Source organism: Nicotiana attenuata, chromosome 2, assembly GCF_001879085.1.
Source record: "Nicotiana attenuata strain UT chromosome 2, NIATTr2, whole genome shotgun sequence".
Lineage (NCBI taxonomy): Eukaryota > Viridiplantae > Streptophyta > Magnoliopsida > Solanales > Solanaceae > Nicotiana > Nicotiana attenuata.
The window spans coordinates 46046545-46103657 of NC_031990.1; the positions used below are offsets into that span (position 1 = coordinate 46046545).

The 57113-nt window shown below is 38.3% G+C and overlaps 4 protein-coding genes across 5 annotated transcripts; 2 read left to right on the forward strand and 2 right to left on the reverse strand.

The window, feature by feature from the left end:
* LOC109219121 lies at positions 15832-16311 on the forward strand. The gene has a single exon (XM_019383541.1). The coding sequence runs from the start codon at positions 15832-15834 to the stop codon at positions 16309-16311; it is 480 nt and encodes a 159-aa protein (XP_019239086.1).
* On the forward strand, positions 26720-28529 carry LOC109208850 (40S ribosomal protein S25). The gene is made up of 4 exons (XM_019372008.1): positions 26720-26830; positions 26912-26983; positions 27081-27215; positions 28230-28529. Exons 1-4 carry the CDS (start codon positions 26828-26830, stop codon positions 28341-28343), a joined length of 324 nt encoding a protein of 107 aa, XP_019227553.1. The 5' UTR covers positions 26720-26827; the 3' UTR covers positions 28344-28529.
* LOC109208857 (nuclear transcription factor Y subunit A-7-like) lies at positions 29207-36480 on the reverse strand. 2 transcript variants are annotated; one of them, XM_019372022.1, is made up of 6 exons: positions 36342-36480; positions 35577-35640; positions 34671-34816; positions 32698-32799; positions 32441-32605; positions 29207-29849 (listed from the first exon to the last, which is right to left on the reverse strand). In XM_019372022.1, exons 2-6 carry the CDS (start codon positions 35602-35604, stop codon positions 29667-29669), a joined length of 624 nt encoding a protein of 207 aa, XP_019227567.1. In that variant the 5' UTR covers positions 35605-35640; positions 36342-36480; the 3' UTR covers positions 29207-29666. The 2 variants fall into 2 exon arrangements, with proteins under 2 accessions (XP_019227567.1, XP_019227560.1); XM_019372015.1 differs by having other exon boundaries at positions 32698-32805.
* On the reverse strand, positions 37731-41917 carry LOC109208873 (E3 ubiquitin-protein ligase SINAT5-like). The gene is made up of 4 exons (XM_019372030.1): positions 41384-41917; positions 40213-40444; positions 39329-39715; positions 37731-38301 (listed from the first exon to the last, which is right to left on the reverse strand). Exons 2-4 carry the CDS (start codon positions 40420-40422, stop codon positions 37981-37983), a joined length of 918 nt encoding a protein of 305 aa, XP_019227575.1. The 5' UTR covers positions 40423-40444; positions 41384-41917; the 3' UTR covers positions 37731-37980.

Genomic DNA, 57113 nt, shown 5'->3' on the forward strand with positions numbered 1-57113 from the left:
TTTTATATATATATATATATATATATAAATATATATATATATATATATATATATATATATATATATATTTCTTTGCAAATAAATTGGGTGTTTGAGGCTAAGCTATAGTTATTTAGTATACGGTTTCAATTGTTAACCCCTTGGCCATGAAAACTAAAAAAATTCAAATGTTACTATTTGCATGTTATAGTTATTTCAATTTCAGTTTCCATGTATTTTGTTTTTCTTTCATGTATATTTTTAATGTTTTCTTCATTCATGTGTTTCTTCACTTAAATGTGTGCTTCAGTTTGCAGTGTGTCGACACTTGCATTGTTTTGCTTTTGCCTTTGACATTAACATGTAGTAAAATTGCGTGACTACTTTTATATTGAGGTGCCTATATGAACATTTCATGGGAATAATCTCAAATTAGTCTTGAGAATAACTATGAGCGTTCGTAGCTTACTTTAGACGCAACTTAATCTATCATCGTAATTCTGCACACGTTTGCGTGACATGATTACTATCCTAATAACAAAATCGAGATATGCGTTCGCGCAACTTCGACCAAATTTTTTTTTTAATATTTAATAAAGCGTGATGAATTGTTAAAATAAACACGCAACTCTGTTTTGTTAAAATAAGTGAGGTGTGTCATGCCAAACAAAATTTATAATTCATGGCCCTCGTAAGATTAGATTAAGAACTAACACTTATAGAAAAGGTTTGAGGTGTGCCATAAATAAATTAAATCACCCATGGCTCTCACAAATGTTGCTTTTAAAAATTGAATAATCTTAGTTTGCTTTAGAATCGATTTAGACTAGTATTGTGATTATGTATACGTTCGCGTAACATAATTGCGAATTTAATTCTAAAAGTAACTCGAGGGATGCGTTCGCGCAACTTCAACCAAACTTTTCTTAAAAAATAAACAAAGCGTTATTAATTGTGGACACATTCGCGTGACATGATTTTGACGCGCCAAAGGAAAAGAGTATACGTACGTGTAACTCAATTCTTTAATTACGAATAATTCAAGTGATTTAAAAGCAGTAAAAAGATAAATTCACATAGGTCCTAAAGATGAGTAGTTAAACAATTTAAGCCAAGTAATAATGACTAAGCGACCGTGCTAGAGCCACGGAACCCGGGAATGCCTAACACCTTCTCCCGGGTTAACAGAATTCCTTATCTAGAATTTCTGGTTCGTAAACTCTTTAAAATAAAACTTCCTCGATTTGGGATTTGAAATAAACCGGTGACTTGGGACACCAATAAAAATATTCCAAGTGGCGACTCTGAAATAAATAAATAATCTCATTTCGATTAATGTCACTTTAATTAAAAAAACTCTTTTAACTCAACCGCGTAGTAGGGTTGTGTGGAAAAAAGAGGTGTGACACCCTGCATCCTCAATGCACCATCATCCCCAATAGTGACCTCCTTAGCATCACCATGTTGAATCGTATTCATAAGGACAATTAGATGGGTGTCATCATACTGACGCTCCCTGATACGATCATAAAGAGAAAACTAGGAGACCACACAAGCCAAAACTCGACTCGACTCAGAAATATCCAATCTAACAAACTGGTTGGCTAAGGCCTAAACATCCAGTGCCAATGGCCTCTCTGCTGCTGGCAAATATGCTAAGCTCCCCAAACTCCCCGCCCTGCGGCTCAAGGCATAGGCCACCACATTGGCCTTCTTAGGATGGTACAAAATAGTGATATCATAATCCTTAAGCAGCTCTAACCACCTCCGCTGATGCAAGTTGAGATCCTTCTGCTTGAACAGATGCTGCAAACTCTGGTGATCCGTGTATATCTCACAAGGGACACCGTCCAAATCTTCAAGGCATGAACAATAGCTGCTAGCTCAAAGTCGTGGACAAGATAGTTCCTTTCATGCACCTTTAGCTGTCTGGACGCGTAGGCAATCGCCCTACAGTCCTGCATCAACATCGCACCAAGACCAATCTGCGACGCATCACAATAAACGATATAAGACCCCGAACCTGTAGGCAATACCAATACTGGGGCTGTAGTCAAAGCTGTCATGAGCTTTTGAAAGCTCTCCTCACACTCCTCTGTCCACCTAAACGGATCACCCTTCTAGGTCAGCCTGGTCATATGTGTTGCAATAGATGAGAATCTCACAACAAATCGACAGTAATAACCCGCCAAACCAAGAAAGCTCCGGATCTCTATAGCTGAGGATGGTCTGGGCCAACTCTGCACCGCTTCCACCTTTTCGGATCCACTTTGATCCCTTCACTCGACACTACGTGACCCAAAAATGCCACTGAATCCAACCAGAACTCACTTTTTGAGAACTTTGCATATAATTTCTGCTCTCTCAAGGTCTGAAGCACAATCCTCAAGTGCTGCTCAAGATCCTCCCGACATCGGGAGTACACCAGAATATCGTCAATAAACACAATGACGAATGAATCAAGATAAGGCCGCAATACATTGTGCATCAAATGCATAAATGCTGCTGGAGCGTTGGTCAGCCTAAATGACATCACAAGGAACTCGTAATGACCATACCGAGTCCTGAAAGCAGTCTTCGAGATATCTGACTCCCGAATCTTCAACTGATGATAACCTGAACGCAAATCAATCTTGGAAAACACTTGGGCACCCTGTAACTGATCAAATAGGTCATCAATACGAGGAAAAGGATACCAGTTCTTCACTGTAACTTTGTTCTACTGGCGATAATCAATGCACATACGCATAGAACCATCTTTTTTCTTCACAAACAAGACAGGAGCACCCCAAGGTGACACACTGGGCCAAATGAAGCCCTTATCTAGCAATTCCTGTAAGTGTTCCTTCAACTCCTTCAACTTAGGAGGAGCCATACGATAAGGAGGAATAGAGATGGTCTGAGTGCCCAGCAACAAATTAATACCAAAGTCGATATCTCTGTCGGGCAGCATGCCCGGAAGATCGGCTGGAAACATATCTGGGAAGTCCCTCACTACTGGAACTGACTCAACTGTAGGGTATCAATACTGACATCTCTCACATAAGCTAGATACACGTCACACCCTTTCTCAACCATTCGTTGAGCTTTAAGAAATGAAATAACTCTGCTGGGAGTGTAATCTAAGGTACCCCTCCACTCTAATCGCGGTAAACCTGGCAAAGCCAGCGTCACAGTCTTGGCGTGACAATCAAGAATAGCATGATGGGGCGACAACCAGTCCATGCCCAAAATAACATCAAAGTCTACCATGCTGAACAATAATAAATCGGCTCTGGTCTCAAAACCACTAAGAGTAATCAAACACGACCGATACACGCGGTCCACAACCAGAGAATCTCCCACAAGAGTAGACACATAAATAGGAGAACTCAAATAATCCCGAGATATGCCCAAATACGGGGCAAAATAAGATGACACATAGGAATAAGTGGAGCCTGGATCAAATAGAACCGATGCATCTCTATGACAGATCGGAACAATACCTATAATGACAGAATTAGAAGCAACTGCCTCTATACAAGTAGGAAGAGCCTAGTATCAGGCATGGCCTCCCCCTCTAGGGCCACCTCTACCTCCCCAACCTCCACCTCGAGCTGGCTAAGCAGGTGGAGTAGTAGCTGGTGCTGGAATCATGGCCTAAGGACCAGGTAGAGCACGCTGTGGCTGAGAAGTCTATGGAGGTGCACCCCTCCTATGTATGGGGCAATCCCTCACCATATGGAGAGTGTCGCACGCTCAAAACAAGCTCTAGGAGGGCGTGGATGTTATGGCTGACTCGGGCCCGATCTGCTAGACTGGCTGCTAAAAGCACCCTGTGCATGAGGAACACTAGATACTGGAGGTGCATATTAAGGCTCTTGAGACCTAGAAGGGGCTGGAACACCACTGGCGGCTAGAAGAGCTAAATGAATGGGGCAACTCACATAGCCCCTACCATGTCAAACTGCAGCTGGGGCACGAGCACCAGAATAATGGCTAGACTATCGTGACCTCTTGGCCTCTCTCTCCCGAGCAAGCATGCCCTCCACTCTCCTAGAAATACTCATAACCTGCTGATACGAGATATACATCTCTAACTCCCGGTCCATGCTAGTCCTGATGTTGGAATGCAGTCCCTCAATAAACCGACGGACCCTCTCTCGAACTATGGAAACCAAGACCGGTGCATGTCTAGCCAAGTCATTGAAACAGACTGCATACTCTGAAACAGTCATAGCACCCTGGCGGAACTGCTCAAACTCCGCGCACCATGCGTCCTTAAGGCTCTGAGGGACATACTCTCTCAAAAACATGTCCGGGAATTGAGTCCATGTAAGTGAAGTTGCCTCAGCCGGACCGTCCAACTCATAAGCACGCCACCACTGATAGGTTGCTCCTCTAAGTTGAGACGCAGTGAAAGAAACCCCACTCGACTCTGCTATGCTCATAGTACGGAGGATACAATGGCACTCCTCTAGAAATCCCTGAGCATCCTATGATTCTAGGCCACTGAATGTAGGAGGGTCGTACTTCTTGTACCTCTCAAGCCTACGCTGCTCCTCCTTTGAAACTGTTGCCCTACCCTCAAGATGAACTGGGGCTACAAGTGGCACCGATATAACCTCTGGAATCTGATCAACCTAAACCCGCTGCTCTGGGGTGCGAGCGGCGGGAGTCTATGCTCCTCCCCCAGCCTAACATGTGGCTGGAGCAAGGGGAATCAACCCTGCTTAAGCTAGAGAACCGAACATGCTCAGGAACTGTGCAATGGTCTTCTAAAGAGCTGGTGTAGTAGTAGTAGGCGTCTCAGGTGCCTGCGCTCCAACCGGAGCTACTGGTGGCTCCTTTGTAGCAGCTCGCTCGGGTGCTTTGGCTGTACCATGTGGGCGTCCTCAGCCTCTACCCTGGCCTCGGCCTCTGGCGGCTCTAACAGGGGGCGCGAGTGCCTAGTCATCTCTGGCTGCACGTGTCCTCACCATCTGTGAGAGAATAGAAGACAGAAGTTTAGAGTTTCGAAGTCAACAATTTCGCATGACAAGGAATCAACAGAAGTGAAATTTTTTTCCTAACAGTTCCATAGCCTCACAAAGATAAGTACAGACGTCTACGTACCGATCCGCGAGATTCTAATAAACCGGTTTATGACTCACGACACCTATGAACCTAGATCTCTAATATTAACTTATCACGGCCCAAACATCCCTCCGAGACATATCGTGACTACACCTAGTCCTTACGACTAGGTAAGCCTAACAGATTGCGGAAATATCAATAATGGAAACAAAATAAACAGCTAACTCCATTAGATACTGAATAACCAATAATAATGTCGCTTGGCATGTACAATAACCAAACACTGGACGTACACAGTTTTCTCCAAACCCGGAACATCATGAGTCACAAACTACAGAAAGATAAATAGTGTCTCTATACTCTAGAGTCTAACAAAAGAAAAATACAAGAAGTGTTTGACATGGGGAAGAACAGAAAGGGACTCCGAGGTCCGCGGATGCGGCAGATATACCTTGAAGTCTTCAAATCTATCTCGGCAAGTCATAATAGCAGAAATAGATATGGGGAAGCAATTAATAGGGGATCGGGGCTATAACTCTCAAAAAGACTGGCCGGGTCGTTAAAATATCGAGGCTTAGGTCTGGAGCATTTGAACTAAACACTTTCTTTATAGTGTTTGTAATTACATGCCTTGACAATATGTATGGCTTTCTTTTGGCACCGAGGCTCATCTTTTGACTCTTGTGATTAATTCCAGTGTGCTTAACTTTTATAATGATTGGCTTATTACTTTAACTTGAAAGTCGGGTCCGAGCCGACCTGAGTGAGTCGTGTGCATTGTGTGAGGAGAGGTTTTGGTGTACTCTGTGTCATCCTTGCTAGTCTAGAACTTGCCCCGTGTGTGAATCAAAGGGAAATGATTATGTATTGTAAGTTTGGGAGGTGATATAGGCTTTCTTTGATTGACCAGTTAGCCCATTTGCCTACAAGTGCTAATATTATCCGTAGCCACCCCTTTTGAGCCTGTATACCTTTTCTTTGGCAACCACTTTACAAGTTGAACCCCCTTTATTCTTAATCAAATCTTGTTAAACCTTTACCTCCAAAAGCACTTAAGTAGCCGGAAGAGTAAAGAAAGAGATTGGGTAGCTTTTGAGTGGAACCATAGAAAGGCCGACGAGGTGCACTTGTGTACAAACCAAAAAAAAAAAGGTACTAGCCGAAAATACCAAATTAAGGAGAGTGAAAAAGAAAAAGAAAAAGAATAAATGAAGAAAAAAAAAAAGAATAACACCTCCATATCTTTGTCTGGGCTAGTAAATATCTATATGTTGATGTGCTTAATGAAAAGGGCCTAAATGTGTATGGTTTCATGTTAAGACATAGAATTGGTCGTGACAAGAAGATGCTTAAAAGTTAAGTGTAGTGTATTAAAGTGCTTAGGAGGGTTAGTCACTATTTTCTCAAATATATCCTACCCGTCCCTTAGCCTATATATATATATATATATATATATATATATATATATAAAGTCGGAAAAATAAAAAATGATTTGGCAGCTCTCTTTGGCCAAAGATCCTATTTATCTATTTTCTCCTTTTCTGAATTTTTCTTATTCTTTCCCAGTTTCATGCCTTTTTTATGCTTTCAAGGTGCAATTAGAGGAAGACTAAGTCGTTTCTATACTCTAATTAAATCTTCGTAATTACACCTCCCACTATTTCTCTTAAGAATAAGCCGTTTTAATATTCTAATTAAATGTTCTTAATTACACCTCCCACTATTTCTCTTCTTACTCTAGGGGTACATTTTGCATGGAAAGGGTATTGGAATATTTAAAGATCCTACTTTGGCATCGTTACATTTCAAGGTGTATACTAGTTATTTTTACTGTTGTTTTTGTTTTTGTTTATCTTCTTCCTTTTCATTCTTTGTTTTGATTTAATACTTTGGCATCATTCTTGTCTATACCCATTTGACTTGGTTCATCATTATAAGAGATATTAGCAAAGTACGAGAGGAATTTTTTAGGTGGTAGTTCTATCGAATTTAGAGCTATATTGTTGGACAAGATATTGTATTCATATAATATTCTCATGTTGAGTTTGAATTATTATATTTTCTATTGCAGTGAATAGAAATTGCGATAGAAGAGAATCGATGTAATTATCGTTTCTAGTATTTTTACTAACTATTTTAGTATTTCTTTAATTGCAGATATACCATAAAAAGTAAAGTATGTTAAAAGCGAAGGACAAGAAGGAAGCCCCGATCAGGATACTAATCAAATTTCATAACTCTTTATACGGTATTGTAAAAGTTTTATTAAATGATTATTAGGCCAGGTAAAATAATATTCGATATCTTTTATTTGTCTCATATTTTTTTTTCCAAAATTTATATCCTACTATTTTATATATAGATGAGAAGTAAAGGTTTATATATATTGTTGTATGAAAGTTCTCACCACAAAGCAGACTTAAAATAAGAAATTGATGCAAGTGTTGCTGCATGCTTCAATAATATTTATACCTTTTTGCTCGCTTTTTTAAAGGTTTTTTTAATGAGTTCGGGTATTGGTTTCTCATTTTTGAACAAATTTTTTCAATGAAGATGTACAACCAACAAAACGTTTTTTCTCTTTTTTTTTTTCCTCAGCAACTCTACAGGTTTTGATTTTTCTCACATTTCCTATAATTGATGTTTATTATTGTGTAATAGTGTCTGCTTGGAGTTACTGATGAGCAATAAAGATCGAGAAGGGTCTAAATAGCAAGAAGTCGTCATTTTTATTGCTTGCTCAGTACCGATGGAATTTGTGAACACTGGGAGAGAGTGAGAGGAACAATGGCACAGACCACATAGTATTTAGCCAGTTTAAGAATAATTGTATGTTTCTAACAATAGCAAGTTTAAGAGTCACTTAATTTATTAATCCTCTTAATTAGTCTTCTTTGCCACTCGGCCACTCCATTTCTTATGAATTTAATGTATACTGAATGTGGTATTTCTTTGGAATGTGAAATGTATTATTTTTTAATTTTTGTTTGTTTATACATATTTAAGCTAAACAAGACACCATGATTTAGGGAATCGTACTATTTTTGCAATTTTTGTGTTGCGCCTTTAATACCTTCCCTCGCTTCCTATTCTTTCTCAACTAGCTTTTTTTTCTTTTTTTTCTTCATTTCAAATGTTTTTTCGTGCTTACTAGCTTTTCTCATTAACTTTGTTAAGTATTTTATTTCTTCTTTATTGATTCTAATGTGATAATTTGTTTAGGTTAGTAAATGAAAGAAAATAAGGAACTAAATTAGTAAAGTGATAAGATAGCGAAGAGAGAAAGAAGCAGGAAGGGGGGAAATTGATGTGAAGAACTTAGCCACTCAATCATAGAGTAAAAATACATTTTATATGGACATAGGATACAAACTATTCACAAACATTTCATATGGACCTAGAATACAAATTATTCAAAAATATAACTCATGCATAGGATACAAGTTATTCACAAATGTAACTCCTACAGAACCTATATCTCCTCACTTTCTCCTTTTATAACCTTTTCATTTAGAATTTCTCAAAGAGACCAATGATTGGACATTCAGTTTAAACTCTAGAGGATTCCCTCTTCCTGGCCATCTTTTTTCCTTTTTTTTATGAGGTTCTATGTTGGATTTGTAGGAGAACTTTCAATAGAAAATAACATAGTTTTTTGAATTTGCGCAAGTTTAGTATAATTTGATTTTGTCAATAGAAAAGATTATGTTATAACGAAGGCGTGATTTGTTATGGGATGACAAAGTGAGAAGAAGAAAGAAGCGGAATATAGACTTTTTCTTACTGAAAATAAATGGGTAGAGAAGTATGAAAGTCGAAAAGGGAAGAAAACACAAAGAAAAACGATAAAAAATAAAGAAAAGGAAGGAAATAATTTTAATTGATTTTCGTATATTTAAGGCAAAGGGTTCCGGTTTTTTGCTATTTTCCCCTCCCTTAATTCTTCTTTTTTCTTTTTAATTCTTCTAGATTTTAAACATGGAGAAAAGTTTGAAAGTAATAAAATTTAACTCTATAATGAAAGGGAAAAAGTTACATACTTATATACATGTAAAGTTTATGCCTTACCCACATAGAGATCAATTTTTCTTGAAATCCATTTCTTCCTGTATATGCTTTTTAAAGAAAAAAATCAACTTCACCTATACTATATATTGTACGAAAATCAAAATTTGAGGAAAGCACACGAGTAAGTGTTAATCTAATTCATTTGAATTAAAAATAGTATTTATAATATTCTTTTCTTACATTATAAAATACATGTATTACTCCAAAACTATTAGAAAATTATTTGTAAATTCACTAAGGTCTTTTATTATCGCGTGAAACACGGTCAAGTTCACTAGTTACAACCTATAAAGTCATACTTGATCATAGACTTTACGAGCTTAAATTAGTAAAGACTTGCACTACGGGCAAGTCTATGGTACTAACTTGGGTGACATAAGAGTTTCTTTGTGAGAGTGAGCAAATTCTTCCGATTTGAGAGTCCTTAAAATATACTTGAACTTATATTGAGTATGTGGACTACTTTTTCTATAGTTTGTTGGTGAGGGCACATGATTTGCAAAGGATTGGTAGAGACCTTGATGTTTGAGTTGGCACAAGGAGCGTGTCATAGTGTGCAATGCATTTGAGTCAAGTTTTGAGGTGAGGATGTTAGAAAGAGTCTCATGAATATTTTAGATAATCTTGGCATGAGTTTAAAACTTGAGAAAATGTATGAAAAGAGCATATGCTAGGTTCTAAGAGTTGATATAAACCATTGTCATTGGTGTAATGCTTGAGTACGATTTGAAAGGTATTTCTTGCCTACGCGCTTACTTTTAAGTTGCTCGAGGACGAGCAAGAGTTTAAGTGTGGGGTGGTGATAAATAATGAAAAGTGTATGTTTTGAGTGTGTTTGTGTGTTAATTCTTGTGTGAGTTGCGGGAGTTCACACCGCTTTTGAAGTGAAAATATGTTCATTACGTATTTCTTATGTGTAAGAACTAACTTATGTGGAAAAGGATCCAATAGAAGAAAAATTGGTGAAAGAAAAGCTGAGGAGAAAAGTCCCGAACATCGAACCGAGGCTCACTTCGCCAGATCGGGACCGATGCAGAAGAAACCACAAAATATCTCGGACAGCGAAACGAGGTTCACTTCGCCAGAGCGGGACCAGAGCAGAATAAAACCAGCTTCTCCAATCCGAAATAGGAGAAGGAAAATCCGCCCCATACAAACCCTAGTCACTATAAATACATCCTAAAACGTGATTTTGAAGGGAGGACACTACTTTGAAGAGGGATACACTACTTTGGAAGGAGAGAAGGCTTTAGGGAGGCAAGAACACGCTAGGAGCAAGAAGGAGAAGGATTCAACTTCATGTTTTTCCCTCTTTCTTCCTCTATTTCCATTATTGGTTATGAATTCTAGTATTGTAGTTTTGCATACTATTATGAATAGCTAATTTGTTATCAAGGGTTTTGATGGAACCTTTTGGAGGATGAATTCTTGTTATGTTTTTTTATATAATTGAGCAGTTGGATTTCTCTACTTGTTCAACTATGTGTTTGTTATTGTTGATTGATTGGCCATCAATTGACTTTGCCTATTTAGTGTGTATTGCTTGGAAAAGGATACATATTTAGGTAGTTGTTGAAAAACATCACTCCTAACGTATGTGAGGGATCAATACGGAGGGTTTAAAGGTGGAATTAGATATAACGAAGCCTTGGTGAGATCTTAGTGAGTGGTGCACTAGTGCCAGCTAGCATAATTCAGAAAAATACGTCTAGTAAATTGTGGTAGTTGCTCGGAAGAGAATTACGACACCTGAAGTACTCACGATAGGTAGAGAATACTTAGGCAAAATTATAGAAGACGCAGCAAAAGTATTCCGGCAATTGGGGAAATCATAACTTTAATCCTTCTTAATCTTGTCTCCAATCATTATCCTTGTTAATTGATAGTTTTACTGCTTTTTTGATTTGTTAGTTAATTAGATAGAAATAAATATCATAATCTTTATAATTAGGTAATTGTTTGGACTTGTGTTTCTTAGCGATAGTGAACAACTGTAGTTAAGCCTTAGTTCTCTGTGGGATTCGAGTCCAAACTTGTAAACCGGATCATGTTTGCAACGACCGCTTAGTACTTTTTATAAGCCATAGTTCGGCATGATCAACCGCATTCCCGAAGAGGAAGTGAGGCAGTTAGGTTCTGCGTATGTGTTATTCGCGATCGCGTAGCTGCGTCTGCAATCGCATAGGTCTGAGGAGGCAGTGCTTCACGTTCACTTTGAGACTGTCGTGCTCGAGTAAGGTTAATTCTTGGGCAGCTGAGTTTGTGCTTTGCGATCACGAAGCATTGTCCGCGATCGCGATTAAGGGATATCTGGCCAGAATATTAAATCTCAAAAATAAAGGTTTGAGTTTATTTCATAATTTGATTTTGGGAGCTCGGTTTGAGGCGATTCTTGGAGAGATTTTCAAAGGAGTGATTGGGTGATCACGCCCAACTATGCCTTATAAAAATACACGCGGACGTTGCAAATATAACCTGAGTATTTAAGCCCAGAGTCAAATCCACAGAGAATTAACCTATCAATTACTTTTGTTGGATTTACTAAATTCTTTATAATCAACTTCCCCAAATGTTGTAAACAATAGTTGATGGTATTTTTATTAACTAAGACTGACAGTAAATAAACAGCTGTAAACTAAATATGCTTGGGTTGTAAACAATAATGAGAAGGTTCTAAGGTAGTGATTTCCCCTATTGATGGAATCCCTTTCGGTTATGTTTCATATAGATTCACCAAACCATCTCTATCAATCATGAGCACTCTTTTTATCGTAAATCTCTCCCGAGTAATCGCGATAATTTACTAGACGCACTCTCCCGAGATACGCTAGCTGACTTTGTTTATTACAGCTCACTTTAGATTGCACCCAAGGCTTCGTTATCCCTAATCCCGCCTTTAAACCCGCAGTTATAGATCCCTCTTATACTTTGGGAGTGGTATTGTTCAACAATTACCTAAATATGCACTCTCTTCCGAGTTATGCACACTAAATAGGCACAACCAATTGAGGATCCTGTCAATTAACTACAACAAACACGTAGTTGAACAAATAGAGATTAACTGGCAAACTATATTAACATAATCAAGAAGTTCATCCTTCAATAGGTTCCATCAAAACCTTAGACTAAAGTATTTAGCTACTCATAAAAATAACAAAAACCACAAAAGAATTCATATTCAAAGGTAAAAGAACAAAGAAGAAGATTAAAGATTGATGCCCAATGATCCTCCTTGCCTCTTGCCCTTCCTTATGATGTTTTTCACTTCCAAAAATCATTCTCCTCGTTTCTTGGCCAGCTTCCTTCATTTAATATAGGGTTTAGGGCTTAAAATCCCGTATTTTGCACTTTGGTACCTGAATTTTACGCGTCCTGCCGCGGTCCTACCGCGGTTACGCCGGGACTGCGGCCAGAGTGGCCTTCAGAATCTGCAGCAGTATTCTGCCGCGGTCCTAGCGCGGTTATGCCCTATTCCGTTCGGAATTTGGAAAAACGTAAAACATGAAAGTTGTAGCCCTTTGAGTTAGCTTTCCAACCATATATTGTGGATTCCAAATGGAGTTCTGAGAAAAAAGTTATGTCTATTTTACTAGACAGTACGCAACATGCCTCCTCGAGTCTTCGTTCGTACTTAATTATCAAATTTGACCCCCGAATACGATCCCGGCTTAATTCCTTGGGCTTTTACTCAGACTTCAAAGCTCCAAATCACTTGAATTCATTCCATAACATCTATATATCTCGAAATCACTCCTACAAGGCATAAAACACACCGTTAGTGCAAAACACTAGCGATTAAAGCGCAAACTCAACTAAAGTGCAGTAAATTAGAGTGTAATAAGCGACTAAAATATGCAATTATAGCCTATCATCATTGGGGTAGGTGATTCTTACTTAGTTTTGTTAAATTCTATGCTTATATCTTTGATTCGTCATTTAATTAGTGATTTGGATTGAAAAATTGGGGGGAAATGGAGAAAACTTCTTAGGCCGAATTTTGGGGATTTGAGCGAGATTCTGGTATCGGATTTGAGTAATTTTGGTATGGTTGGACTCGTGGTTGAATGGGTATTTGGATTTTGTAACTTTCATCGAATTCTGAGATGTGGTCCCGGGGGTTAACTTTTGATTAAGAACTTAACATTTTTATATGGAATTGATTCCTATAGCTTAATTTGATTGTATCAAATTGTTTGTGGCTAGAGTCGAGGCATTTGGAGGCCGATTCGCGAGGCAAGAGATTGTTAGAGTAGAGTTTTGCACGATTTGAGGTAAGTAACACTTCTAAACTTGGTTCTGAGGGTATGAAGCACCGAATTACGTGTTATGTAATTGGTGTCGAGGTGATGCACATGCTAGGTGACGGACATGTGAGCGTGCACCGTAGGAATTGTGACTTGGTCGATTTTGTAGAATAGCATAGTTGAATAATCTTGTTGTTATCTGTATATTCTTCATGTGTTAAATAAATTGAGTTGCGAGTCATGTTAGAAATCATGCTTAGGCTACATGCTGATATTGTTGGGACCCACAGAGGTCATGTCGCATATTGGATTATTTGCTTAATTCACAATTATGTACTCAGTCATAGTTATTATTTGCATATCATATCTCAGTCTCAGTTGCCATTTATTGATACATCATATCATTATTGTTTGGGCTGATTGTTCTTGTGAGCCCGAGATACAAGAGAGATTGATGACTGAGTGAGACCGGGGGCCTAATTGTGAGAATATTTATGGGATTGGGCGGCACGTCGCAGCATGCTTTATTGATTCATGCCATGATTGGCTTATGATAGCGCTTGGCCTAGATCTACCCCTTCGGAGTCTGCACACCCACGGTGAGCGCAGGTACCTACTAAGTGTGAGTGCGAGTGCTGAGTGCCGAGTGCGAGTGCGAGTGCCGAGAGCGAGTGCCGAACGGTTGTGAGGATTGAGTGGTTGTGAGGAATGAGTGAATGTGAGGATGGAGTGAATGGGAGGACTGAGTGATTAATACTCTGAGTATGCATATGATTTCATCACTGTTTTGTATTATAGTTGGTATACATAACTTACATGTAGATATCGAGATGTATTATTTTTCATTTCAGTTACACTTGACATATTTACCTGTTTGAACTTTATCTGTTAAACTTGAAACCATGCCGATATTTCTGTACTATATTTCTGTGATTGGATTGTACATGTAAAGCTCGTCACTACTTTCAGCCCAAAAGTTAGACTTGTTACTTACTGAGTTGGTTGTACTCACGCTACACGCTGCACTTCGCGTGCAGATCCAAGTATTTCCGAACATGGTGGTTGCTGATTCTCAGAGTTTTCAGTCGTTCGAAGATTATCGAGGTAGTTGCCTTGGCGTCCGCATACCTTGAATCTCCTCCCCTATCCGCCAGTTTTTACTTATTTAGTTCTACTTTCTTAGACGGTATAGACTGAGACTGTGTATTTGTATAGATGCCCATGTACTTAGTGACGCCCGGGTTTCGGAAATTTCTGTATTGGGTTGTGATATTTTCATCTAGTTTTTATGAGATTTTCACTTATTTAAACTTGTTTTAGTATAATATGAATTTGAAAGTGTCCGTAAGTATGAGTTGTCGGCTTGCCTAGTATCATGATATACGCCATCACGACGGGTTGAGATTTGGTTCGTGATAATATATTTATCTGCAATGACTTTAATTTTGAGGATGTGGGGCATGTTGGCCAATATGTGAATGGTGAAAAAGGAGGTGGTAGTCAATTAACTAATCTAAATGGGGCACAAGGAACATGAGCCTTTATTTAGTCCACATCCACCAATAATTACACTAGTTCCAACTATAAATCTAGATCTAGAGTTTCCTTATTCTTTAAACACTTCTGAAAGGGTTGAAAAAAATATAAGAGAGGAAGTAGATGCTGCCAGTGGTGATGTTCAGAGAGAAGGTTCTGCTAGTGGAGATGTAAACAATTCCATTAATTCCTCTGAAGAAGATGCAGGCACTGAGATGCTGTAAAGAAAGGGGTTCAATTAGACAAATACAAGAATGAGCCACGTAGAGTTAGGATGAAGTGCAAAGATGGTTGTCCTTGGATGATATATGCTAGCAATGAAGTTAGGAGTTCAAATTTTTCACAGTCAAGACATATAATCCTAGACATAAATGCCATAAGACCAACATCAACTTTCTTTGTAATTCTAAATATCTAGCCAATCATTATAAGGAGAGGATTATTTCACAACCTACCATTAAAGGGTGGGAAATACAAGATCTTGTCAGGGAAGACTTTGGTGTGTATGTGGGTAAGGCTATTTGTTTAAAGACAAGAAAAAATATTTTGAAAGAAGTCATGTGAGATCATATTGCTGAGTTTGGTAGACTTTTGACTATAGAGATGTGCTTCTGCAAAAAAATTCTGGTAGCACTTGTAACTGGTCAAAAAAATAGAAGGAAATTGAGAGAAGGAAGAAGTTTTGAAGTTGTGCTAGAGCAATATTTGAGGCCGAATTTAAAAAAGGCTAGATGAATTAAATACATTGGGACACAATATTGTTGAAGATATTATTTTATACAACAAAGAAAGATGGTGCAAATTCTAGTTCAAAGAATTCTCCAAATTTGACAGTGTGGACAATAATATGTCGGAAAGGTTTAATGCCTAGATATTGGGAGCTAGACACAAGACAATTGTGTCAATACTAGAAGAAATTAGAGTCAAGATCATAATAAGGATAGTTAAGATGAGGGCCTTTGCTGAAACTTGGGTGGATGAGATATTTCCAATGGCACTGAAGTACTTCAACATTAATGTGGAGAAGTCAATGAAGTATAAGATTTATTGGAATGGAGAACATGGATTTGAAATTATGGAAAGTATAGTTAAGTTTATTGTTCATCCGAAAAGAAGATATTGTAGTTGCAGGTCATGGCAACTGAAAGGTATTCCTTTTGCACATGCCATAATAGCAATGCAATTTAGGAGGATTGATGCATCTGAGTCAATTTCATCATGGTACAGAAAGGAGACATATTTGCGAGCTTATTCCAATTTCATACAACCTATCCCCAATATGATAATGTGGCCAACTACATCAAATCCAAAGATTGAGCCACCTACAGTTAGAAAAATGCCTGGCAGGACCAAGAAGAATAGAAGAAAGGAGGAAGGAGAAATTAAAAGAGCTCGAAAGTTATCAAAAATGGGAATATCTATGACATGATCGATTTGCAAGTCCAGTAAACATAATAAAAAAAGTTGTCCTTCAAGGCCTTATGCAACATCAGCCACAAGAACAACAACAACTACAGGAAATACAGTAGTCACAACAGAGGTAAATTTTATATACCCCGCTTACCTTTAAATTATTGACAAATTTATATTTTAACTTGTTATATGTCAGTATAATGCTTCCCAACAGTCATTAACTGAAAGTACAAGAAAGAGAAGTGTTGTTGATAGTCAACAAGAATCTATAAGCAAGGGAGGTGAAGCTAGAGTGAGCAGAAGTAAGTACAAGAGTCCAAGAGTTGTGGAAAATGGTGTATTTGTATCTAAGACTGGTTATAGTTTTGTAATGTAAGTGTTTTCCCAATTTGCTATCACTTTATTACTTCTATTATCTTTTGGAGTTATATTCAAATATTTTTCTCATAATTTCACTAAGGTTTGCATAGCAGCAGATTATTTACCACACCTATAATGATGAATTCCGCATAAGTTACCGGCGATATAGGGTATAAGCCTAACAAGTCTTTAAAGTGGAAAGGAAGCCAGCTGTTAGTAAAAGAGAATTCCAAATGAAAGGTACTATGCATAGAGTCCAAAAAAAGCAAATGCTACTAAGATTCAAACAAGATCTCAAACTGAAAAATCTCCATCCAAAGAAACAACATAGATTTGTTCTCTAATTAAGTTAGTTTTTTTGGTGTATGCTTGGTATGTAATTAGATAATTACAACTTTCTTTTTGGCAGTATTTTATGTAGCTGCTCGATTTTTAGGTAAACAGCTCTTTTGTGATACTGTCCAGATTTTTGTTGCTATCCAATTTTGTTACGCAAATTTGCAATTTTCAGTTCTTATTGTGGCAGTGTCTATATTTCAAGTGGTGAATTAATGTAAACCAAGGAGTACTGCCAATTTTAATTAGCCACGTTAGTTTAATTTATCCCTTATTTACTAATACCATAATCCTAAGCAATCAAAAGAAAATAATAAATTTCTAATTATTACTGGAAGAATTCTTGAAGAAAGGTCGATCGAGATAGTCTATGTAACAACCATAAACGAAGGAAGAAAGCATTTGACCACACAGTAATGTTGCGATTATCATGAAAATTAGGAATAATCATCTCATATCATCCTATGTTCTAAATATTACAATTCATTCTACTTTTTATCAAATACATAGACACCAATCAAAATTAGATTAAATTGGACACCATCCAAAATACAACCTCACACTGCATACTACACTAATACATAAACTAATCTTCAATGTTCTTCTCCATTTCAGCTTTGCTCTTGTTTATTTCTCTTCTTCAACAAACCCAAAATAATAACATTAGCTTATTTTGGAAATTCCGTGTCACGCCCCAAGCCTAGGGGCGAGACCGGCACTCAGTGCCTCACCTATCCTTGCGTATCACTTGCAACTAAGAGTCTCCGAACATGTAATGTCATACTTTGGCCATGGGCCATATTACAAGATAATGTACGATGCAAAATATAAAAACTGAATAGAGACTAACGCTAACTAAATGTCAACATAAGGCCGTCATAATTACTACAACTGACAAGCCACAAAATATACATACAGGGCCTACAGGCCCAACATACTGCACTAACTGACAGGATATGTCTACAAGCCTCTACTAATAGATGTACTATGATCAGAACAGGGCCCCGACCTGCCCATATCCTATATATACACAAGATGCATACCAAAACTTCTAGACCCGGTAACTCCGAAGGACGGGGAGCTTACCGATAAAGCTGAACTCGGGCAACACCTACTGAGGAGGTCTACCCGTCTGTCTGTTTGAACCTGCACGCATGAAATGCAGCACCCCCAGAAAGGGACGTCAGTACAAAATAATGTACCGAGTATGTAAGGCAATATACTGAAGCTGAAACTGAACTGATAATATAATAACTGAAAGCAACTAGGGATCAAAGATAATCTGAGGATATGCTCATCAGCTGATACTGACTCAACTCTCTCAATATAGTGAGTAAAATAGTTGTCCGGCCCTATAAGGCTCGGTATGTATATATATCTGCTCTGTCGTAGTAGGCTCGCTCATACGCGCTCGGACGTACTAGGCTTTGTATCTCGACCAACTGGGCTCGCTCAAAGGCGCTCGACCACATTAGGCTCGGTATATAACGTTCTCGCTTTACTAGGGACACGAGCCACACTAAGGTAATGTTTATCCCTTCAAGGCTTATAGTGCATGTCTTTGTAGTACTCATATCTGGCTGCACTATTTTAGAGTGCACCATCTAGGTGTCTCATAAAGAGATCTATTAGCACATTTGTAATATCCTTCGGAAATGTCAACTGACGCAATCAATTCATTCATCATATCTTCTTATACTACTTTTGTTAACCCCCATAAGGCATATCTGGAATGGGTGCGACCAATTGTATATACCTCTGTTACTATTGAATATAAGGCTTCTTATCAGGAAGCTTACACCTTTCAGTACACCCATGATCTGCTAAAGACCTCATATTTACTTATCATAGGCATCATAAAAAAAATCAATTCCTCAGCTCTTCCACAACTATCTCTCTTTCCAACCTTCTGTCCGGATGTAGGCATCATCTTATTACGAATAAAAATAGAATTCCGGAATTTGAATTCTTATATATGAGCTCTACCACACAATCTAGAGTAAGAAGAAAGAGTGATAATCCTAAATGCCCTGTAGCCTCCTGCTTATAAGTGTGGTACACGACACAACCATAAACAGGACTCTACTAGACACGGCTTGTAGACTCTCTAGGACAGAACTGCTCTGATACCACTTTTGTCATGCCCCAAGCCTAGGGGCGAGACCGGCACTCGGTGCCTCACCTATCCTTGCGTATCACTTGCGACTAAGAGTCTCTGAACATGTAATGTCATACTTTGGCCATAGGCCACATTACAAGATAATGTACGATGCAAAATATAAAAAATGAATAGAGACAAACGCTGACTAAATGTCAACATAAGGCTGGGCCGGCAAGGCCGTCATAATTACTACAACTGACAAGCCACAAAATATACATACAAGGCCTACAGGCCCAACATACTGCACTAACTAACAGGATATGTCTACAAGCCTCTACTGATAGATGTACTGTGATCGAAACGGCGCCCCGACCTACCCATATCCTATATATACACAAGATGCATACCAAAACTTCTAAACCCGGCAACTCCGAATGACGGGGAGCTTACCGATAAAGCTGAACTCGGGCAACACCTACTAAGGAGGTCTACCCGTTTGTCTGTCTGAACCTGCACGCATGAAATGCAGCGCCCCTAAAAAGGGACGTCAGTACCAAATAATGTACCGAGTATGTAAGGCAATATACTGAAGCTGAAACTGAACTGATAATATAATAACTGAAAGCTACTGGGGATCAAAGATAATATGAGGATATGCTCATCAGCTGATACTGACTCAACTCTCTCAATATAGTGAGTAAAATAGCTGTCCGGCCCTATAAGGCTCGGTATGTATATATATCTGCTCTACCGTAGTAGGCTCGCTCATACACGTCCGACCGTACTAGGCTCTGTATCTCGACCAACAGGGCTTGCTCGTAGGCGCTCGGCCACAGCAGGCTCGGTATATAACTTACCATCTGATTAGAGGTTGCCCAGTTGGGGCCTGCCCATCGATTATAGCTCGATGGTAATGAAAATACTTTTAGTACTGTATATATGTAAATTCTCTGCTCTCTTGACTGGAAGAAGAAAATACTCAATTGAATATGAAGTCCCAATAAGGAGAATATTGTAACTTACAAAACTAAGAAAATATATGTAATTTACGAGATTAGCCAAATATACGTAAATTCCGGGATATAAATTTTTCTTTATGGCTCATTAACAAAATCGTGTAATGACAAGATCATGCAAAATGAAAAGGGCATAGCCTTAACATACATGTTTCTTAAATTATTTGAACGAAGTGAAGCTTTCTGCTTCTACGAAATGTGAACGAAACCTATGCTTGAAGCTTGGATTGAAACGAAAATTGGACTGAAGTTTTGGATGAATTTTTGACTCTGTTCTTGCGTTCTTGGCTTCAGCCCCACAAGCAGATTGTTGGTTTAGATCTTTTTTACCAAGAAATGATTCCAAGCAGATGGTTCCTTTAGATCCTTGGATTTTGGACGAATGGATCCTTTTTACAAGCAGATGGTTGTTTTAGAACCATTGTTTTTTTGTGGTAATTATCATATTTTATTACCAACGCAAGAAATTACAGCTCAAAACAAAGCAACAAAGTCTGGACATTCTCCCGGACTTAATATTCATCAATGTAACTCCTATTCTTCTTACTGATTATCTATTCACTATTCTATTTACATTTTCAGTATTCATCATCCCTTATGGATAAAAGTTCAGCTCTTCAAGTCTTCTATGTAGTCTTGGTATCGTGTTTCCCCTTCCACTTATCATTTGTATAGCTTGCTTGGTCAGTAGTCCCTCTCGCTTTTGTTTAGCTTGGAAAATTCTGTAGTTCCTCTCCTGCCACACCTGATATACACAGCTTGCTAGTGCTATTCTATAGATTTCAGAAATTGCTGATCTGCTCTTAGCATTGCTGCATGCCTAATCTACTTCTTGACTCCATTCCATCGGTTGCCTGTTAATTCCCATCTACTGTAGTATTTTGCTCCATATTCCTGCTGTAAATGAACATCTGAAGAATAGGTGCTCCATGCTTTCCTCTTCCACTTTGCACATAGGACATAGTGTTTCATTTATTACTCCCCATCTTGCTAGCCTGTCCCTGGTACTCAGTTTGCCCAGTAAAGCCATGTACAGTATAAAGTTCCACTTTGGCATTCCTCCATTATTGCATACCAGCTTTCTCCACTGAACCTTCTGGTGATCCTTCCTTAACATCTTGTATATGCTATTGATTGTTGGGTACTTTTTCTCAAGTATTTCTTCCAAATTGATCCCTGCTTCTATCATGTAGTGCTTAGCATTCAGTATCTTCTTTACTAGCCATGAAGCTTGATTAACTTCTATACAGTTTACAACTTTGCCTTTCCCATAGTAAGTATGAATCCACTGCACCCAAAGTTTGTCCTTCTTTTGAGCAAGGTTCCATAGTAGTTTGCATATGGCTGCTTTGTTCCATAGTTCAATATCCAGCAAGTTCCAGCCTCCATTTGCCTTTGGTTGACACAATTTTTCCCATGCCACTAGAGCTTTTTTTGTTAAATCAATCCCCCCCAGTCCACAAGAACTTCCTGCATATAGCTTCTATAGCATGAACCACGTTCTTTGGAAAAACAAATAATTGAGACCAGTATATTTGAATTGATAGCAGTACACTCTTTATCAACTGAATCCTGCCAGCATATGAGAGAAATTTTGTAGTCCATGATGTAATCCTACCAAGCATCTTGTCTAACAGTGGTTGAAATTTTATGATTGACATTCTTTTTGTGCTTAATGGGACTCCCAGATATATTATAGGCAATTCTCCTTTTGGAAACCCCAACTTCTCCATGATGTTTTGTTGTACAGCTGTGTTCACACCTCCAAAGTATATAGAGCTCTTGCTTGTGTTTGCCTTCAGTCCTGACACCTTTGAAAACTCCTAGAAGCAGTTGTATAGCATCTGAATGGATACTTCATCTCCTCTGCAGAATAGCAACAAATCATCAGCAAATCCTAGCTGAATAATTTGTAACTTCTCACATCTTGGGTGATAGTTAAAGTCTGGCTGGTTCTTCAAGGATCTAAGTAGTCTGCATAGGTAATCCATGGCTAAAATAAACAAGAATAGGGATAGGGGATCCCCTTGTCTTAATCCTTTTCTTGCTGGGAATGGACAAGTAGGCCTGCGATTTATTTGTATAGAGTATGAAACAGTACTTAGGCACTTCATGATCCATTGAGTAAATCTTTCAGGGAAATTCACTGCTATTAAGACCTGTTTTAAAAAGCCCCACTCTAGAGAGTCATAGGCCTTTTGCATATCAAGTTTGATCATACATCTTGGAGTAATGCCCTTCCTTCCATATCCCTTTACCAATTCATGACTGAGAATGATATTATCAAATATAACCCTTCCTGGTACAAATGCAGCCTGACTTGTATCAATGAGGCTGTCCATAACAATCTGCAGTCTTGTAGTTATTATCTTGGATATCACCTTGTATAGTACAGTACAACAGGAGATGGGCCTATATTCTTTGATTGAAGTTGGACTCTTCACTTTTGGGATCAAAGTCACAGCTGTGTAGTTTATTGGTTTGTATATCTCTCCTGTATCAAAAAACTGCTTTGTTGCTTGGATTATTTCTTCCCCCACTATTGACCATGCTTTCTTGAAAAACATACATTGAATCCATCACATCCTGGGGCTTTGTTGTCATCTATGTTCTTTATTGCTTTATGGATCTCTTCTGTAGATATTGGCTCTATTAGCTTCATCTGTTGGCTTCTTGTTAGTATTTTTCCATTCTTCATGACTGTTGGGTTGATCAATTGGATTTGTGCATCAGCATTTCCAAGCAATTTTTTGTAGAATCCCACCACTTCCTCCTCCACCTCTTTGTCATTCTGCAGCAGCTTCCCATCCTGAGTCATTAGGCTTTTAATATGATTTGTAGAAGTCCTACTCTTCATACAAGCATAGAAATAAGCACTGTTAGAATCCCCAGGTTTCAACCATTTTGTTCTTGACTTTTGTCTCAAAATGCTCTCCTCAATCAGTACCCATTTCTCTAGCTTTCCTCTTAATTCTTTCTCAGTATCAAACAGGCCAGTTGGATGATTTGGGTCTTGCATCTTCTCTTGTGTTTCCTGCAGTTGTTTCCTAGTTGTTTGGACTGTTTCTCTGACTTTTTTGAATTCCTCTGTATGCATCTTCTTTAGCTCTATCTTCACTGCTTTAAGTTTCTGCCATATTCTTTCCATTCCTTCCCCTCTAGTAACTGTACTCCATGCTTTGTCAACCACTTGTAGAAAGTCTGGATGCTCAGCAACATAGTTGTAAAATCTGTATGGTTTTGGACCTTCTGCATTTATTTCCTCAAATTGTAAACAAAGAGGAGTGTGATCAGATATGAATGGTTCCATCACCACCACTTCCATTTGGTTCAATGTTGTCATCCATTCAGCATTAACTATGGCTCTATCTATTTTACTCCACACATGGTTATTTGTCCATGTGAAGTTCGTGCCTATATATTTTAGTTCATTCATGCCATTGTTTAACATGAAGTCCCTAAAATCCCTTATTTCTACTTCCTGTACTGGATGTTCACTCTTCCTGTCCTCCACTCCCATCACTGCATTGTAATCCCCCATTGCTATACATGCTTCATCAATTCCATTTTTGATCCCTTCCAATTCCTGCCATAGTACTTTCTTATCTTCAACTGTATGAAGACCATACACAGCTGTAAAGTAGAATTGAATCCTGCCATTACCAATGTTCACCTTCCCATGAATCAGTTGATTGCTTTTCCATATTTCAATGAATTGGATATTGTTTGGGTCCCACATCACCCATATTCTCCCCTTCCCTTTGCTATCATAGTTTGCACTATATCTCCAATTTGCTGCTATCTTTTTCATGATCTTGTTGCCTTTTTCTTCATTTGTCCTGTGTTCATATATAGCCATAAGGCTAACTTTATTTTTATTGATAAATCTACTTAACTCCTTTTGCTTGAAGCACTTATTAATTCCCCTGATATTCCAAGTTACTAATTTCATTATTGGTTGTGTAAATTTTGCATTACCCCTATTCCTTCACTCCTGCTGCACTAGCCTTGCTCCATTGTTCTGCCTTGTTCAGTCTGCTTTTCCTGTTCATTTTGATTAAGTACATTAAAGCCATTTGTTATGCTCATCCTTCCTTCAGCGGTTACATGTGTTGGTTTTGCTGTAGATTTTCCTTTTACTTCCTTCCATCCTCCATTGTCTACTGCTATCATTTGGTTTTCAGTGTTGTTTGTTTTCTCTTCTGCTTTTCCTTTCTGCTGCATTTGTCCTCCTGTCCCTTTTATTTGCCATATCTTCTTCTGCACATTGTTCCTTGTTGGTTTTGCATTTTCCTGTTCCCTTTGTTCATTACAACTGTGGCCAATCATCAAACACTTTCCACAATAATCTGGTTTCCATATGTACTCTCTTTGCCTAAATTTCCTTCCATTTGGGTCCTGCACCATTGTAGCATCGGGCAGTGGCACTGTTACATCCATTTCAATTAATATTTTGGCATATGATGTTCTCTCCATTCTTGTTGTACATTCATCAGCATAAAGAGGCACCCCTATCCCACTCCCTATCCTGCTCAGTGAGTCTGCACTCCAGCAATTCAATGGCAAATTTGGCAATGTTACCCACAGGGGAATGGTCTTCAATATCTCATCCTTGAAATTGAAATCAGGCGTCCAGACTTTAGTAATTATAGGCTTGTTACCAATCGTGTGAGGTCCTGAAAACATAATTGCATCTCTATCCTCCTTATTAGTGAATTTTATTACAATGTATCCTTTGTTATGAAAGTAGATCATCGGTTTAGCTACGAAGTTCCATTGACTAGCCACAAATCTCTCCAAAGCTCCTATAGTAGGTGTGTTGCCTACTACATATAATATCATAGCATTCCACCATTTTTCTGTTTCCTTCTCCACTTCATTTTTTGCTAATTCAACAATAGTTTCCCCATTTTTCACAATTGGAGCCACAAAACTGAGATTCATACCTCGCAATCCAAATCGATTGTTTCCAACTAGATTAGCCCATGTCCTGTTCTCAGGTATTTTTGTTTGAGTTTCATCCGCTTTTTCCTGCAGCTCCGTCACCTTTGCGCTCCCCTGCTCAATTTGCTCCTTCTGAAGTAGATCCCCCATGCATGTACCGGCGCCATGGTTTGAGGAGTTCCTCTGATCTGATTGTTGTTCAGCTGCATAGTTCCACTTACAATTGCACCGGAGATTGGCGTGTTAGGTCCACTCCGATTTGGCAAGTTTGGCCAGTCTGATTCCTCTTCCGTTCCTTCTCCTTCCTTGCATGCAGTTGTTATACCTATCCTTTTGGCAATCGCCTCAATAGCCACAGTTGTTTTGTTGTTTTGCTTCCTCGCCGGCCTTCCTCTGGCCATTTTCGATGGCTGAAACACGGTAACTTCACTACTGTGTTCTAGAGAGAGAAAGTAGAGAGTTAGAACCATTGTTGTTCTGGATAATGGTTAATGTCTACAAGATACAAGTCTTATTAAGACTTTTAGCCTAAGTCATGATTATGCTATATTCCTAGGTGGCCATTTGGCAAAAGTGACCAAGAGTCACCTTTTGCTATTGTCGTTTCTTGCCACGTTGGGGGGTCAATCTATTAATTTTTTAAAATACTTCATATATACTTTATGTATTATATTGCCGTGGTCATATGGTACCTTGCATGATACTAGTTCATAATTATCGGGTATTATCGCTCGATCCGTATTTTATTTTAAATTGGTCACTTTCAACGAAACTCGTTTTCTTTAATCCGTGTACCCCTTATCCTTCGTAACACTTATTTATCACTTTTTAGCGTAAGTACGTTAACGTCAAGATGATCTCACCCTCGAGTTTACGTTAATTAATTGAAGACGAAATTTTAACGTACGAGAAACGCGAGATGTAACATTCCGGTTTGTACCACTCAAAAGCCTTACGATCATCAACCTGTACAAAAAGCACAACTATCAATTTTTTTTTATGAAAAAACCTAGAACAAACCCAACATAAATTATAATCCATTTAAACCTTCTAAACATTACTTTATCATACCTAATAGTTTTTACGACCAAAAAATCTTCTTCCCGAATTGACATTTGACCATGAAATTTTTAAATGTGACGGATACCTACATTTACAAAGTGGGTTCATCTTCAATGTCTTGGAAAAAACTGGGAAGGAAACCAAGAATATCACTAAGAACTTCAACAAACAAAGAAGAAAATATAGAATTATACAAAAAGAAAGAGCAATAGTATGCTTCAATGGAAGAACTTATAAAGAGGAAGAAATGATAGCGGTTAGGAATATAAAAAATAAAAGGAAAATGTTAATTAGGGGACTTTTTTACCGTTATAGCTGATTAGGTGGTTATTTTTATCCATCCTCACACACCAAAGACCATTTGAGATCACTTCTTGTGCCATGTGGAAGTCCGGGGAGTTTCTAAATTCACTTATCCTAGTGTTGTAATTCGAACCCGAGGTAGTTTAGGTTGGAAACTAATAATTCGCGACAAGTTTAGGGGGGTTAAGGCATTATGCCAATTTTTGTAATGTATTTAAGGCTGAGCACTCATCGGCCCAAATAAGTTAAGCCCATCTGAGTTGATCCAATAAAAAAACCCTAGAAACCCCCAGGTATACATACAGGTCTAGAAATAGCGCCTTTGCTCTTCGCACTGCACTTCTCCTCCTCTCTTACCCTAGCCTCCGCTACTCCCCCTCCCCCTACCCCCTTACGCAGTTCCGCCATCAATGGTAAGGTTCTCTACCGCTCTATTGATATTACATATATATATGTTTGAGAACTGAATGCTGATATGTTGGCCATTTTTGCAGGCTCCGAAGAAGGCAGCTCCTCCTCCGTCGTCCAAGCCCGCCAAGTCTGGTGGTGGAAAGCAGAAGAAGAAGGTCATAGCTTTTTCCTTTTTGATATGACTTTATTTATTCTTTTTTATTGGAATATTTGAGGGTTTTAATGTTGTTGGGGTTTTTTGTGAATTGGCAGAAGTGGAGCAAGGGAAAGCAAAAGGAGAAGGTGAACAACATGGTTTTGTTCGATAAGGCCACTTACGACAAGCTCCTCTCTGAAGCTCCCAAGTATAAGCTCATCACCCCTTCCGTCCTCTCCGATCGTTTAAGGGTATGGATCTAATTTTATAGTATGTTGATTTTAAAGTTTTGTGAAGTGTTTCGTATAGTGTTGGGTTTATCGAAATAAGCGGTAATTGCGCTATTGTTCCCTTAGGTTTACTGATATATTCTGATTTTGGTCTGTGTGATATTTCACTCGACATTTTTAAATTAATTGAAATGTATATTATTGGTCCCTTTACATAGGAAATGTGTAATGTTTAAGTTGTTCCTAGAACTGGATTTTACCTCTAATATAGAGTAACAACACAAATTTAACATGATATGTAAATTTTGTGTCTTGGCATATGCCCTTTTCTCTTTATGCTTTGCTAAGTGAAATATTGATTACCAAGAGTTATAACATGAAGACTTGATCTTCAAGTTGTGTTTGGAATAGAAATTTCTTTTGCTAGTTTATCTGTACTTTTGGATTGTTGTGATTAGAAGAATGGGCTTTGGCTTAATTTTGGGAGAAATTGAGTGTGCTTTTAAGGACTTTGTTTAAAAACCCAATTCATCTTTCAGGCAAGGTGAGATTAAAAGATAAGACATCATTGGATAATATTAAGACTTTCTCATGTGTGTTAAGATTTTTGAAGTACTTGGTGGCAATTGTATTAGTGGAAGGGGTTTAGTTTTTGGTTGAATTGTCGGAGGAATAAGTTCATTTTTGTTTTCCTCAAAAGAGAAGGTAGGAGTTTTGGATTTGGATGTGGCAGCCGTGGCAAATGAAGGAATTTTGCTAGGGTGCTCAAGATTTAAATATATGTTCAAAAAGTAATATCTGAGCTATATACTGTAGAAATTTCAGGTGAAGGTGTTTAACTATGTGGATCTGCTTGGGAGAATTGGTTTTGATTTGTTGCACATGCATCCTTGATGAAAGAAATTTTCTAGTCTTAATGAAGTTTCAGCTTTTTTAATTTATAATTTTGGGTTTGACAGTTAGTTGTTGGTAATGCACCTTATTTTATATGCTGATAATTTTGTGCTAATATTGTTCATTTGTTTGAATTTGCAGATTAGTGGATCCCTCGCTAGGAAGGCAATTAGGGATTTGATGGCTAGAGGGTCCATCAGGATGGTGTCTGCCCATGCTAGCCAGCAGATTTACACCAGGGCTACCAACACCTAAGGCTTTAAGAGCGTTAGACTTGTTTGTTTAATTAGCTTTCATTTTGTTTGAAACATCATGTCAGGACATAAATTTTGTGCGATGAGTTGAAGATTTTTGACTCTTTCTTCTTGTTCGGTTACTCACTGAATTCTTTGGCTTCTGAATTATGATTTTTGTTTTTGTTCCAGAAAGGGTTATGCGTGACTTAGATTTCCGACCTTTTACATAGTCTTTTTTTTAATATCCTACCTTTTACTTGGTCTTTTTACCCATTCCAGGCCTCTTGCTGTAGTATAAGGTATATGAATTCTGCATTGGTCTATGGGTGGAGTTAATTTCGGTCTGCAGTAATTGTGTACCTAAATTGAGAGAGAACTTGGTCATTGAATAACGGGTGTATTAGATGTGTTCTGTTGCGATGCTCGATCTGTAGGTTAAGCATAAAACATAAGTTGAACCGGTAATGTATGGTAAGTGATGAGCGAACAAGGGGGAAGGATGATATACGCTGCCCAAAATTTGTTATTTGGTCTTTATAGACTAGCATTGATTACACAGCCAAGTGTAAGCACATAATTACTCTTACAACTTATCCTTTTGTTGTCAATTACGCACTTGAAGTTCGCGAGAGGGGTTTCAGGCACTTTTGTCAAACGTTGGTGTGAAGAACGGCCGTCTTAAAACAGGGATTTCGTCTTCAACTAAAGGCGGCATTTACGCATTAAACCTTTTTCCCCCTAGCGATTCACTTTTCAAATGGGATATGTAATCGTGGCTGCAACTGGAAATAGCAAGTTGCCTCTATTACCCTAAACTAACAGAACCTGAACGTAAACACAAGAGGATATGAATATAAGACCTGTTGCTTTACAAGACAAAAGTCAAGCACCAGTAATCACAGTGGAAACTTTTCTTATTACCGAGATATTGACACAAAAATGCATGACCTTCGAAATGCTGAGTCCATCAACCAGCAGCACTAAAAGCTTATCTTCCTAAACTAAAAGAACATATTGTCAAATGTTGTAACTCTACTTTCTGACTCGATATTTTGTAAAGCTACCAGAGCTACAGTTTGAACAAATCTCGAAGTAATTACATATCACCAGGATAAGAAAAATGTCTGCGAACAAGCTCAGAAAGATAGTATTTTGAGAATATACGCCCGGTGACCACTTTGTGACTCTCCACAAGTAGCCTATTCTGATCTTTCTACACTGAGATAAACATACAGAACACCATAATCACACTGATTTTGTCCAGCTACCACAGTTTCACTTTGACGAAAGCATGCTGTTTTCATGGTCCACAAAGACCCTTGATATTGCATCGCTGCATAAATCAAGAGGCATTCTCTGCAGAAGCAACCTCGTTTTTTCCAGACTCAAGATTAATGTTGACCTGTGAGTTATCACCTGATTCGTCCTGTTTCGGCTGGTTATCAGTTTTCTTCGCTGTAAAACGACCCCCACATCCTCTAGCTCTTTTCAGTGCATGCAAATGGCGTGATTCATGCAAGTAGGGCTGCAAGATTATTTTGCAATGTGAGCTTCCCAAGGTATTGGTGCTGGAATAACATAGCCTCAGAAACAGATATTATAACTTTTATCATGGGGTAAGGCACCTCATTACCAACTGTATGATATTGGGTCTGGTAGAGATGGTCCAGCACAGTTGACATTCATCTTTGAGCTATTTATTAGGGAGTAAAACACATTATTGATCAGAACCCATAACTTTCTGGATACACAAATTAATCATAGATAAGATTTTCTTTTATAGGAGATAGATCCTCAAATTACGAACCCGAAATGGAATCACTTTGTTTCAGTTATATCAGACTGAATAAGATTTGAAAAGCCATCAAAATCATCACATAAATTTCAGTAGCAGGAAGGTTGTCCAGGGGAATGGTCCGAGATTGAAAGAGCCTTGGAGAGCCCAGGGCAAAGAACATGAGCATTGGAGGTTTCTGTTTGTTCAGTTTTATTTGATGTTAATGGGAATGTCATCATCATCATCATCGTCATCGTCATACCCTGTATAATCCCACATGTGGAGTCTGGGGAGGGTAATGTGTACGCAGACCTTACCCCTACCCGGAGAGGTAGAGAGGCTGTTTCCGATAGACCCTCGGCTCAAGAATGTGTGGAGAGGAAGAAAAGGGAGAAGAAGAAGAAATAGTGGGAGGAAAGAAACAACAAGGAGACAAAGGACGATAAGACAAAGGGAGAAAATAGTAGCAACAAATAGTATCAATCAGGGAGCAACGTTAATGGGAATGTCTACAATCAAAAACGAAGTTTCAGTAGAAGAAAAAAAGCAAGAATACTTCCGAAAGCATTTTCCTGGCAGAAAAGAGACGTACAAAGCAAAAAGGAAAGGATATTGAAAGTATAAAAAGGTTAGCTAAAATTTCATGTAGTCCCCTCCCCACCACCCCCCCCCCCAAACTTACCGTGAGCAACACATAGAAACCTTTAGAAAACTAAATCCAGATTTCCTAGGAGCAAAGGGATCCTGTTTTATCCCAGTTTGAGGTGTTAGTTCTTCATGATGACTTCTAACACATCAAACCCAGATTCTGCTGGATCCAAAGCAGACTTGGAGCAGAACCAATCCAGATAAATTAGCCACAAAATATGCATTAGATATTGCAGTATTATGTTTATTTTACAAATGAAATATTTAATTGACATTTTTGTTGCTTTCTCATTGCTGCATGTGCAAATATACTTCCGCTATTTCCATTTAAATTAGAATAATTTTAAGTCGTGGTAAACAGATTAAGCACTAAGAGTAAACGGAACCGTGAGTAGCTCTCAAAATTTGACAAACGAGGATTATCCATTTAGATCACTAAGCCCGAGAATTCCAAAGACAGGCTTTAAAACTTTTTTAATAGGCTACATCAGGCTCAGCATGTAATGCATAAGAAGGTTTAAAAAGCAATTAGCCAAAACTGCTTTCTTTCATATACTTGAACTTTCAAAACAGGGAGTGAATTTGAAACTACAGCACATGTAACCTGCAACTGTATGATGCTCCCTCTAAAGGTATTTAATGAAAATATGTCACAGCAAGAGGATTTTTCCCCAGCTCCAAATTTAGGGTCTTTTCTTATTACATCCAAATGTTTGCCCAAAGATTAGAGCAACTTTGATGGACAACTGATCAACAATATAGATGTTCTAAAATTAAGAGCTTTTGTTGCATCAAAACCTTTGTACAATGTAATGTGAAAATAATATGGCATACTAGCAAACTAAGATCTTTATGTGTAACAACAGAAAAAAGAGGGGTCTAAAGTTACAGTCCGGCAAAAACATCCATTTGAGAACTTGCTCTGCTATGCATACCGGAGTATATACATTAGTAAAAGAAATAGAAATTTAAGATTGTGGCGTTGTATGGTTGTCCTCATAAGGAAAAACAATCATGGAATAAATTCTGCATAACTAATACAATGTTAGGTTCGCAACATAGAACTCTACATTAACAATTTAGGGGTCGTTTAGTTACCGGGATTTTAATCCTAGAATAGCCTTGTTCCAAACGAAACGACCCCTTAGTATATTATTTCTGGTATTAGAATCTGCACTATTAATATCGACCTAACTTATGCTGAAATCTATGTATTATTTTAAGTGGGACAAAATGCAGATATTAGTATACCAAGTAAGTATCTACCAAAGATGCCCTCAAAGTAGCAATCCCTGCATAACAATCCCTACATATTACTTGATGTATAACAACCCATACATAATTATTCATCTCATAATAATCCCTATGTATTATCCACAGTATAACAAACAATTCATGTATTATAATCCTAACATAACAAATCCATGTATGTGTTATTTTAATAGAAGGACTAGAAACGCATAGAACCTTAAAAGTATGTGCATAACTTGCAATTTAACATCTAGAAGGCTGTTAAACTAGGAAATGATAAATCAGCAGATGAAACGAGATCAAGCTGCCAGGTCGCCTGTAAATAACCTGTAAATAGAATACTGGACTACTGAAGCAACATTTTTGGTGACAATCTAATTTCTTGGGGCTCTAAAAAGTTTAACAAATAACAAGACAAAAATGCATTTCCGAGAAAATACCTTCCTAGCTTTCAGAAGTTTCTTTTCTGACTCAGCTTTCGCGCGAGATTGTCGACGCCTCAAGATGCCATGATACTGTTTTGCATTAACAAAAACAGGTTCGTCTATTGCGTCTGATGGCAAAGGAACACCAGCTTGTTGAATTCCCATAAGCTGAACGTGAACCTGAGAGAAAATGGCATAAATACAGCTCTTAACTTTTTAGGGACATTTCTGAGATGAATTCCAAATGAAAAATGTTAAGAAAAATCTAATACCATCGGTTGTGCTGGATAAGGTTGTGTAGGATAAGGCTGTGCATCGTATGGTGCAAAGATGCTCCTATAGTATGGGTCTGGATAAGGATAAGCTGTTTGAGCCTGCAACTAAAAATTGATGCAGATTTATTATCATAAAAATAGACGCAAGACAACCAATCACCAAAGTGTATATACAGAATTAGTAGACACAGAAATGGGCTTCAAATAATTCCTAAACTGGTACCTTAAAGATCTATAGTCTCATTAGATTCTTTAAAAGCTGTCCAATAAAAATGGATGTCCTACTAAGAATACTTAGCATAGCTGGTATTATGTATGTCAAATGCAAGAGAGGGAGGGAGATAAAACATCCAGTTCCAGGTTAATCTTTAGGCAGCAGTCGATCTGAATAAGGACCACGGATTTTCAACAACAGTTGGAAACAGTTATAGCACTAAATTTCATTCAGAAGCTGAAAGCTGGCAAAACTTAAAAGGCATTTGCATTTAGACAAGCATTTACAGTATAACTAACTGTATGCTTCAAGCTGCTGCATCAAGAGTCTACTTGATTCAGATCATCCCTACCATGGTGATCAAAGAATTCTGCTAGTGTATCCCTCCTATAGGACAAAGACTTACCTTAAACGAAACTCTAGGCCAACAGACCTACACGAAAGTTTTAGCCAAATTGTGGCAAGTGCAGTTCCTAGAGCAAGAGTGACAAACAGATCACGCAATCTGAAAACGAAGCAATGCCTAGAGAATTAGTTCCAAATAATACCAAGCTTGTAAAACAGGATTTTACTTAAAACCAAATAGAGAGATTAAAAAAAAAGTGTGTGTATCTAACCTAGTCATACCAATTTTCAAGACCAATGAAAATACCAGAAGACAAGCCCAGAATGGAAATTTTAAACTATCCCAAGGTCTTCAGTTATTGAAAAATCCACCATGACAGGTCGTAAATATCGAAAAGTCATGAAATACGTATTGTCAATGTTACAACGTCACCATTCAAAAAGTTTATGCAACTTACATAAGCACACACTAGACAGGGTATTTTTTTCTCACAACTGAACGTTTTTATCAGTAGTGATCAAAAGCAATATCTAACTCCTTCGAGAACTATGCAAATTTTCTAATTCTCAGTCAGAGGCTATCAGCCCTTATTATATCAGCCAGGGAGACAACATGACAATCTATAAGCAGATATATCTCCCATCCTACTCCAAGTACATCTGGAATACTACTATGACTTGATGCATTAATCTGCATCTTCTTAGGTTCATATTCACCTATTACTTTCTCAAATTGTCCGAACGACACCAGCTATTCTGCTATGCTATCTAATAAGCAACTTTTGTCAATTTATAGGTTGACATAAAACATCAGACCATTCATTCATATATCTGAAATTACTGTCACAAAATAATAGCCTAGGCATCCTTTGCATCATATGGATTCATCCCTAGATACAAGAATCCTAAGCGCAATCATAGCTCCATTATGCCCCACCTTAACCTATTTATTATCAACTTGGGCTTTCATGATTTTACACATTCAATTATTTGGTCAAGTTTTATACACGGTTCCCTATTTCAAGTATCAAAGCGGTCAAGGAAGATCAGAACCACATAACTTTTTCTTGTTATGACCAAATATGAACAAGTGCACTTCATCTCACAAAACAAAGAAGCCTATTAACAAGTGCAACAATGATAATACTCACAGAACCATCATCAGTATAATTTCATGCTTTAACTCTTTTGTTTTCAATCAGTTAATTCTTGAGATATCTATAGCCTATTTGACGAGACCCCTAGTTCATTCAAAGTTAACACTTCTAGGATCAGATCTGGTCGAACGAACAGGAGGGTGGTTGCATCTGTTAGCAAGAATAATGAACACATAGAAAAAGATATCAAATTCGGACTTAATAGCGACATTCACAAATCTGGCAGTAGAAGTTAATATGAGCTTCAAATATACCATAGCATTTTCATTGCCAAGTTGAGCGGGCATCACATAGTGCATATTTGATGTTACAGTTCCAGGGAGAGACATTCCAGTAGCAGGGGATGAAGACTCGCTGTGAGCCTCTGATTGCTTCTCTGGCTGTTCATTCTCACTACCATCTGACATTTATTACAGTAACACAGGAATTAAAAGCTTTTCATTATGTAACCTAAAGCACATACCCAACTTACTTTAGCCTCCTGCTTTTGTCAGAGGTGACTCTGTTTCTTTACAAATTGAATGTGAAACAAAAGCATACATTGGCAGTAATTCTTTTCTTTTTTTTCTGATAAGTCCAAAATCTTTTGATAAGACAACTTTTCATTGATAACACACCATGAAGGCATCAAAAGAACGCATTAAAAGATAATCGGCTCAACCAGTGTCATCTAACAAGTACTCCTGAATCTTGACTATCTATACATACTGGGATTTTTGCTTTTCAACATTATCTTTATATTTTTTTACATCCTTTTAGCTATTATAGAACCTATATCTTTCATTCCAAATTAGCCAAGGGATGCATAGAGGCGTTATTCCAACTGCCTTCATTTTCTTAACAATCTTCCACAATACTTAAAAAAAAAACAATCTGCCACAATAGTATGGAAGATTTCTCAAGCTGCACATTTGATGTCATGAATATGCTTCAACTCAGAAAATTGGAGGAATCACACAAAAAATGTGCCAGATTTTCCTACCACGGGAGTAAGGGTTCATATCCAACTATATGTGCAGAAGGGCAAGGGTACTGAGATCACTCAGTAATGAAAGACATGTGAATCAAGCTAACTTCATGCTCAACATAACACAGTTAAGGACTCGAGAAACAAATCTATACCACCGACAAAATAGTGTACTAGAAATACAGAAACTAACCTGAATGATAATGAAGCGAGGACGTCATGACGCTGCTTGTCACAGAATCCCCAAATTAACAAGCCTATGCAGTTAAATGAAAAGGATGGATCAGCAAAAAAATAGCACATACTATACCACAAATGTATGCACGAGCATAAGTAATTCCATACACAACCTAAATTCAACCTTCAGATATAGTGACAAGACTTCTTCATTTCTCATATCTCAACATTTCTACACATAAGCCCATTTCCTTCGAATATCCATGCTACAAATCCAAATTACTTATGCAATTAAAACACACATGTTACTCTTCATTTTTTTTATCTTTCAAACTACAAATCAACCTTAAAATTACATGAATTTTCACATAGTCCAGTTAAGTTTCTCAGGTAAACAACAAATAACAGAAGATGCTAAGCTCAAATCTAATTTTCCGTTCCTTTTGAGATTTCTTCAATATTTTATGCAAAAACATGTAAACTCTAAATTCAACATTCAAAAATGAAATACAATTAGATAATAACACTTCATATTTCAACACTTTCGGCACATAAACTCAATTACGATAAAAATAAAGATAGATTTCAAATCGAAATATGCAAACCATAAGAAAAATTCATCTCATAAGCAATTGAAAACTTAAACAGCTCAAACGAACTACATGAATTTTTACACATGCAAGCACACAAAGTACGAAGCTCAATTCCTCAATTTTTTGTCCGAAATCCAGCCTTTTATTAATTCTGAAAACAAATTAGGTTTTTGAACAGAAAAGTTTACCTTTTAGGGAGAGCTTCACGTACAGAATAGAAAAAAAATAGTAAGCGGTTTATTTCTGGCGTTTCCTGTGTTCTTTTCTTTCTTCAGAGCTTTTATTCAGTGTTGGTAGCAGCAGCGGAAGTTTCGAACTGTTGTTTCTCTGTCGTGAGACCAGTATTTACCAAAACTGTAAAACATTTTACTGGGAGTTGTCACGTTGGCTTTCACTATTCTTCTTTTTACTTTTTCTCTTACTTAAATTTAGAAAAAAAAACACTATATTCTAGTTACAAGATTTAAAGTAAATTCGATCCTACCTCAATAAAGCATATCAGCATTAATTTAATTAACTTTTAAATGACGTCTATGAAAATAATTATAAGTTTATATATAATCATATAAATGCACGTTTTATAATTATAATATTACGCAAAAAATAATACTTCAAAAGGAATGAAGAAAAATCGACTAAGCATGTAAAGTATTTCAAACGACATAAAAAAGCTCATTTTAACTAAGATATTTTTTATTTTACTAAATATAATATCAGTCAACGGTAATATAAAATACGTTAGTAAATTAATAGTAGGTGTATATGTAATTTACCCCCAATAAAAGGAAAATAAGAAAAGAAAAATGGGAAACAGAAAATATGTGGTTTAGAGGGGAAAGACGAAGTGGTCCAAATTTTTGGCAGACAAAAAGAGAAAAGCAGTTGCAATCGTAGCCAGAAATTTATGTGGACCCTAAATTGGAGTTGTCAGTAAAATAAAATCATTTAAATAAGGAATTATCTTTTTTTCGTCAAATAAAAAAATATTCTATTATATAAGCATGTGGCACACTGGCAGTGGGTTGAAGGCTTCAAGCTGCGTCATACTGGTCCCTGATTTTGACCCAATCTTCCTACAACTGAGGTAAAAGGACATCAAGTTTAATTTAATTATGCAGTAAGTTTAGAATTATTCTATAAAACTTGTAAACGCAGAAAATATAAGAATGTAAAAAAATTTAAATCTTGCAGTCTACATTAAAGATATATATATAAAATAGCAAATATACACTTTAAATTTTATAATCTTAAACATGTTATATGATTTGTGAAACTTACTAAATAAAGTCTTAAGTCGAATTACGTATAACATGGTTTCACTTTGAACATGCTCTCAAACATTTTACCTTTTGACTGGTTACAGTAAATGATTATTACAATGCAAACACACTTTCCCTAAATTTGTAGTAGCTTCTCACATTTGTTTATATATATTATATTTCATTCACAATTCTGTCACTGGAAATTACAAATTAACATGTTAGAATCTACATTATTTACCTGATTTTTTAACCAATTCAACTTTTGATTAACTAGCTTATTATGGAAGGGAATGTAGGGAAATTCTGCAATGGATATTTCAGTAAAAAGAACTTCATGGATTGACATCATTTGCTGTAGCACATATTAGTCAGCAATACCACCTAGAGCAAGATGCATTCCTCAAAATAACTAGGCCTTCTCACTAATGTATTTTTATCATGGACAAGCAAAGAGATGTTGCTCCTTGTTCAAGAAAAATACATTGATCAGAAGACTTCAACTGATTGCTAGACGAATAAAACCTAGTCCTTGGATTGAAAGAGTACTAAGAAGTCTCCTGCGACATCATTGTTCTTTCCATATCCTACCAGTAACTCTAAGCTTCAATTCTTTCCGGTCTCCACCAGAAAAGAAGAGCGCCATATTACGTTGAATGATGAGGCCATCAAAACTGTCTCTAACCTTACGGTGACTGTCCCTAACGCTTCTTGGTACCCCTTGCCAAATCATCTTCCTTCCATTGCCTCCAACTTCAAGACTGTAGCTAAAGTTCTTTGCCGTTTCATCATCACCCAAGAACCGTAAAAATGCAATATAAACTGGTGCCATTCCAAGTTGAAATGCTTCAAAGTGTAAACAGAAGTACTGACCAAAGCAACTGAAAACCTGGAGGAAAATTAAAATGAGACCACAATATTCCAGATATGAACTCAAAGTATAGGACCAAAAATTAAGCAACAATATCAGCTAAAAAACCCGCTGGTTAGATTCCACATAGTGAAAAGGACAGCACACAGAAAAGGGTACAGCATAACATATAACCAGGTAGGTACAAAACAATCTGCCAAGCTAGCCAACTTTGTTGGAGACGAGAAGATCCTAGTACATGGATTTGACATGGAAAGAAAGATCTTTGCCATATTCATTGGCTTAATTTTCCTGGCTCAAGGTTTTCCTTAAAAGAGCAAATTTCGCAAAAGTTTTTTTTTTTTAATGCAGAAAAGGTCCCTCATCCGTTTTGAAATTACAATGTATGTGATACCAAATAATTGATCCTCCAAATTCAAAAGGCCCCCAAAACAACAGCCACTTTGCAATGGGCAGCCAAATTACAAAAAAGATATGCCAGTGCTCATGTCCAAAGATTAAGGATATTCCAGTTCATACAGCCAAATGATCTACCACTAAGATTGAGGGTATCGGTCAAAACATTAATGGCTTTCCAGCTTACGTAATCAAGCAAAATCCTAAACAAAAAACAAACCATAAAAAATGAACAAGAAGACCACCAAGCCACTCCCCTCATCTCCTCCATCTATTTTCTTCAAGGTTATGGGCAAGTAGTATGCTAATAAAAGAAGTGAAGAATTTAATTTGTTGTTCCTATTATGAACAAACTGAATTTATTATTTAAAAAGCACTATTTCGTCCCCTGATCAAAAGAAGCGAAAAGTAGGGATGTCAAATAAAACCTTATAGCATCTCGACTGAAAATACTGAAAAACAAAAAGGCTTGAGTCTTGAACTCACAGCATAATATTCATGCGCCCATACTTCACAGCAAAGAAGTCACACTAATAACATTCCCCTATACACAAATCTAGCACACTTTCAGAATTTGTTTGCTAGAGTTGCCTACTTTGAATTAGACCAAAAGCTAATCAGTGAATGGAAGAAGAGCAACAGTACTTACAGTGAGCATCCATGTAGCATTTTCCACTTCATGGGGATTTGCTTTTACATAACGATGATTGAAAGTACTGCCGACATGCATATCAACTTTGTGATCATCTTTCAAATGGGCAACTAAATATGGGATGTCACCAATGACGGTGCACTCTGAGCCCGCATAGGGGCAATTATAGGGTCTGAAAGAGCATTCAGATTCGTGCTTCAGCTTGCTGTAGTAAGGAATGATTCCTATACATCCAAAGCTCTGATATTTACATGGGAGCTCAAGAGATGCAGCAACCTTCTCTAATGCAAGGCATCGAATATTACCAAGCTCATGCCGACATGTTGGACAGCGATTATGCACCCTAGGTTTGCAACCCGAACACAGTGTGTGACCGTTGGAACACTGCAATAAGGGCAAAAGAGATAGAGAAGAATTAAATACCGCACAGACAAGAAACAGAGACAACAATAACGGTCGGAGCGTCTTGTAAAAGAAGAAGAATAACTGTATAAAAGATATCACTCCAGTAATAGTTTGTGAGCATAGATCACTATGCCCTCTGTTCCATTTTACATGGTACTATTGGGGAATCAAACATTTTTTCTCGTTTGGAGACGGAAGAATATTTTTTTCACTAATTAACTTTAAAAAAAAAAGACAAAGAAAAACATGTAAGTTTTATCCTACACTATTCTAAAAGAAAAACCTGACCTAAACTCTATCTTTTTCCCCCTTCATTTTCTCTTTTTCCTCTTTTCTGTTTGTTTACATAAAGATTGAAAATCCCATCTCTAAAGAGGTGAATGAGAAAAAAATTGTATTTTTAGAACGTAACCCTAAGCAAAGGCAGGTAAAGGGATCCATCAACATTTAGCAGCAAGAAATTCAGATAATCATACCTGATGAATGGGTGGATACATAGCATTTAAGCATACTGGGCATTCCAATAATTCACGAACACTACTAGAAACAGTCACATTAGGTTTTGTTGTATGCTGAGCAAGCTCATTCATATGTTCACCAATGTCCGTGCAGTCTTCATTTCGTGGAGGATTAATGACCTCAGATTGACATCGCAGGTCATCAAAATAAGGACTTCCAGTTGCCATTGCTCTTATAAGCGGTTAATCACTGCATAAGCCAAGTATTCCATCAAATAAGGTTAAACACCTCAATAGTTGGTGATAAAATAAGCATGTAATAGTTGATAACGGGATACATCCAAAAATGCCAGTAAGACCAGACCATCTGTAAGATGCCATATAACTCAGTTACTTGAGGGTATTTCATTTTCAGTGGGCAGAACCCAGAATAATGAACTTAAAAGACACTAAGCTACTTTCACACAGCAAAACAATAACATTTAACTAATCAAAAGGCAAAATGACAACCCACTGAAAGACAACTTCTCCAAGATCTCATGATGCATGACATATTAACACTATTCTCCTTGTTTACTTTAAGCAAATAGGTGCAATCCAAAAGGTTTTATTGAGATGATAGCGAGAAAACTGGTGGAGAAGATATATCTCAAACAGTAGTTGAGTTTCAGCGATTTATGAACATAAGATATAGGACGTGAGCACCATTGTCATAGAAACCTGCAGAAAACAAAACCTCTTGCAAGTGCTTTTCCAGGCAATCGTTTACATATACTTGCAGGTCTTGCTATCACTTTTGCTTTCCATGTTTACATTGTCTATATCCATATCGGAATCAGAATATCAGGCGTATGTTGAGAGAAGATGGAGCTGTATGTAACTCTCCAAACAACTTTCCTGGACAATCTAAAAACCAAAACCATCTCCAAGTCCCAAGCACAACATTAAGCATCTAACTCTAAGCATTTTAAGATTTTCCAAGCCTTTCTATAGTAAACGTAATACTATTTGAATCTACAATTACGGTCATGCATGTATTGCGTGGCACGCATAGCACCCACAAACTCCTTATTTAATTTCCCAAAAAATGAGCCATTGAAGAAGGCAAAATCAATCTAAACACCAGGGCACTCTTCTATGATATCTGCAATCTGAAGAATCAAATAATCTTTAGACAAAGGTGGCGTACATGTCAACTTGCCACACCAGGACTAGCCCACTGAGTACTTGCTACCTTCCACCAGCACATATACCGAGTATCTCTGCCTACCAAGACTTGGAACGACGGAAGGAAACCACCTAAGTTTTTCTTTTTTGACTATGCTAGAATTAGAACCCTGATCTCCTATGGTCCATTATAGGTTGCCATTAGGCCACACCCCAGGTAGCCCAAGGATCAGATATTAAATTTCTTTTTATCTAGCAAGCTCCGAATGTTGTTATTTAGTGGTGTGATTGTCGCTTATAGCTCATGGCTCCAACTAAAAGGACAAGAAAGATATAGAAATCTCCATTTACAAGTCAAATATTTACAGTTAACTTGGCAGCACTGCGCACGCCATAAAACAGACGATAATATTAAATTAGCTAGGTCTATTAATCTTCATCTGCTGGACTTGAAAAAATTCATTTCGCAAAACACATATTTCCACTTTAATAAACAATCCAAAAAGACACATTTGATACAGTAACATCAGCATCTTTAAACATCACAAGTTCACAATTTCAGTTAAACCTTCTTATCGACCCTACCCCCCCCCCCCGAACCCCGAAAAAAAACCGAAAGAACGAAACTACGTAACCGAAAACGAACACNCCCCCATCACAACTCATGGTCACGCTGATAACTCACTTACTAACTAGAGCTACTCTCACATATATGACAAGTAGACGAGGGTGTACATATATACTCAGCAATATCAGGAGAACTTCATATCCAATGGGAGTGTTAAACTATGTGTATGCTTGTGCAAGGGCTTTAACATAGTTCCTACTAGCTAATAAGCATAAGGAAAAGAACGGACGACATGTAAGATGTTTTCTCACAACTTCCACGAGATAAAACTCATACACATAAGCATACCACAACACAATATCAAATAGCAAGAATGCCCCTAGGCCATCACAAATCATCACAGTCAACCCCTGACATAACCCACCTTGTCTCGCCGCGTGTCCAAATAATAACATAATGAGTGCCCGCCTTGTTTCGCCACACGTGCATCATAATGTTCCCACCTTGTCTCGCCACATGCGCAACCCACATATAAGTGTATATATATATACACACATACACACACACACACATATCCCACCTTGTCACGCCACATGCGCAATATGTCAATAGTAGCCATAGCACGGCTGAAACCTCGTGCAACCCAATAACATCAACCGCATGGTAGACACCTCGTGCATCACAATATCAACAACCGCATGGCAGAAACCTCGTGCACCACCACAACAAGTACCACAACAACAATGACAATATATACAAGAACATGACAACTAAATCAACTCGAGAACTTTCGATCACAAGGAGACGGTAAAACTAGCTCACTAGGAATAACCACAATAGAGAATGCTAAGCGTAATAAGAACCTCTCAACAACGGAAAAAATAATGTGAAGCGACGATCCCACAATATGTAGTTCAACAACAAGGAATCTAACCCGGATCAAATAATTCCAAATAAGGAAAATGTCAACTAAATATAGTATACCAAAACTTCGTTTAACGTTGGGCAATTTACAAAGAATATACAAGAATTTCAATTAATGATGAACAGCAAGAAGATAATCATAACCTCATTTAAGACTAAACAATTACAGGAGAGATAATAATGGTTACCAATAAAGACAAGCAGTTATGAAAGATAACATGACAATAGAAGAGGTAAAAATCTTCAATTAAGCAAAATAAGAGTCAAATAGGCAATAAGAATGAATCATAAAGCAATTAACACCAATTAAAGCATGTAGAGGTGAAACTAGTAAATGGAAGCTCGATCGTATCAAGAACGACTTCATACTCAGTGAATACAAGGACATAAGAACTCTAAAAGGCCAACTTTCCACAAATAAGTCTGAACACGCACTCCTCACCTCGTGTACACGGACTACAATAAACATAGAAGACTCAAATCTTAAGGGAAAGTCCCCCACACGAGGTTAGGCAAGATACTTACCTCAACCCGACCAATTCAATACTCAATTTAGCTTTTCCTTTATCGATTCATCAACGCTCGGCTCAATCTAGCCAAAAATGAGTTGAATACATCAAACAATGCAAGAGAAAATAATATCAATTGACAAAACTATGATTCTTATACAATTTGAAAAAAGTCAACAAAAGTCAACTCCTCGGGCCCGCACCTCGGAACCCGATAAAATTTACAAAAACCGAACACCCATTCCACTACGAGTTCACCCATACAAAAATAATCTAATTCCGATACCATTTGGTCATTCAAATCATCATTTTACCTTTTTGAAAGATTTCACAATTTTCCCCAAATTTTCTTAGATTCTCATGAATTTGATGTTAAATCTAAGATATAATCACAAAATATAGTTGGAAATTGATTAGAGACACATACCCATTGATTTGGAGAAGTTTGGGTCTTTGGAAAATCGCCTATGGAGGTTTAGGGTTTGAGAAAAATTGAAAAATGTGTGAAAATCTCGTCAAAAATCACACTTAACAGGCCTCAGATGTCGAATTTGCGACCCAGGGTTCGCAATTGCGAACCCTCGCAATTAGTGAACAAGGCAGGGCTGGCACATTTGCGACTAAAAGTTCGCATTTGCAAAATGGGCACCGCAGTTGCGATGAAAAAGTTCGCATTTGCGGCCACACCAGAAACCAGCAATTTTTCCCGACACGAAAATGAGCATAACTTCCTCATACGAACTCCAAATTCGATGATTCTTTTTCCTATGGCTCCATAATTTCAATAAGGATCTAATGGTTCAAAAAAAGCTGAATTTGGATCTCATTTGCTCAATATGGTATCATTTTTGTTCGAAGAAACGACGATGAAGCATCCAAAAACAAGCGCAACATAGCCTAAACCCATTCGAAACTCACCCAAGCCCTCGGGGCTCCAAACCGAACATGCACGCAAGTCTAAAAGCATCATACGGACTTGCTCGTGTGATCAAATCTTCATAATAACATCAAAAACTATGAATTTAACCTCAAAACTCATGATTTTCTAACTTTTCTAGCGGTCGTCCAAATCACGTCAAATTAATTCGGATTCTCACCAAATTTCATAGATAGAAGTTAAATATCATAACAAACTTGCACCAGGCTCCTGAACCAAAATACGGGCCCGATACCAACGAGTTCAAACATTAATTCATTTATTTATTTCCATTAAAAACCAGCACAATAATTTTCTTCAAAAATTGTTTTCTAAGGCTAGGGACCTCGGAATTCAATTCCGGGCATACGCCCAAGGCCCATATTTTACCGCGGACCTCCCGTGATTGTCGTAACACAGATCCGGGTCCGTTTGCTAAAAATGTTGACCAAAGTCAACTAAAAACCAAATTTTAACTCTAGAAATTACTATATTTTTCATATTTTCACATAAAAGCTTTCTAGTTTCACTCCCGGACTGCACACGCAAGTAGATACACATAGTATGAAGCTACTCATGACCTCAAACTGCTGAACCGAACGAAATTGCTCAAAACGACCAGTCGGGTCGCTACACTTTCCAAATCAACTCTGAACTTCTCGGGATTCAATTCCGACCGTGCGCACAAGCCATAATACCTGAAATGAAGCTGCTCATGGCCTCCAACTGCTGAGCGACACGCTAGAGCTCAAAATGACCGGTCGGGTTGTTACATTCTCTCCAACTTAAACATATGTTCCTCCTCGAACGTGCTAAGAAATGCGCTGGAGTAGGCTGAAATCACAGTTAAACACCTTGTGCAGCTACCCGTGCTACCACAACCCAGTTGAGCATATTAGCTTGAGCAAATCTGAAGATATTCTCTTTTATTCAAATAAATGAGCCTTAGAGCCCAGTTTCAACATATGAAATTCTCTGCCAAGCATGCTCCCAATATAAAAACACTGTATAAATCACCACATGATGCACCGATACAAGATTGCGTACCTTTGCTGAATTCACACTATGCACCACGTCGTTCACAGGACCATAATGACATTCTCTTATCATAATAGCCGACTTTCCCCGAGTCTGATGCTCACATTGCACCTCATGATATATTTAAGTCTGGTTCAAACTCTTACAATACTGCCATGACGGAAGAGACATGTAGAAATTCATAACCAACTGCCGGGTCTACAAATCATTGAGGCTACACTCCTGACATGAACACTACCTCATTCTGAACCAAATAATGATCTTTGCTCTTTAATATACTTCGTACGATCCGATAGTACTGATCCTAGATCCAAAAACATTGTCTCACCCAGTACGAACTGCTCAGGCAACGAGTCACCCTAAACATGACCAAAAGTCTCATATGATTCCACAACGTGCCAATAGGCTACCAACTCGAACACGATACATAAGAAAGACGAGCTCTGGAAGGGACTACCCCACTCACACAGTTAATATGAACTCACCTTCGAAAATGGAAAAAAAAACACACAGAATAGAATATAAGGGACTGTAATTATCATCACACTGTTGCAGCGCGCAACCCGATCCGCACATAAAACTCAGTAAGGAGATACGCATCGAGCTAAATTGCTTATTACCACAAAATATCGAATATCGGTCACAAGCACGCTAAGTGCATAATACCGTCCCTGAGGGGACATATAGCGCCATAAGCTAACAAACCCAAGCACAACTGAGGTGCGATACATGTTCTAAAACTAAAGATCCATCCTGCTCACATAACACCATCGCTACGCGGAACCTCAACACATAAGAAATTTACCAAGCTGTTTTGCAACTCACACGACACAATATAGCATTAGATGAAATAGTCGACGACGGATCAACATCCAAAGTCCGAACACTCCTCCATAAGGAGAGCTGTACTGAAATGAACACATTAGGCCCGATATAGAGCCCATATTCATATTTATATCCATCCACAGACCTCAAGCCGATTCTGATCGTACCGAACTAGGCCAATAATCTTTTCGGGGTCCATAATAACCCTTATTTCCCGTAACTCAAGAGAACAACCTTCATAACCGAAGTAATCCTCCCCAGTCCACAAACCAATAAACTGAGTGCCCTCCAGGCATAAATTCTCAATTAACCGTATCACCACAATCTTCATACTTGGTTTCATTCTCCACTCAACCAAGTGACTACATGCCCCACTTATACAATCTTCCTGTGGGACACGCTCCCATGATCTTCTGTAATAGATAACAAGTCTGCACATCCATACTAGCCGCCACACTAACGCTAAAAAGGGTTCAAGAATCCATAAGCAAGATGCAAAGCCTCTTTCAGAGAACACCGATCCCAGGTGACGCTGAAGACAATACCAGCTTACTCTAACCATTCGAACCCCATTCATGCTCATCCGAGCTCGTGACATTCTTGCCAACACCGGACCGCAACCTTGATCCTCACTTTCAAATTCCATACTGCTCACTGTACCTAGTAAACCAGCATGCGATAGTACAAGAATTTCATCACAACTCCTGAACCACTAACATGGTAAACACTTCCTCACATGGAAGCTTTTTACTTAACTCATTCCAAGAGAACCATAGCAACACACGAGTGAATTCTTACAATCGTAGAAGATGCAATTCTTCAAGTAGTGGCCTAAACCACCATAGCCCTTTCCAGGATCCGCCTACACATAGCAGCCATAATACTAGAATTCTTCCGAATAAATTCAATTACGACGACCGACAAGCCTCACACGTACCATTATAAATCACTTGCATAACTTAATCACGCTGAAGGAATTGATCACTGCCACCAGTATGCCAATTCAACCATGGATAACCAATCCAACCTCTTCCAATTTATCCGTAACTGTCTTAGAATAATAATAACTCCATTCAACACATAATGCACTCAACCCGAGTGGACTTGTAACACGAGACCATGCTGTCTCAAATCCCACGAACCATCTCATACCTTCCTTGTGCGCATATCCGCATCTCGACTGGTACATCCATTCGGATAATTCCTCTACGAATCCGAAGTCTTTTTCTCCTTTTCCTCCCAATGCTACCCTGCAAGTCAAAACATCATAGGACATTCTGAGCCTCTTATCATAAGCTGCTTCACAAGCCCGATTTCTTAAACACACTGCGGGCTTGAATCCTTAGGCACCACATTTTTAACCTTTGCATTCACTAGGACCGTTATTGAGAGTCACCCACTCTGACATGGTCCCGAATATAATCAACTGCAAGGCTCTGCTAGCCCATGACTACCCTCTCAAAGAAGCACCCGGCCGAATCACCTTCCTTGCGACTCACTCCTACGCGAAGCAAAATTCCTGAGTCTTCCCAAAGCACGAACACGAATCGATGTTGCCAATTCTAGAACACATTCTTCAATTCCTTTGCTCAACTTACTACTGATGTTCTCTTTCCTTAGCCAAAACAACTTACCAATATGCCGATAACCCGAAACCTCACAAGAAGATAATGATACAACCCAATCGTAGGCGGTGGTACTTTCCCTCTTAGCTTGAAGCCACCATTACCCAACTCCGGAATCCAACAAGATTCTTTCTTCATTGTTGACATGATCTAGCACAACCAACCCGCCAAGCTCCTCGAAATCTTTCTGTATGCATTGATGAATACTCTGAATCATTAACCACATTCACATGTCGGCCTCCTTACCAGATAGCCAGTAGGATTCTTCGCAGAAGCTTCGCCAACCATGCGACCGCTGATCTGCTCACAGGAGATAACCTACCTGTGGAGATTACACGCCGACATCTTCCAACATCGCTGCGCGGGGTACAATTACTACGACATCAACAACTCATCCGGGTCCCGTGCTCATCCACCAGCTGTACAAGTCCATTCACTCCTCGTGGACATTAACTAAATGTGCGACAAAGTTATGTTGTATCCTTCTTCATATCAAGGAGCTTCTTTCCGTCATATCAAATCCCCCGCCTTTAAGCTGGCCAATATTTCAAATTGAGCTCGTAGACTTTATCACCATCCACTAAAATTCCCAAATCACTCCAAAATTTTCTCATGAGTGTAGTTATCCTGCCACTGAATCCACGTGCTGCTCTGCCACTCTCCACTTTGGCCAAACCTTCTTCTTTAAGTAACTATTTGACTTCCGCTTCTTACACCTGGCCTTCTAGAAGTTTAACCACCGCATGAAACTTCCCACACGTCTTTCATCATCCTTCGCTGCTCAGCTGATGCCTTAGATCAAAATTTAACCCAGCAGCTCTTGAACCAATAGACCGCTACTAACTTCAAACCTCTCCGGAGATCATCTCTTCTCGAGCCATCGACATCATAAACATCGATTCAATCCTGAATCGCCGCACCTCGCGATCTCTGACAGCCGCTTCTCCATTACTATCATACAATATCCGGCCCCAAAGGCGAATTGTAGAAGGTCTTAACCGGCGAACTTAGCACATTCAACAAGGACATCGGCACCTCATCACAGACGAAAATTGCACTACGCTCACAAATACCAAGCCTCGTTACTCCATCAACCCAAACCTGAACATTCTTAGCCCGATTGCCTTTCCCCCACTGGGAATAAAATATTGAATCTCTAAATCATGCACCGAATGAACCTCCCTTCAAGTCATTCACTGCCTCAACACGTAGGCAAGCATCCTACTATCACATCAATAATGTGCGACAACCATTCATAAGCACCATGGAAACTTGTGTCTAGCCTCAGAGCTCTCAAAAGTACAGCTACTGGGCTGAAACTACGGAATATCCTTTCACAAGGCGACGACAATAGTCAAATCAACTGCGCTGGGAGAAGCATCCCGCACCACCTCTGTAGTACTTTTAAAATTTCTCAATTCCTTATTTATAATAAGCGCGTAATGTCGCGTTAGATTGGATAGGAAGGAAATAAAGGCATAAGCCTCAAAGGAATCAAATCGCACGATAAGAAATCAAGAAGGGAAGTACTCCTAACAGACCTGTAGCCTCCCGAAGATAAGTACAGACATCTCCGTACCGATCCGCGAGACTCTACTAGACTTGCTCATGACTCGTAAGACCTAAGGGAACCTATTGCTTTAATACCATGTTGTCACGACCCAAAATCCACTAAGGGTCGTGATGGCGCCGGACACGCTGTCAGGCAAGCTAACACCAAGAAATTAATTAAATTCTCGTTTTAGGACTTATTGAAATCATTTCCCTTTTTAACATTAAACAATAAATATGAAATTCACTGAAATAAGATGATTTCTTTAGCCAATTTAATACCGAACAATCTCATAACCATCCCAGAACGCGGTGTCACAAGTGCATGAGCTATCTCTAAGAAACAATATAATACAACAACTGCCCGGAATACAAATAGGATAGAAAGTAACTATGGAAATCTGAAGGAGACTCTGCTGGCTGCGGGTCGTCTCGAGAAGTGCAGCTCACCTAAGTCTCCGTATCAACCATGCTGCTGCACCCACTAGGCCGCTAGAGATGCATATGCTTGTGCAACAAAAATGCACATCAAGTGTAGCAAGAGTACGAAAACGTGTACTCAGTAAGTATCCCGCCTATACTCGAAGAAGTAGAGACGAGAGGTCGACTTTGACACTTACTAGTGATCCAATAATGATAAATCAATAATGTGACAAATCGAGGATTTATATACACATGATTGTAATTCAATAGAGTGAATCAAGTAAACAATTATTTCTTTTATGAGAAATTCCTAAATTCCTTTTTCATCATTTATACATATATTCTCAAGCCGGGAGGAAGACACATCAACTTCAATAAATTTCAAGGCAAGCAATACAAGCATGCGCAAATCATGCCGAGGACGTACGGCCCAATGCGATAATATTTAAACTGTGCACTGCCAGAGGGTTGAATGGCACAAACCATAGATACATCTATTGAATCTACCGAGGTTTTCGACCTGTTCCACAATATATAAACACATTTAAACAGTCAATCAATAACTCATCAAGGAGCAATTTATCCAAAGAAAAGCCAATTCTCTTCTAACAGTTCTCGAAAGTGAAGATTAATCTTTTTAGAAATTCATTTACCAATTCGATGTGATTTAAGCAATTCAAACTGTCAATAAGATTACAAATATTCTATGTATATCATGCTTTTGGGCCCTAGACTACCCGAACCTAAACATAATAGCACCTACGCACGGACTCTCTTCACCTCGTGCGTATGTAGCCCCCACAAATAGGAGCACATAACCAATTAACTCGCTTATGGGGACAATTCTCTCTTACAAGGTTAGAAAGGAAACTCACCTCATTCCGAAGTTCTATAACCGGCATTCCACGCCCTTTCGAAGACTTAAATTGATGCACCAAGCTCCAAAACTAGCCAATAATTATGAAAATCCATTAATATAAGTTCACTTACTCATAATAATCCAATTTATAACAATTCCTAACCCCGATCGAAAAGTTGACAAAAAATGCCCTCGGCCCATGTGCCCGGATTCCAAAAATTTTTGAAGATAAAGTTTACCCATGACCTCACGAACTCAAATATATAATTTACTCTTAATTTCATGTCCAAAATCGTGGTAAAAATTAAAAATATAAATTTCTCGGTCTTCCAGCAAAAACCCATAATTTTCACTAATTTCCATGCTCTAATCCATATATAATCCAAGTAGTTAACACAAAACTAGTAGAAACCACTGACCTTGACATGAATTACAAAGATGGAGCTCCAAAATCACCCAAAGATCCGCTCCCATGGAGGAATTGGGGTTGAAATGAGAAAAACCCTTGTTTTAAACAAAGACACTGCCCAGCCCGACCACTCGCACCTGCGGCTCATAAGCCGCACCCGCGGCCCCCGCTGCTGCAGCGCACGCGCCGCTTCTGCGGTCCCAGGCTCAGGGCCAAAAACCGCTTCTGCGGTCTCCTCAACGCAGGTGCGCTCCCGCATCTACGGTTAAAGCACCGCATCTGCGGTCACTGCACTCCTTCACCCAAACCGCATATGCGACCCCTTGGCCGCTTCTGCGGCCCCGCACCTGCGGCCAAAACCTCGCAGGTGTGGTTACACTAGATATCAGCTATCTCAATTCTTCTTCAAACTCCCAAAATTGATCTGTTAACTATCCGGAATCCACCCGAGCCCCCCGGGACCCCGACCAATCATGCCAACCAGTCCCAAACGAGGCCTCAAATCATATCAAACAACGCTAAAATCATGAGTCGACCTCTAATCCAAGCTTTATGAACTTTAGAACTTCAAACTTCTACATTCGATGTCGGAACCTGTCAAATCACGTCCGATTGACCTCAAATTTTGCACACAAGTCACATTCGACATTACGGACCTACTCCAACCTTCGGAATCGGAATCCGACCCCGATTATCAAAAAGTCCACCTCCGGTCAAACTTCTCAAAAACCTTCAAATTTCTATCTTTAGCCAAATGACTCCAAAATGACCCACGAACCTCCGAATTCACTTCTGATCGCGCTCCAACCTCCAGAATCACCATACAGAGCTATTCCCAAACTCAGAATCCCAAATGGACATTGATAATACTGAAATGCACTTGAACCCAAACTTATGAAATTCCTCCAAAAATGCTATCTTCCACAATAGATGCCGAAACGTTCCCGAGGCTTTTGAAACCCAATCTGGACATACGCCCTAGTCTGAAATCATCATACAAACCTGCTGGAACCTTCGAATTCCAATTCTGAGGTCGTATACTCAAAAATCCAATCTTAGTCAATTCTTTCAACTTAAAGCTCCCGAAATGAGAATTCCCTTTCCAAATCAACTCCGAACTTCCCGGGATTCAATTCCGACCGTGCGGACAAGTCATAATACCTGAAATGAAGCTGCTCATGGCCTCCAACTACTGAACGACACGCTAGAGCTCGAAACGACCGGTCAGGTCGTTACAATAGGTGCGTCGAATTTTCATTATAGAGTAGTTGCCCCTCTCAGTTTCTCTCCATTAACAAAAACTAACAGTTCTTGTATACGAGAAAAACTGAAACATAGACTGAAAATGCAATGTTGAAAAAAGAAGAAATTGTTAGTTGAATTTAATCATACCACTACGAGTACTTTTGGGATATTTACATAAATAGTCGGCTAAATTCATTATTTACTTACGCTAGTCGGTATATATAGATTATATATTGATTATACACGATTATATACATATTAGGTGTACGCGCTTTGCATATGTACTTTTACGTTTATCAATAATATATTTTGAATATTCATGTAATTACAAATAACTAGTTTTAGAGTACGCGTGTTGCAGTATACTTCATATCAGTGAGTATAAGTTTTTAAAAATTATATAAATATTATTAACCTATGTAATTGAGTTAAAAAAAAAATAAAATAAAGTACACACTCTTGAAAATGATGATTATTGATAATATATAGCCAACTTAATAAAGAAACAATTTCGTACATCACATAAAATTGTTCTAATGTCTTATCATGATTTTTGTATATGAATTGTGCATTTTCTTTAGTTGCTCGACTTGACAGAATATTATGCTAACTCGTACTCAAATATGTCCTGTAATACTATTATATTCTTCATGGCCTTACAAAAGATTATTTGCTCAGGTACTTAATATGATTTCATCTTGTTCCTTACTGAAAGTACAAAAAATAAAAAGACTCAATATTATTAGGTTTAACTATCATACGAATAAATTAATCAGATGTGTAATGACCTAATCGGTCATTTTACTTTCTAGATGCCCGTTCCCCTCAATAAGACTCCTCGTATGTGCCTTTACTATTTTATGACTTGCGGGAATTGTTAATTCGAATTTGGAAGGATTCGGGTTGAAATCGGAACACTTAGATCCTTCATATTGGCTTAAAGAGAGTTAAGTTTGACTGAGGTTAACATTTTTTGTAGAGGATCGGAAATGGTATTCGGCTGCCCCAATAGGTTTGTATGATAATTTTGGACTTGGACATATATCCGGATCGTGTTTTGAATGACCCGGGAGCGTTTCAGCACTTAATATCAAAAGTTGGCACATTGAAGTATGGTTTGGTGTTATCGAGATCTGTTTGGGAGTTCGAGTGTGGAAATAGTTTCGTATAGTGATTTAAGACTTGCACACAAAATTTGGCGTCATTGCCAATTGATTTGATAGGAATCGGGCATGCGGAAGTGTTTTTAGAAGTTTTGAATTTCATGTTTTAATTCATGCATTTTGGCGTCCAATTTGTTATTTATGATGTTATTTCGATCGCGCATGCGAGTTCATTTGATGTTTTTAGACTTTTGTGGACATTTAGTATGGAGCCCCGAGGGGTTCGGTTGAGTTTCGGATGCATTCGGAGGAATGGAAGGAATTCAGTTTTCTTGTTTTAGTTTGCTAGTGCCTTAGGTATCGCAAATGCGAGATTTTGTTCGCATTTGCGAGGTTGGCTTCGCAATTGCGATGAATCCTGAACAAGGCAGGACTTGCATTTGCGAGCTTTTCCTTCGCTTTTGTGATCAGCACCTCTTCGCATTTGCGAACATCCAGGTCGCATTTGTTCCCCTGTCAGAGAAGGCCAGCCTTCGCATTTGCGAACAAGATGTCGTACATACAATATCTGCGGTTAGTATAGGAGCTTTTTATTATGGGACTTATCTTTATTTCCCTTATTTCCAACTTGGTCTTAGGCGATTTTGAGAGCATTTTGTGGATGGATTCCATTAACATCAAGAGGTAAGTGATCCCTATCAATTCTTTAATTTAATACGTGAATCATGGGTACATTTAACATGAGAAAACGGTGAAATTAATGGAATTTTGGAGAAAACCTAGGGATTTGGTAAAAATGGGATTTAACCACAAAAATGATTATTGAATTGGGTGAAAATTATATATTTGAGTTAGTGAGGTTATGGGTGATAATTATCTTCGAAAAATTTCGGAATCCAGGCACGTTGGGTTGGGTAATTACTCTTATAGTTAAATTATGAACTTTTGAACATGTATTGACTAATTTATCTAACATTTGACTAGTTTCGGATTGTTCGTCATCGAGTTGAGGCTTTAGAACGAATTTGTGGGCCGGAAATGAGCTTGATTACGAGGTAAGTCTCTTGACTAACCTTGTAAAAGGGAACTCATCCCCTTATGTGTATTTTGTTGTGAGTTATTTGTATGGGAAGCAACGTACGCACTAGGTGACGAGAGTCCTTGCGTAGCTATATTTTATGAGATGTTCGGGTAGTCTTAGATTTACATTATGCTTTAATTGTACTATCATATTTGTTATGCATACTAATTATCCTGAATAGGACTGAGACTAGAGACGTTAAAGTTGAGAAACATTCAATTTAGAATTGTTGTTCTGGGGAAGAATTGATGAATATTTAATATTTCAGAGATATCTATTTCCTTTCACGTCGCAAGTACTTCTGCGAGCGGGGTAAACTTCTCTATTCCCATGGGAGCGGGTTATTCGCTTTGCTAGTTTAATAGATGCATCTATGGTTCGTGTCGTTCGACCTCGGTAGTGGACACGATATATATGTTTTTGGATCGGGTCATACGACCTCGGCATAAATCGTGCTTAATGTTACGCGGCGCCTTCCTGAGATTCCTTGGAAGGGCGACGTAAGGCTAGGCAACTGATGTCAGTGCAGTTGCTGTCCGCCAACTGAGGTCCCCTCCGTACGCTAGACGAGATTGTCAGTGCCGTACGGGAAAACCAATGTCAAGAGCAATTGAGAGAACAGAAATGAGAATTCAGAATGAAAGAAAGCTTGATTGCATTAATGAAAGCTATTACAGAAAAGCAACGCGGTGTCGAGGGGGAGAGACACCAGTACAGAGAATTGCTTGCTTGCTAGAAAGTTTTGATTGCTTGATCCCCCCTAATAGTACTTAAAAAAAATAATCCTAAGTTACAAGACTAGACTTGACTAAGCTAGAGAAACATAATGGAAGTACATGAAATAAAACTACTCTATATTTACAATGAAAATGACTTAGTTTTCTATAAGGCAGCAGCAGGTCCGTTGTTAGCAGCAGTGTCTTTGGCATCACGGTCTGCGCGCGCGGCGCTGTTGGCTTCTGCCTGCGGCTTGGCGCTCGCGAGGGATATCGGTGGGGCGACAGAGGCACCTGCGCGCTTGTCACTTGGCGCGGCCAAGACCACGGGGCCGTCCGTGGCGCTAGGCATTGGGAGGTTCGCTAGGACGCCACGGGGCGCGCCCAAGGGGTCATGGGGCATGGCTGGAAAGCCGCCCATGACATAATGTATGCATTAATAGCCTTGGTATTACTAATACTATGATTTTCTATGCATTAGTTATACATAGGATAATACCAAATAGGGTGTATAACTAATGCGTGTATCAATTATACATAGGTTGAAAAAGTGTACCAAACAAAGTATTACTAATACACAAAGCTAATGCATGCATTATTTAATAAAACCCATCCATCGTTTACAGTTTAAACAGCTCTATTTGAATTTTGAACGGCAGATTATAGAGTTATTTAGGTGGTATTTTCTTTGTAGAAATATTTTAGAGATCTTGAAAATATTATTGTGATAAATGTGTCTTTTTATTAAAATATATATTTTGAGAAAAGGTTTTGAGGGTGTTTTCAAAGAAAAGCTTTTTCGATTGAATTTAAAAAAAAAAAAAATACTTCCACTACTAATCACCTTCCTCGACGGCACAATCACCACCCGCCTCCATGCTCGCCAATCATATCCATCACTAGTCACAACACCACTAACCTTCATCGAACCACCTCTATTGTGCATCCATCGCTACCGCACAACCATCACCTTATGGCTACCACCACTAGTTATCATTGCATAATTACCATTCTCATCTTCTTCGCCAACCACAATTAATATATCATTAGCTAAAATTGTACAATCATCATTGCCTATCACTGTTACTGTCAACTGTCACGAGCACGAGCTTTTAAAATGTGATTCATAAATGAATAATTTATAAAATACTACATAAATTGATATTTTCATTAAATTTTATGAATATAATAACTATTATTATTAAGTTATTATGTACTATAGATAATCGCAAAACAATCAATTTTTGTTATTCAGTGTACATATCCCACCATCCTTTCCACCTAGGCCAAAATATCAAATGAAAGTAGATTAATTTTTTTTCATTCCTGAAGAGGAGCATATCATGCTCGGATATAAAAGTACAAGAGGGGGTGAATTGTAGCCTTTTTAAATTTCTAGTCGACTACTCTTCAGACCTAGTCGACTTATGCGGAGACAGCCTGCACAGAACTGTTAGTTCTTTCGATTTAAACAGGTATTAATCACACTAAGCAGTAAAGGAATAGAATATAATACGAGAGGGATAAAGTAAATGACACCGGGAATTTTATACTGGTTCGGAACCAATGTGGTATCCTAATCCAGTCCTCTTGGGTTGCAACAGTGTTATCTTTTGGAGCACTTTGTAAATTGAATTGAGTACAACCTTTGTGATTTTCAACGATCACCACCAACGCTGACAAGGTTGGTTTTCACTCGCTCACCAACAACGACCCTTTGGTTTTCACTCGCTCACCAAAGAAACGAACAATGACACAACCTCTAGGACACACTGCCTCTCCAATATTTTTCTATCTCTCTTCTCTCTTTTGGGTACACAGTAAATCTACTAAAGTGAATTATAATGCTTGTTAAGAGTAGAATAAAGAACTTGTGGTTGGATAGACAATTGTATAGAAGGCTGCGTACTTTCTTCCTTCATAGAGCTCGTATATTTATACCCCTTTCAACTTGTTCTGG

Excerpts from the sequence above, each read along its gene's own strand:
- LOC109208850 (XM_019372008.1), top strand. Across the intron at positions 26,984-27,080 it reads GTGGAAAGCAGAAGAAGAAG|AAGTGGAGCAAGGGAAAGCA; the intron begins GTCATAGCTTTT and ends GTGAATTGGCAG. Across the intron at positions 27,216-28,229 it reads TCCTCTCCGATCGTTTAAGG|ATTAGTGGATCCCTCGCTAG; the intron begins GTATGGATCTAA and ends TTGAATTTGCAG.
- LOC109208873 (XM_019372030.1), bottom strand. The coding sequence starts at position 40,422 with ATGGCAACTGGAAGTCCTTATTTTGATGACCTGCGATGTCAATCTGAG. Across the intron at positions 39,716-40,212 it reads TGTATCCACCCATTCATCAG|TGTTCCAACGGTCACACACT; the intron begins GTATGATTATCT and ends CCCTTATTGCAG. Across the intron at positions 38,302-39,328 it reads ATGCTACATGGATGCTCACT|GTTTTCAGTTGCTTTGGTCA; the intron begins GTAAGTACTGTT and ends ATTTTCCTCCAG.
- LOC109219121 (XM_019383541.1), top strand. The coding sequence starts at position 15,832 with ATGAGGGCCTTTGCTGAAACTTGGGTGGATGAGATATTTCCAATGGCA.
- LOC109208857 (XM_019372015.1), bottom strand. The coding sequence starts at position 35,604 with ATGACGTCCTCGCTTCATTATCATTCAG. Across the intron at positions 34,817-35,576 it reads CTCGCTTCATTATCATTCAG|ATGGTAGTGAGAATGAACAG; the intron begins GTTAGTTTCTGT and ends AATAAATGTCAG. Across the intron at positions 32,606-32,697 it reads CTTATCCAGCACAACCGATG|GTTCACGTTCAGCTTATGGG; the intron begins GTATTAGATTTT and ends ATTTTCTCTCAG.